The sequence below is a fragment of the Manis javanica genome, chromosome 2 (genome assembly GCF_040802235.1).
Source record: "Manis javanica isolate MJ-LG chromosome 2, MJ_LKY, whole genome shotgun sequence".
Lineage (NCBI taxonomy): Eukaryota > Metazoa > Chordata > Mammalia > Pholidota > Manidae > Manis > Manis javanica.
The window spans coordinates 46697085-46769173 of NC_133157.1; the positions used below are offsets into that span (position 1 = coordinate 46697085).

The window sequence follows — 72089 nt, forward strand, 5'->3', positions numbered from 1 at the left end:
TACCAACTTCTAGCTATAAGACAAGTAAGTACTGCTGATGTTATGTACATGATGACTATAGTTAACAATGCTGCATTTGAAATATGATAAGAGCATATCCTAAAAGTTCTTATCACAAGGAAATTTTTTTTCTGTATATGAGGTGATGTTAACTAAACTTATTGTGATTAATTTGCAATCTATACATATACCATGTGATTATGTGTACATCTTGATGTTGTATGTCAATTATCTCTCAATAAAACAGGAAAAAAAACGAATGATGTTCAGGCAAAAGATATCTTGGGAGAACAGATAGGCTGCCATCATATATTAGAATCGTGTTGTATAGAAGAGGTTAGATGGCTCCCTAGTTTTTCCAGACCACCAGAGAAGAAGTGAGTCAAAGTTACAAAGATTAACTTCACTTCAAAACTTAAAAAAAAGAGATTTTCTAAGAACTCCCTCTATCCACCAGTGGAATGGATTATGTTGGGAGGAGCAATCAACAAGCTCCAGAGGCTGCAAGATACACAGACAGAGAAAGCAGGACCAGTACAGAAATGTGTACACAATTTCAAGATAGCCGTGAACTTCAGATTAAGATGCTCCACACTGATGACTTCTAAAAAAGAAAGAAAAAGAAAACTGAGGTGGAGCCATGCAATGTTTTAATAAGCCCTCTAGGTGATACTGATGCATATGTCATAAACAGCAATAGAGAAAACAGTTTGCAGGAGGTGATGGGAGAGGATGTCCTTGGAAGTTCTCTGCTGATGCTTCAATTTTGTCAGTGAAGATGGAACCATTGTCACCTGCTGAAAGTGAAGATGGAAGAGGAGTTGCAGAGCTGGTGGGTTTTTACATAGGGAAGATACCAGATTTTCATTTACCCAAGTTATTTGTTGAACTTGTGCTAAGTACAAGGAGCAGAAGATCCCATACTGGTGAGTGGAAAACACATGATTCCTGCTTTTACGAAGGCTTATGGAGTAACAAGGGAGAGGTAAGTCCGTGACCAAATGGCAGCCCTTTAGATACTTGACATTCTCACTCAAGGTCTCCTCCTGTATGGGTAGACATACTCAATTTCCTTAACCATTACTTAGGTGAACACGGTCTTCCCAGTCCTTGCACTCTTCCATTGCTGCTTTTTAGATGGTCGGTGTTCCCCTGAAAAAGTGTTCCTAGAACTGGATACACCACCCAGACATGACCTAACAATTCAATGTCAAGTTAAGAAAGAGATTATTATATCTCACTTTACATGAACTACTACAAAGTCAGGTCTCCTCTAGTCTCCACCCTTAAAATGTATAAGTTAAGAGTAGATGCTTATGTTAACAAGTTCAAACAGTATAAAAGGGTATGAAGTAAAAAGGGTATGAAAAAAAAAAAAAATCTCTTCCTACCTTACAGGTTATCACTAAGTTTCTTACCAGAAACTTTCTATGAAATATGAACCTAAGGCATAAACACACCCACACAAACCACTTTACATTTTTCTGGTTTCCACTTTTTATCACAAGTATCATTCCATACTGGTGGATAAAGATACGCATTATGTGAATTCATGCACCTCATTTAGACATCCCCAAACCACTGAGAATTTCAGCCATTCCTAAGCTTTTGCCTATTATAAACATTTCCAGGATGCACCAAGGCTAATCTGCAAAATGTTCTCAGGTCTCAAATAAGACCCTGCTATTCCAGCCTTCTCTAGTCTTTTTTGGTTAACGCTCTGCATATGACTATTCTGGTTGTCTCGTCTACAAAATCATGAAAAACAATGCGTAACAAAAATAAGCAGCTCATGATGCTAGTAAGGATTTCTGAGTAGATGTAAATGCAGTAATCAGTAACTCAGCCCTCTCCCAAGGGGCGGTCACTAAACTAGAACTTTTCCATTATTCCCATAAACCAGTGAGGAAATTCTGAAACGCTCAAAACTGACTATGGTGTTCACTTACTATTTAGCTTAAAAATACTTAAGTATAGTAGACATGAGAGCCTTTTAGGAATAAATTGTCAGCAGAGCACTCAAGAATAAGGTATGAGAATTATATTGTCATTGTATAAGGAATGAATGATGGGTAACAAAGAATACAGGAGTATAGTCCATTTTTGAAGTCTGAAAGTGAGGTTGCTAGGAAAAGCTGGTGGAATAGGAAAAATACCTCAACAAGTTGGGGAGAACTGTATTTTCTGAAGGCAGCAAGAATGCCCATGATTTGCCTTGACATCCTCAGACATCTACACAGAATGAATCAAAGCAAGGTGTAGTATGTAGCACAGGGTGATGTAAACAATCATGGATTTAGATCTGTTAGGTCCTCTGTGGATCTCCAATGTGCAACCGGAGTTGAAACTATTGCATCAGAGAATCTAAGAGGCACAATGACATGTAACCAAAACAGCTTAATATTAATGCTGCAAGGTAACTGGTTTACCTTACTGTTTAAAATTAGCTTAATCTCTGAGACACAAACATAGTAACTTTACAGTTTCTTTAGACAAGATACATCACTAAAGGACCCAGTGATAGACCACTGTGAAAACATAGTAATTCTGAAAAAGATCTGATAGAAAACAAAACATTCCTATAAAATGAATAACAGAGTATGAAGCTTCCATTTTCTTTATTAAAACACAAAAATCACCAACTCATGTAAAATAACTCAACTCATATGAAAGGTGTAGAAATAAAGTATTAATTTAAAAAATATCTGAGACTATGTGTGTATATATTCTCAATAATTTGATTATCTCAGTATTAAACACCTAGCTTTCTTAAGTTGTTGCAAACCCAAGTATCATTCTGACTGTACAGTCGTTAATGATCCTCATGAAACAGAACTTTTTGATTCATTAGATTCATTACTAGAAATAGTGTGTTTTCAAGAACTGGATTAAGTCCTTTAATAATTTTTAAAACAGCCTGTTGATATGCATTGTAGAAAAATGTGAAGATACAGAGAAACAAAGAAAATTAAAAGTATCCAGATTCCCCCCAATACAACAAAAGAATATTTATCTTTCTAGTCTTTTCACATACATGTAGATTTTTAAAGCAAAATTATTGTAAAATGCTTATATATCTTTTTTCATTTATTATAGAGCAACCATTTCTTAAGGACATTAAAAATTATGTGAAAACATGATCCTTAGTTGGTTGCCTTGCAATCTAATTAGAGCTAAACCATAATTTACCTCCAATTGTTGGACACTCAGATTGTTCTGAATATATGCTACTTTAACACTGTATTATACATCCTTCTTTATGCATACTCTTTTTTCTCTGACAATGTTTTAAAGATAAATTCCTAGGAGCAGAACTGGCACAAAGGGTGTTTAGTATGTTTAAGCCTTTGATACATTTTACCAAACTGCCCTTCAAAATGATTGTACCAATTTAGTCACACCAATAGTCTAAGAGTCCATTTCTTCTTCATATTCTTTGGCAACACAGGAAACTGGATGGCACCTTTTATTGTTACAAATTTAATGGGTGAAGGGTAGATGGTGTCTTATCTTTTTTATAAAGTTTGAGAATTTTTCTACATGTTACTGGTCATTTGCTTTCCTTCTGTTTTGAAGCAGACCATGTCGTTTAAAAGGCATCTCTGTTTTATGCAATGTCTTGTCTTACCATGTTCTTCCACAGGGGGCAAGGGCATGAAAGCTCCATGTCTTTTCCATGTTTTTGCAAGCTATAGGAATTCCCAAAATGACTGAAATCAGAATGTCTTTTCTTCTATTTTAATGTCTTGGTAATAAAACAGAAAACTGGGCCATATTCTGAAAGGAAGAAAACAGGCAGAAATTACAATTAACCAAGAACTTACTGCGGGTGGGGGTTTTCATGCTTGTGTGAGCACAATAATCACCTAGCATGCTTGTTAAGAATACAGTATATATTAGAGGTAGCGTGCATTTTATAGAATGAGAACCCATGGCATATACACTTTTTAATAAACTCTATAGAAAATTCTCATGTTCACCCAGTTCACCCAGACATGTTCATCCCTGTGACCACTAACCAGAAGTGGGACTTCCAGGGTAGCTCCTAACTCTTAGTTTCCCTGCCTCCTTTCCTGTAAGGTGAGGTTCAGAATGCTTATCTCAGAGGATTGTTCTGATTCTCATGTATCTCATTCTACTAAGACACATTTCACTCACCAACCCCCAGCCTGCATTACTGTTTATGCAACCTCCATCATTCACCTTACCCCACTGAAAAAGATCACTGAACTTTCTGATACGTTAGTACTGCCAAACAGAAGAGCATCTTCATCACACCAACTCCTGTGTTTGTAAGCCACACCATAACATAGAGGAGGCACGCACTAAGTGTTTCTGAAATGAATTAGTCAATGATACACACATTTCAGTGCTCAGAGGACTGCAAATACTATCCCAGAAAAAGGGATTATTAGCAGTGTTCCTTCATGCTTTAGGCAGCAGGCCACAAGCCTCAGTTTCGTCTGGAGCAGCAATTCTGCATTTCCTCTCTTTAGGTCATATACTTTGAGAATCTGATTAAAGTTACACATTTCAATCCTGTTTTAAAATGCACACATAGACACACACAATCTTACACATACTTTTCAAAGCTTCACAGGGGAAAAATTTATACCATCCAACCATTTTACTTAAAAATTAAGCTGAAATAATGTTATTGCTTGAAAAATTATCTTCAAAGTTCAAGAGATTGTGATTAAAATGGGGTCATTTGGAAAACCTACAAGAAAAAAACCACCCCATCACATCTTGCAGGTAACATTGACCTCAGCAACAGCAAATTCTGAGTCATATTTCCCACAAATCAACAGAGTGCCCGTTTAGACAAAGCTGAAGTCCTGCTGCATTACACGCAGCTGATGTGACCGTTGCTAGATTAAACTGTCACTCCCCAATTCTTGGAATCTATTTTGTTTCCCTTTTATTCATAATTAAAAGGGTTGCCTATATTTCAATTATAATGAAACATTTCACGGGGGAAATGGGCTGTCACTTACTCATTAAAGAAAATTTATCTCCTAGGTACACGGGTTGAAATCAACAGATGTTTCCGGCTCCTTAGGGACCTAAAGTCTAGCAGGCAGACTGTTACAAACTCCAGTATTCCTGACTTGGCCCGTCCTAAAGGCTGACTGACACCTCAGTACAGCATGTACCAGAGGCGGCTTGGACTGGCTTGCACAACCCGACTGTGTATCACTCCCTGGGTTACCAGTGACTTCTTGTTGGCAACTTGAAATCGGCTGTGCTGAAGCACTAATACCATGTAAATTGGCAAACACTATAAATCAAGGTTCCTCCATGCTCAGCGGCTGACCATCCTTCACTACCCTATGGTGTCCTCATCAAAAATCTGGCTCTAATTCCAGGGCTCCCTTGTGGTAGTTCATGTAGGGAGGGCTTTTATCAACTTTCCTTCCCTCCTTTCTTGTTACATTGAAGTTGATACACAACATTACATTGGTTTCAAGTACACAACACAGCGGTTCAACAGTTGCCCACATTTATTAAATCCTTACCCCCACTAGTGAAGTTACTGTCAGCATAGTTACAGAACCGCTGGCCATGTTCTCCATGCTGCACTTCCATCCCTGTGACCAACTTATATTGACTGAGATTTCTGTGCTCCTTTATTGCCTTCCCCAGCCCCCCACCAGGCCCCACCATCACCCCAGTCCCTCCTCTGTCTGTGAGCCTAGTGCCGCTTAGCTCATTTTGTTTTGTTTTTAGGTTTCACAAGTAAGTGAAATCATATGGTATTTGTCTTTCTCCTCCCGACTTCTTTCACTTAGCTTAATATCCTCTAGGTCCATCCATGTTGTCACAAATGGCAGGATTCCTTTCTTTTTTATGGCTTAATTCAATTTCTCATAATCCTCTCTCAATTACTTGTCCCAAGACCCACTAGTATAGGTGTGTTCTAGGAGGCCTTAGGGTGTGCTGGCTACTCTCTCTGGATACTAGGTGAATGTAGTATCTGATCGATTTGAGGCAACTCCTTATCCAATGTAGCTAATCAAGAATCAAAATGTCCAAGTAAAAATCATGCATCTCTGAGCTTAGCAGTCAGTTTAAATTATATTCTGGGAATTAATACTAGAGTCTAAAAGTTACCAATTTGCAACCCATTCCATGTTTATCATTAATTACCCTCAGTTTGATATAATATTAACCATAAAGAGCCATTTCCTGGCCCCATTTTAACATTGCTTTGTCAGCAAGGTAAGCCATGTGCGCAAACAAAATCTATCTTCTGCAGTAAGATTTAGGGCTATACTTCAAAGCAGGGCAGTGTCAAGAAACTAGCATACTAGATAATAAAATTCTCCTCACCTCTACTTCCAATGGTTGGAATGACTACTCGATTTCATAAATGGTTAATATGATAGCAAATGGCATGAAAACTGGTAGAAAACATCTAGGCTAGTGGAGGGGTGAAAGGCAAAGAAGAGGAGGCAGCAGCTAAGGGCCTTTGGAAGTATCTCCCTGCAGATGGCTGAGGATACTTACCTTCAGGCTGTGGAGGGTTTCTGACCATTCCATGGACCCTATCTGAGGTATGGTAGTGAGGAGTAAACTTTTGGCTTTATTGGCATTTTCTTTCAGGGTCTTTAAGACCCGGTCCACGGAAACCTAGAGAAGCAACAGCACAGGATGTTAGCAGCAATTTAAAATTCCACTGCTTTTGTAGATGCTTTCCTAAGTCTCTACCTGATCTGTGAAGTGAGTTGCCTTAAATCCCCTGAGGGAAAGCTGCACCTTTATCAAGATGGTTGTGGTTCCAGGCAGAAGTCCTAGAGAAACCCAATGACATCTCTGAAAAGCACCACTGGTTTTCAAAATAGTGCCTGAGAAACTACTATCTCAGATGTACAATGTATTAGGTCTAGAAGGATGCGGCTCTTCTCCCCATGTCCATAGTAGAATGGAGTCTAGTTGTAAAACTGTAGCTATACCCAATAACTAATCGGAACATAAGTATATTTCTCTTTAGAGAAGTCTTCCAGCTAATAAATAGGATGGAATCCAAGTATCACCATTTTTACAGCTCCTAATGAGTTAATGGATGGGCTGCTAACATCACATAACAAAGAAGCCTAAACCAAATAATCCACTTTAATAAACTTCCTGATGAGAATACAAGGCACTACTCATGACATCTGAATCTGACCAAATATCTAGATCCAGCTGCCAATTTACAGAAAATACAGAGGACAGAGAAATCTGTTAAAATACCCTAGGGAGATAATTCTAGTAATCCCAGACTATGGGAAACTCTATAGGAAAAATGACCTGGTTTCTTTCTAGAACACTTGGAAGAAAAAAAAATCATTTATGATATTTGAGATAACTAGAACTTTGCTTAATATATTAAGGAATTACTTTTGGAATGTGATAATGATAATGTGGTTATATGTCTCCTGATATGTTCATGGATAAAACTATGAATCCAAGTACAGATTTAATATGATTGGCTATATAAGTTGATATATTTATGGTTAAAGCTGAATGTTGGATTCATCGAAGCTCATACTATTATCTACTTTTGCATATTACTGAAATTGTTTCACAAACAAGTTGAAAAAAGTTGTGAATGTAAAACAGATGGTCAGAGGTAGAGTACTTGTCATGCTTCACTATTAAGAAGGAAACCAAGATTTAGGGACACAATTACATCTTTTTTTCTTTTTCCTGGAGTATAAAGTTCAGGCTCCTCCCACAAATATCAAGATGTGCTTAGAAAAAAATGACAAGCACCAGGGCAGAGGGAGGTCCCATTACTGTGGGGGCACAGAGCAGCTACTGGCTGGTGCCTGCCAGACACAGGCACAGGCATGGTTTCAGAGAATCTCTGAATGCAGGGTCCTGAAGCATATAAGAGATTTACCTTAAATTTACAAGTATACCTGGGAGATATCTGGTTGCAGACCACTTCAATAAAGTGAGTATCACAATAAAGTGAGTCAAATGAATTCTTTGGCTGCCTGGTACATACAAAAGTTACGTTTCCACTATACTGTAGTCTATTAACTGTGTAATAGCATTATGTCTAAAAAAGCAATGTACACACCTTAATTAAAAAATACTTCATTGCTAAGAAATGCTAATCATCATCCAAGCTTTCAGATAATCATCATCTTTTTGCTGGTGGAGGGCCCTGCCTCCATGTTGATGGCCGCTGACTGATCCAGGTGGTGGTTACTGAAGGGTGGGGAGGCTGTCTCAATTGCTTTTAAGAAAGCAATGAAGTTAGCCACACTGACTCGAGTCTTCCTTTCACGAATGATTTCTTTGTAGCAAGCAAAGCTGTTTTGATAGCTTCTTATGCACAGAACTTCTGCCAAAACTGGAGTCAATCATCTTACACCCTGCTGCTGCTTTATCAACTAGGTTTGCATAATTTCTAAATCCTTTTGTTGCCATTTCAACAACCGTCACGGCACCTTCACCAGGAGTAATTTCATCCCAAGAAACTACTTTCTTTGCTCACCCATAAGAAGTAACTCCTCATCTGTTAAAAATTTTATCTTGATATTAAATTTACAAGCAATTCAGTTACATCTTCAGGCTTCACTTCTGGTTTCTCTTGTCACGTCCACCACATCAGCAGTTACTTCATCCACTCAAGTCATGAACCCCTCAAAGTCACCCATGAGGTTTGAATCAGCTTCTTCCTAACTCCTGTTCATGATGATATGCTGACCTCTGCCATGAACCACAAATATTCTTAATGGCATTTAGAATGGTAACTCCTTTCCAGAGGTTTTCAATTGACTTTGCTCAGATCTATCAGAGGAATCACTGTATGGCAGCAATAACCATATGAAAAGCATTTTTTAAATGGTAAGACTTAAAAGTTGAAACTGTGCCTTTATATATTGCAGAATAGATACTGTGTTAGTAGGCATGAAAACAAACATTAACCTCATTGAGCAACTCTGTTAGAGCCCTTGGGTAACCAGGTATATTGCCAATGATCAGTAATATTTTGAAAGCATACTTTTTTTCTGAGCAGAAGGACTCAACAGTGGGCTTAAAATATTTGTTGAGCTATGTTATAAACAGATGTGCTGTCATCCAGGCTTTGCTGTCCCACTTATAGAGCACAGGCAGAGTAGATTTTGCATAATTATAATTCTTAAGGATCCTAAGATTTTTGTAATGGTAAATGAACACTTGCTTTAACTTAAAGTCACCAGCTATAATAGCCCCTAACAAAGAGCATCAGTATACCCTTTGATGCCTTGAAGCCAGACACTTAATTCTCTTCTCTAGCTAGAAAGCCCTAGATTACATCTTCTTCCAATAGAAGGCTCTTTTTGTCTTCATTGAAAAATCTGTTTACTGTAGCCACCTTCACTAATCAGCCTAGCTGGTCTTCTGATAATTTCCTGTAGCTTCTACATCAGCACTTGCCGCTTCACCTTGTATTATGTTATGGCAACAGCTTCTGTCCTTAAGCCTCATGAACCAGCCTCTGCTAGCTTCAAACTTTTCTTTTGCAGCTTCTTTACTTCTCTCAGACTTCACAGAATTGAAGAGTGGTAGGGCCTTGCTCTGGATTAGGCTCTGGCCTAAGGGAATGTTGTGGCTGGTTAGACCACTAAAGCTTTTTCCCTATCTCTATTTAGGCTTTTTTGTTTTCTTATCATTTACACTGGAATAGCACCTTTAATTTCCTTAAGAACTTTTCCTTTGCCTTCACAATGTAGCTAACCATTTCGTGCAAGATGCCTAGCTTTCCATAGGCCTTCCTCACTAAGCTTCTAACTTTTGATTTCAAGTGACAGATGTGTGACTCCTCCTGTCACTTGAACACTTAGGAGGCCATGCGGAATGCTTACCAGGCCTACCTGCAACATCATTGTGTGTTAGGGAATAGGGAGGCCTGAGAGGGAAAGAGACGGAGAGTGAACAGCTGGTTGGTGGAACAGTCAGAACACACACATTTATCCATGAAGTTTACTGTTTTGTATGGGTGTGGTTTGTGATGCCCCAGAACAATTATAACAGTAACACCACTCATCACAGATCACTGTTAACAAATACAGTAATAAGGAGGAAGTTGGAAATACTGGAAGAATTACCAAAATGTGACACAAAAATACAAAGTGAACAAATGCTGTTGGAAAAATGGCACTGACAAATTTCAGTTTGTAAAAAACATAGTATGTGTGGAGTGCAATAAGGCAAAGTGCACTAAAACAAGGTGTGCTTCTCCTCTTTCCCTTACACTCTTCCTGGGAATCATATTTCTATACAGACTCTCACCTTTATTTTCTCTACTTTGTTCCTGCTGTCGAGCTTCACCCAAAATGCCCTTCCTACTGACCACCTCACAGTAAACTCTAAACCTCTGTGCAACATCCAGCTCAAACCTCAAGTTTTCTTCTCAAACTTTGTGGCCGCACCCCCAACTCCATCGTAACTACCATCTGCTGACCAGCCTCTTAGGAGCCAACACTGTATTAGTTGCTTCACATATATAATGTGGCTTAATTCACCCAGTAATCCTGCAAGGTCAGATCTGTAACTGAGCAACCCCCCATCCTGCACCCCTGGATCCATCCTACGGGAGAAGAAACAGGTTAAATAACTTGCCCAGTGTTGTAAGTAGAGGGAACAAGAGGAATCTGAAAGTGAATTTAGGCAATTCTAAAATGTTCCTGGCATGCCAGGCTGCACATCTGGTTTACAGCACAAAGACACACGTGGCTGGATGAGATGATGCCATCCTTGCTATGCTTTCCCTGTGGCATTGAATATCACTTCCTTCATGCCTTTCCACTTACACAGAGCTGTTTCCCTGCCGTTAACTGAAGTAATTCCGACTGACTGCTTTCCAAACCTCATGTAGCCTCCTAAAGGAAAGCACCCTTTGCTCTGCAGAAGAGAGACCAATGTTCCTGGACTGAGCAGAAAGCCACAGGCAGGTAGTCTTCTGCTCTCCAAGAGGGGCAGAGGCTGGAGTCTCCAATTATCTGGAAACAGCTGAACGCCATGAGGCCTAAGCTGCTCCTCAGGTGACCTAAGCTGCCAAGTCAGAGCTGATGCTGTGTCAGGATTTGCAACCACTTAGAAAGAGCAGCCTAGTAGTTTGCAACAGTTTACTACATAGAGCCAGGAATAAGGCATCTACACAAAACAAAGAACCTGTGTTCATCTATGACCCAAACTCCACATACGTGGATGGACAGACAGCAAGAATATCCTGTTCTCCAGGAAGCTGGATGGTGGAATAAGCAGCTCTGGGATCGTGCAAAGGGTCCCCTGGAGAAGATGTCACCTCCCCTAAACATACTCCAAACAGCCACCCCTGTACTTCTTCCTTGCTTCAAAATTCCTTGACTGTAGTTTTGTCCCTTTCTCTATTTAAAATGAGATAAACAACAAGATAAATGTTGGTTTCTTCAAGTAAAATGCAATGAGTGAAAAGAGAGGGCAGAGAATATTAAGAGATTTGAGAGACCTATTGTTGCTATGCAATGTGTGGATTATGAGGGACACTGATTTGAAGAGTTAAAAATTATGAGACAAGAAGGAAAATGTGCACAGTCTAGATATTTGATTGTATTAAAGAATGAATATTGATATATTTTTTGGTACAATATTACGGTTGTTTTCTATAATTATTATTATTGTTATTTTAAAAGAAGGCTTTTGGAAGAATATTTACTTAAAAATAAGGAAGACAGGGGAGAGAGAAATGGGCAGGTGTATATATATGGCACAGGATTGGCCATGGCTGATAATTGTGGAAAACTGGTGGTGGGTAACTGAGGGTTTATTATACTAGATTCTCTACTCTTGCAGATATTCAAAGGTTTTCCACAATGAAAACTGTTCCAGAAGCCTGACCTCAGTGGTCCAGTTTCCTCAAATACCGGCTGGACCCTGCTGGCATCCTGAATAAAACCACTATTGGCACCCCCATCAAATCCTCACATGGCCTACAGAGCCTGCATCCCTTTCTCTCCCTTCTCTCCCCCACTCCAGCATGCCTGCCTTTCCCATCACATGCATACCAGGCAGGCTTCACAGACTGAATATTTGGTAAGTCAATTGGACACATACCCTCGTATCTTGTATAGTATTTCTTTATAAGCCTGAGCTTTCTCGCACTGGTTTCTGACCTTTACCCCATCCTTCCCCAAAACCAGAATGCTGGCTCCTTACAAATCTGTCTGCTTGCTATGGTGTTCCTATACCAAGCACAGTATCCAGTCATGGCAGATTAAGCAGACAGGTATGAACCAGGAAGAGGTAAGCATTGGTAGATTTTTCCCTTTGAAAACAAGCAATAAACAGTAGCACAGTCTAAGCAGATTATACACAAAGGATACCTTTATCCTTAAAATTAAGGCCCAAGTCTCAGTATGACTCCCAACACACCTACATGCCTACAGTGTACTGTTCACACTGATCCTTGGTCAAAGGTGTCTTTTTCTTCCTTATTTAGATATTTGTTCTTATCTCCCAGTGGAAACCACAGAAAATATTTGGTAAAACCTGATGACAATGCTGACTTTACAACCTGGTAGAAAGCCACTTTCTAGAACTAATGCAAAAGAAACAATGAGTTAAGACCCTCTCTTAATGGCTCTCCTGGCAACCAGAAACCCAGGCCGTTCAGGAGAGAATTCCACCTACTGCTTCCTCATGCTCCTTCCAGCAATCATAATCTGTTGCCATGGCGATACTCCCATAGCAAATTCCAGCCTCCTTAGCAAGAACCACCTCTGGAACTGTGGTCATGTTGATAACATCCGCCCCCCAGGTGCGGAACATTAAGCTTTCTGCCCGGGAGCTAAAACGAGGTCCCTCGATTGTCAGCATTGTCCCTTTTGAGTGGCATCGGAGTCCTAGCTTCTTAGCAGTCTCTATGAGGACCTAGAAAAGAAAGAACCACAAATTCAAAACATACAAACATAAGTACAGCTTAATATTTTATTTTTCCCCTGGTGTTTAACAGGTTAACCACGTAAAGATTTTTACTTTGTTTATAAACGCCTTACTTGCAGGCCCTCAGAGAACCTGGGAGACCACAGAAGGGGGTTTCCTAGTCCCACCCCCTCAGACCCTTGCTCATACAGCTCACAGCTACAAGAGCAAGCAGTGAACTTTTCCATAGACCAGGTATTTGTTTACATGTTTCAATCTCATTTACTTCTTAACAGCTTTAAGAGACTAAGCTTGGTTGTGCATATGGATTTGATTCTGAGCTCTTAACGTCCAAGGCCAAGCTAAAGTGCTACTCCTTATTCACATCTCCTCAAAGAGAGGTGCCCACAGCTGTGGCCAGGCTCCTGAGCCATTCATTTTCACTGCACTTTTATACAAATCCTGAAGGCTTTTATAAAAGCTTTTTTTGGTTAGAAAGTGATTTCTTCATAATTTCTGCCTGTTGGCTCTTCAAGGACTTAGGACAAAAGGAGAATGGGACTCCTTTTTTTTCTGTTCAGGAATGAACTCCTGTGGCATCCCTTCAGTGGCAAGGCCACACACGGGTTTTAGAAACGTTATTTAAAAGTCTGATCACCTTTTCCAGTGTCTAAGTAATAATGCACATCTGATATTGAGGTTATTAATTTCATTTTTTTCTTAGTCTGTACTTCAACATACTTTTTTGATTAAAAATATTTTGTCTTTTAAACTTAGCTGTTAACCTACTTAAGCACTGCTAACAATTCACTTAACCTGTGTATATCTTAGTCTTCTCATCTGTAAAATGGGACTAAATACATGTAACTCAGAGATATTGTGAAGAATAAATGAGCTAAGGAATATACAGCACAGAATCGTGTCGGGCACATTGTAAACACGACAGAAATGCCAAACTGGCCTTCTAATGGTTACTAACACTGGCAGCTTGTACACGTTTGTCAGAACATTGGCAAAGGTTCCTGTGATACTAAGTGAGATGGAGTGACTCAAAGTCAACAGAAGGCTTCAATCCAGGCCAAAATCTTATTTGCACACGTCTGAACTACAATAGCAAATTAATCTATTTCCTTAAAAATAACTAATATTATGTTATGGCAACAGGAGAAAGAATTTGAATAAGAGCCTCGTCAACTCTAAGTTCAGAACAATGACAAGTCACAGACAGTGAATAGTTGATGCTATATCATGTTTGTTTATCCTATATATGCTGAAAATAAGATTACATTTAATTAAAACTCTCCCTAATGAGTAGAGTTCATAAATCCAAGAACTTAAATCACTTCTTCCTCCCCTGCACCCTACCCTTTAATTTTTTTTCAAAATTAAGATACGACCAGCACAGTTCTACTTTGATTTTATGTCAGAATCCTGAATAACTGAGATGCACGTCTCAGCCAAACTTCAGAGTTCTTCAGGGGAGGTGCGAAAGCAGCTCACAATGACCACGCACCACTGACCTACAGCATGTCACCCTGGGAGGTCGGCGCCATGATGGTGAGAAGGAGGTGGAGAGTTACGGACATGGACCACTCAGTGACAGACCCTGGGACTTCATCTGCCACCTGAACCAGCACTTTGTACCCCCACAAGAACAGACAATGTCATCGTAAGATAACAGAAATACAAACCACAGGTTGGGAGACCTCTGGGTCTGAGGCTAAGATGCTCTCATTTCATTACTCATTGACCTGAATAATGAAAATGGAGCTCCTGAGTCTACCATCATCCTCACAAACATCTTAACAATGTCAGGTCACCAGGCTAAACATATTCGAACACTTTCAAAGAGTTTGTTTCAGACTGCCTTCAAAAATGACTGGAAGGGATACTATTTTTGGAGCAGAAGTGACATGGTACAAAAGGATGCTGTTCTGCAACAAGCCATTTCTCCCACCCATGTCCAGAAACCCAGTTCACCTCACACAGGAAACCACTGTTCAAGTGTTCTGGTCAACTTTCCAGAAATAATCTATTAGTGTGTAAATATTTTCATACTTACCTTTTTATATATATACATATTTTAACACAACTGGCAGGACATATAAAACTGCTGTGCACCTTGCTTCCCACTTGACAATTCATCTAGACAATTCTTCCTCACCAGTTCATGAAAGATCATGTGAATGTTGAAAGTTATATGATGATTATAAAGGGTAGCACCATTTATTTTTTACATTTCTGGAGAGTATTCAAAAATCTCTTTAAGAATATATAAGAATAAAGTAATATTTTGAAGGCTTATTGTTCCCAGTTTCTAAAACTGCCTTCCCAGCAGTTTTTTAGTCATTAGGTAGGCTAGACTAGTAATAGCTGAATTAATTTGGTCTCATGGGAGGCCAAATTGTATTACTGGAAACTATCACCCAGCCACCACATTTACATGTGCTGCATCAATCATTAGCACACCCCCTTCCAAGCTCTACTTCTAGTAAATCTTCTGTGCACTTTCTCTCCCTAGTCTTGTTTCTTCCCAAGCTGTCCCCATTTTGAAGTAGACAAGAATTTCATACACATGTAATTTTCCCTGGAGAGCAAATCTATTATGTGGACAGACCCATGTTTCAGAGGTAAAGCTTGCAGCCTCCTGATATATTCTGTTGTTAACTACCCAGAAACATATACATTTAAATCCATAAATGCCAACTTAACCTTTTTTTTTTAAAAAAAAGTAAAAAATGTACTTTCGCAGAAGTCAAAGAGAATCAACACACAATGGTGGATTTAAAATGACTTCCCCCATTCCCTGGCTTTGGATTCCAGATTTATGTTTGAGACCAGAGTAAGGTTGTGTCCTTGCTGTTAATAAGGAAACTAGTTTTATATCATTATGCAGGGCTGAACATAAAAGCTAGAACAGATCTTCTACTTTCCATAGGCAAATATCACAATCTGAATGACTAATAATGCTTAGGTATTTATATTCTCTCAGTTAATTTATAAGTAGATTTTACCAGGCAGTTTGCCTCTGACAATACTTCTGATCTGCTGAGTTGCACTTGACTTTTGATCCCAGATAAGAAGAAAAGTACGTATGTGGACCAAGTGATATACTTTGGAATTGTGGGAGCCATGTTTATTCTCCAAAAGCTATAGCTACAGTTCCTCACCTAATGATCACTGGCCTCTGCAGGACTGCCCCTTTAGTTCTATGAATTTACTATAATCCTGGAGAGGAGACTGGATAGCAATGGCCAAAAGCAACGGCCATCAGCTCAAGAGCAAATGGTGCCCTTCCAACAATGCACAGATTATCACTAATTTCATTCACAAAAGCAGCAGTTACCAGTCACTGGAAAATTCATGACTGATAAGTACTGTTCAAAGCACTTTATAAGGAATAACTTTTATCCCTCACAAGTCCTGGGGGAATGATATGTGTTATCATTAGCTTCAGTTACGAATGAGTCAACTGAAGCCCAGGTATTAAGTAACTTGTCCACAACACACAACTATTAAGCTGTAGAGCAGAGTTTAAAATGCCATCCTATACTGAATTATTTAAAAGGTATTCAGTATCCTGACAACAAAACTTATTAAAAAAAAAAAGTAGGTAGGTTGCAACTTTGAGTGATTCAGCTTACAAATGATTAAGAGTAGTGGAGGCATTATGAGCAAAGGGAATGACTCTTCATAAAGCCCTGCATAAGAAGCAAACTTGCGAGGGCAAGAGGGGCCATGTGCTTAGCCAATTAATCTAACTCCAGGTGCCACCCCAAGCCCTTATGACTCACTCTGGGAACCCTTGCACAAGACTACGCACCTCTCTCGTTTTGGGGCAGAATGGTTCAGCCATGGGAATATGGCACACTCCTCTGGCACAGGAATGACTTCCATCATAGAAGGTCTGAGGCCTTACGGTGGTCCTACAAAATAAGGGGGAAAGGGTTTTTGTTTTTAAAGCCATCTCTCCATCCTCTAGGGAACTGGTGAGTCACCTCTATCTAGGGCAGCATTTTGTTCCAACACTTCAGAATCAATAGCTCAGGATATGCTGAATGCAGCTTTTAGAAAAGCAACTTCAGGATGATATTCAGCTTTTCTGGCTCTGGGCTAGTGGCAACATGCTTTCCCAAGGGGAACTAAAGTGTCTGTGGTCTGGAGACTATGGCAGGATAACCACACTGGACTGTGGGTACAACTCAACCGTGGGCTCAGGAGGCCAGGTACAACACTTAAGAAATCAATAGGCAAGTTTTTAATTATCATAGATGGAAAAGATCACATAGTGAACCCTGTATATAGTCACCTATATTTCCAATATTTTGCCAAACTTGCTTCATCTGTTAGCTTCCCATGGTTGCAAATCCCAAATATTGTCATTTCACCCCTACTTTAGATGGACCAAATATGTGGATTATTTTCTACAGCAATGTCCTTATTGCACTTGATAAAAAATTACATTAATTCCTCATTATCACCTAATACACAGACCATATACAAATCTCTCTGATGTACTCAAAACTGTCCTTTTCTAAAAACAGATGCTTTGTTAGTTTCAGGTTCCAAGCAAGGACCTAACCCTTGCATTTGACTGGACAGTCTCTAAATTGAGAGAAATTCTTGCTCTCTCTCCCAAGCTTATTTTGTCATGCCTTTGACCACTTGGAGAAAGCAGCCATTTGTCCTGCTCCACATTTGGGAACCTCTTTGCTGCCTCGTTAGCTTCTTCCTCTACCCACTGTAATTAGTTCTAAAGTCTCTTAGTCAACTCTTTGTTAAAACATTTTTGAATCGACAAGAGAGAGGCTAAAAGTAACCCAGTGCCGTGTCACCCAGCAATTTCTCACTGGAAAATTTTCAGAATAAAGCACTTTCTATGTCCATTATATTGTTCTAAGATTCAACTCATGAGTAATACAGGAAAGAGAGTCGTCATCTTTCCTACAGAGCAGAGAGCAGGGAAGGGATAGGGCAAGGGGAAACCAGCAAGGGAAGGTAGATCACTTAATGTCTCCTTCCAGGGGTGGGAGGGTAGGGATATACTAGGTAAATATACTGGGTCAGTTTACACAGCTGGCATATCTACCTACCAAAACTAACCTGTTTCGTCTACTCCATCACATACCAAACAGTGACACCAGCTGACACCAGAGCCACCCTGCTCAGAGATGAGGTCTGTGCTCTGGAGGAATGACAACCCGTTCATGCTTCTCCCAAACCCATGTCCTGTGTGTCTTAGGAGAAAGGCCAAGTTAACCCCACCGCCATTCTGGATGGAGTTGAAGAGCAGGTCAAATGACTGTTTCAGTCTGTATAAATAGTCAAGTGACTGTCCCAGAGGTTTTCTCTATTTTGTAAAACTAACCAATAAAATGCTGCCATGTATTCCAGCTCTGGCTTGGTTTCAGCCTTCAGTGAGTCACCTATTCAAAACATCCTCGTTTATTATAATAGTGGGTAAGGATGAAAACAGTGCCACAAAACCTTCTGTAGCTACATCCTAAATGACCTCCACGCAGTAACACCCCCATCTTGTCCATCCCTGCCCTCTCTCGTCTCCTTCCACCCCATCACTGCCTAATCACTCCTTTTTGTTCTGAACTTTAACCTGAAGACATACATGTATTAGTTATGGTTTATGTTATGGTGCATACATGTGACACTGACTATAGTTTTAATTCCTTCTTTCAGATGAAACATTTAAAAATTTTTCTCTTTAAACAAAGCTCCTTAACTACTAGCTATATGGCTTATGGCAAATTACCGTGTTTTTTTGATTCTCCATTTTCCAATCTTAAAATGCAGTGTTCACCCAACCATCTATAAAGGTGTTACGAGGATTAAGCCAACCGAGATGTCCAGAAATTCCACAGCAGCTCAGAAGGGAAGTCTGGGCTAGAAACAGAACTCGGAGCCTGCCCAGGGAGAAGCTCTGGCTGAGGAAGCTATGAAGCTCTCACTCCAAACACCCAGCCTGGTAGGGACATGTGAAAGGTGCAGCCTCAAGAAAGAAACAAGGACTTTAATACTAGTATTTCTAATGGCTTCAGGTCTATTCTGTCACGATTCTGGAAAGTAAGGTGCAGGTGAGAAACACCCCTTCACACAGCCTGCCCACCTATTTGTGCTGTCCTGCACGACTAACCTACAGGTCGACACATTCAACCAAATGTTTAATGATCTAAACTTACATCACTATAAACAGTATAAAATGAGGAGGTATGCTTAATGCTGAATGAACTCAGATGAAGAGCAATGGGGTTTACAATCACAAGGGAGGTAAGCAAAGCACACCACCCAAGGGAAATTCTAGAATGAAAAAGTGTGTCATTTTAAGAGCTCCTTCCTCCCTCTAAGGGTTTGTATCAGAGAAGTGAGAGCTTGTACAACTCAGCTTGAAACCAGGAATAAACCTGACAGCCTCACCCCACAGAGCACAGACCATCACCCAACTGAGCCTGTACTGACAGGGGCCCTTCCTGTGTGTTCCCAATTTCTAGCCACAATAGCTCGTCTATAACCTCCACCTCCATGCTGAGTTTTCTCAGTGATATGGAGAAAATAAAGGAAATGTAAGTTGTGTGCCTGGTTGTGAATCTTGGTATTGAATTTTTGTATGATCTTAAGCAAATAACTTAATGCCCCTGAGTTCTTTCTTCATAATGCAAGCAATTAGCAATATCCACACCTACACCTTAGTTTCAATATGAAAACAGGGCCAAGAAAACCTCCAGCAGCTACATCCCAAAGACTGATACAAAATCTCCATTTTGCATGTCTACTATGTGAGTTTGGGGATAAACAGTAATTGTTGCAAAGCCCTACTAACTACTATTGCCTTGAGGATCACTGAAGTGATAGACCCAGCACAGGGCATGCAGTATTCACTCACATCCATTAGGGACAGACACAGGTACAGGAGAAGCAAGCATATGAAGTAGGTCAATGGAAGAACCTGCAGACGGTTTCCTGAGGGAAGAGGGTAGGTCTGCAATAAGCCCAGGAGAGCACCTTTTCCTGGTAAAGGGAGCCCTGAAAGCTTCCTTCCATCAAGAGATAGAACTGAAACCTGTTCCTGGGGCATAGGATAAAATTCACCTCAGATCATGTCAGACTGGTCAGACCTGCCAGGAAGCTGTGTTCCAGCTTGTGGCTGAAAGGAATAGAAGGATCACGCACCTCCCGGAAGTAACCTACACCCAGGACAAGAGGGTTCGGAGTGGTGGCTATGTCCTGTTGAGTTGTAAAAGTGGCATGTGGTGGCAGACAGAATAAAGCCTGCCCCAAGATATCTATGTTCTAATACTTGAACCTGTGAGTTAACATACATGATGAAGGGGAACTAACTGATCAGCTGGCCTTAAAATAGCAAGATCATCCTGGACTAAGCAGGTAGGTCTGGTATCATCAAGGAGTCCTTACAGGCAGAAGGAAGAGGCAGAAGAGTCCATGACAGAGCAATAAGAGGCAAGAAGACTCCACCCACCACTGTTGGCTATGGAGCTGGAAGGGCTCTGTGCCAAGGAGTGTGGGCTGGCAAAGGTCAAGGAAAGGAGTCTCCCCTGAGCCTCAGAAAGGAGTGCGGCTCTGCTGACACCTTGATTTTAGCCCATGAGACCATGCTGAACTCATAACCTACAGAAGTATACAATCTCTTCGAGTTGTCTGAGCTACTGTGTTTGTAATAATTTGTTACAGCAGCACCAGGGCACTCACACACACGCTTATGTGGTTTAAGGTACGGCTAAGCAGTTCTGGTTTCTGAAGTCATAAAGAATGGGTGCTGAAGGTCTATCCCCAACTGTTGGTTCAATCAGCAACTCCTCCCAGCTAGGCAGGAGGACTGCTAATTCCACCTCCCCATTAGCTTGGCAGACCCCCTGGAAACCTGGTGTGAGGACTGCCTGACCTAGCTGGCTTCAACTGCTCACTCACTAGTTATGTGTCCATGGGGAAGTCCCTCTGATTTGTCTGTACCTCCATTTTTATCAGTTTTCTCATATTGAAAATGGAGAAAATGGAGAATAGTATACTACCCTTCCATGGTTGATGGGAAGACTGAGAACACACAGAGCAAGTGCTCAGTACTAGTAATGACCACTTACTGAAAATCTGTTTCAGAACTTTTCACCTTCCAATCTCAGAGTAGGACACATAAATGGGCCTCAAGTGATGGGGACCCAAAAAACTGCTTGAGGTCATCAAACGTGATATGTGCCAAGAAAAGTCAGTGAACAAATAAAACACTGCCGATAGAAGAGTGAAGGAAATAAAATTAGATTGTGTGCTGGCAAGAGCAATAAGTTCAAGACAGCCAAGGAGAGAACCCAGCACCTTTCAGACACAGAGCGGGAGAATCCCAGAGAAAGACTGACGGGTAGGTTGTTTCTGGATCAAGACTCTTGAACTGGCTCAGAAACAGCCATTTGTTAATATGTCTCCTTTGAGAAAATGCTGAGTTCCAACAGTTGAAGGAAAACAACTATTTGTCTCTTAGCAGAAGCAAACATTAACTCCCAGGAGGTTTCAGAGCACAGCATATGTCCACAACACGACTCAGCATGCAGGAACATGAGTCAATTAATTCACTGGTAAAGCACGGCCAACGGCTACTCATAAGGAGCATGGTTTGGGGGAACTGATTGTACCTGTATCACTTAAAAGACAGTTTCCTTCTTTCTTTCAACAATGTGCATGGACAGAGACAATTTGGTTTCTAAGAAACAAAAAATCCTCCCAACTCCACTTTTCATTAAAGGCTGAGCTCCAAGGGAAAGTGGAGCTGCTCTAAGAAGCAAGCTACCTTGACACCCAGGAGTTCTGTTGGCCATTTTATCCAACTGGTAGGTTCATACAGATACAAAGATAAGAGGGTACGGCACACAAATGTTACATGAGCTATAGTTTATACAAGCAGGAAACTGAAAACAACCAAATTTTCCACTTAGTAGGCTGCTTAAAAAAATCAAATACCTAACAATGAAACAGCATTTAGCTGTCAGGAAAAATGCTGTGGGTGTCTGACTACAGGTACGGAAAAAGTCACGGGAAAGGATTAAAAGGGAAGATGGTAAGTTGTAAACTGGTATAGAATAAAATGACAAATTTTTCTTTTTTCTAGAATTCCTATACAGTCATACTCACACAGTTTTCCTTTGTGTTAAAAAAATTTATTAATGGCCACAGTATGGACTATTTCACCATGTGCTTGATATATCTTGGAGCCTGTTCTATGTCAGCAAATACAAATCTACTCGATTTGTTTTGTGTGCTGCATAGAAGGCCCGGACCAGTAGATTTAGCCATTATACAATGAATGGGTAATTAAAAATGTTACACCAGTACCTCTGCATGGGCTCCCTTGTGCATGTTTCTCCAAAAAAAACAAAACAAGAAAAGGAACTGTTTGCACCATGGCCACATACAATCTCAAGTTTAATAGATCAATCTTACCAAACTGCCTTTCAAATGGCTGTAGCAAGGTATGTTCAGAGCACTGGGAGGATCTTAAATGATATTGGTCCCCTCACCAGAAATGTATCAAAGAGTTTTGCTTTTTATCACATACCCTCAAATGCTATTTACATTTCATTACAAACATGTTTTACTCTTTAAACTCTTTAAAACACAGATATGCATGTTGGATAGCACTTGAAGGTTTAGCACACATTAGAATACCAAAGAAAAACACTGTGAGGCCAAGTCATCAGTTAGTTAGATCGAAAGGATATTTATGCCCTAGGCAGTCTGTAAAGTTTCAATATTAGTAGGATCGAGAATGAGTCTTCTGAACACATTTCTAGATGTCAGTATGTGTGGGGGTGTGCACACACACACAGTTCATGGACAGTGCCATCGTGAGCAAGCATGTTAGTGAAGAATCAACTCCTAGAGGATCCAAGACATTAAGTCAGGCACAAAGAGTTCTCATCCAGAGGAGGAAGGTGGGGGCACTTAGTTAGGTAAAGAAGAGACAGTTTAAGTACAGTGGGGAAAAACAGAGGAAATTTTGACATGAACAGCAATACATTAAGAAGTGAAATTAGTCTGTTTTATTAACCAGAAGGAATTGAAAGGTTATGAATTTGGACCAACATCATTAAGATCCTCCCAGTGCTCTGATCTAAGGGATGCCCCTAACTGCTTATAGTGTCACAGCAAAGGAGAAAAACCAACTGATGTTTACAGCCCACCAAGACAACTCTCTTCAACGAACAGGTCACATAGCTTTCCCTTATCTTCTATTTCTCCTGAGTCCTGCTAAGCAGAGCACTCAGAGCAGAAGTACAAGAACAAAAACCCCAGCTCTAACACAGGTGCTAAGTAACAAACTCTCTGGACCTGTTTTCCCCTCTATAAAAGGGGATAGTAAGTTATGTGTGGGATGCCTCCTAGTGTTGCAGTGACTAGCAACACCAGGAACACAGTATGGCCCGTGGAAGTATTACCAGTGTTACTGCTCAGCAGCTTTGCTTTCACCAGCCAGTATCACAGACACTGCTCCAAGCCGACACATACAGTATTTACAGCTTCATGACATTCCACAAGATGGCTGTTCAACCACTGCCTTAGGCTGCTCGCTCAGGAACCATACGCACACATCCTGGTACAAGTGTCTAGAGTGTTCGATGCTTTTATTCTTAGGACTGTAAACTGCAAAAGGGGAAGGCTCGTCGGAAAGGCATGTGTATTTTAAAATTTAATGATGAGTCAGGGTGCCATTTTAAATGGGTTCTAAACATCTCCAACAGCAACAGGTATGTAAATGCTAATTATACAGAGCCTAAGAGCATCTGACACCTGGGAACAGCTTAATATGAATTTTGCTTCAGAATTACCCAGAAATTACAACTTTGTGTTCAGAAGACCAGATGTGACCACAAATAATAAACATTAATATTTCACTGAGAAGATGAGCAGGGATAAGTACAAAAGCAATGCAAGAAACCACCACCAAGGTGACAAGATATTTTAAATACATGTCAAAGATCATCAGCATTAATGAGAAGAGGAACCAGGAAAAAATTACATCAAATTGTAAGAGCTGAGGTCTTCTACATGAAGAGATTAGGACATCCCTCCTTCCTGGACCGTGCCATGGATTTAAAAGTCTGGTATGAGCTGGTTCTAACCACTGCTCAGTCACAGCCCCGAGGACCAGATGCTGGGGCTGGCCCTCCCTGAGGGTAGAGGGATGCTTGGTTTCCAAAACTTCTGACTGTATCTTTGTTCCCACTGTATTTTCAGGGAGTGGTATAGAAAGTGGCTTTACGGGGCGTCAAGCTGGAGAGAAGGAATGTTAAGAACAGACCCTGATGAGAGCAGAGGGGAGAGGAAAGGGAGGATCCAAGGCATGCATAGGCATAACTTGGAGAGAGACTGGAGTTAAGGGTGTCAGATCCCAGCAATGATCACCAGGTAGACGGCAGTGCCACGGCATTACTAACTCAGCGACTTACCAAGCACAGGAGGAGGAGCTGGGAGACTGGAGTGGGTAGCTGACCAAAAGACAACCAACAGACAATCCTGAATTACCAACTATGAGGCGCCTCTGGGACTTTGTCGTATATCTACAAAGTGTGGATCTCAAAGAGGAGGGCAGGACTGGAACTGCACGTGAGATGTAGTTGAGGTCATAGGCTCAAATCCAAACCCCACAGATCCCACTTACTACTAGCAAATGACCAATACTTCTGAGCTTCAGTTTCCTCAACGATAACCTGAGGAAACCTCAGGTTTTATAATCCTCGCCCTCGGTAAATAGGATTGACTGTGGCACTTAGCAAAAACGCAAACATTGGGAGCTTATCAGCATTTTTATTAACCAGCTATAAGGTGAGGCGGTAATAACAGAACTAGGTTGCAGAGCAGAACACAAGAATTAACCCCCTCCAGGGAGCAGCTGCCCCCACTTCCAGGACAGCTGTAGGAGGAAGATGACAGAGTAGGACAGGAATCCAAGTAGGTGGTGAAAGGGAGGGTGAAGGAAGATGGCAAGTTCACGCCTAACAGCTTCTGTTTTTTTGTAAAGACGTAACATTCTCGATTAAGAGAGGAGTTGAGCAGGCAGCTGAGAGAAGAGCAAGGGTTTAAAATAGCTGCTGGCGGGGATGGAAGAGCCAATAGGCAAAGGCTTCCCGTCTAATTCTTCACCATAAACCTCCCTGTCCATGAAGATGATGATGTAACTGACATCGGCGCACACCTCAACCTCAGGGCCAGTCCTTTTCCGGGGTGAGAAAGAACTTTACAGCATGACATTGCTGGGGAAGCCCAAGGCAGGGCTGTTTCTCTGGGAGGGGGAAAAAACTGACATAATCCCTCACCACTGTGTTTAGCACGGGACTTTCCTGATGAGTAAGCAAGCAGGCAGCACCGGCCAGAGGCACCCGAACCCTCCCACTTCTAGCAAGAAAATACTTCTCTCAAGAGGGAGGACTTCAGAACTCCTAGGAATCCAACCCACACCCACATTTAGCAGAGGGACCTAAGGGACAAACGAATTTGAGGACAGAGACAGGAAACGATTTTGGATGTCCTCACTTCCAAGCTGGCTTTCTCCCACTGCATTCTTCAAGCAGAACCCCTCCCTGGGCCTCAGGCACAACAGGCCAACATATAAACAGTGCTTTGCAGAAAACACTTGGCTCTAAGAACTACATCCTCTTTTTTTTTAATCTTAATTTTTTGGTTGTATTTTTCTCGCTGTATAAAACAGTCCTTATCGTGAAAAACATTCTTGATAAAGGCCATTAGGCCAGTGTTTAAAAGAATCTCATCTTCCTTCTTACTGTATCTTTTTGCTAGTCTTACCTTCAGATTTCTGTTGGTGACAGAAGTGACTTAAGAACTCCTAGTCTGCATCTTATTTTAAACCTGATATAATGGGGGCATCTTGCCAAACAGTTTACAGATCTGGCTATTCCTTTTAATACATACATAATAAAATGTGGTGAACTGAATTCCTTTCAACGATAATAACCAGGATCGATGGTGATGAGAAAGGTCATGTGTGGAATTCCTGGCCCATGTGCACCCTGCATGGCATGAACTGTCATGAGTCTGGAGTGTAAGAGAGGCCACATACTCAGTCCTCCCACACAGACAAAAGAATCTGTAGAAGTATCTAATGAATGAGTTTGACAATGGAGCATGTAACAGGAAAACAGGAAGAGACAACAAAATGCCTCAAATGCCTCACGTGTTGAAAAAAGCTAGAGTAACAGTCCTGCCCTGCTCTAATGGCAAAATACTTATTAGAAAAATCACTTCTACACTCCACTTTCTAACAGTCCTGCCCTGCTCTAATGGCAAAATACTTATTAGAAAAATCACTTCTACACTCCACTTTCTAATACATCATTAAATCCAGGATTTAAAAGAGGGGTGGTCAAGGGATGTAAGGGATGGTCAGGCCTTCCAGCTACCAGGCTGAAAAGCAGAAACAAAACAAAAGCCAAGCAAATGCACAGCTGCACTTCTAAGTCTCGTCTCAGAATTTGGTTAGGTTTACATGGGGGCCCTCACCATGCCACAAGCAAGGAGGTGTGTCCTCAGAGCCCTTCGTAAAAACAAGTTACCCTTGGGAGGGGAGGTAACAGAACCAGCCAGTAAGAAAGGGGACCAGTGGCTCTTCCCACTGCACCCTGCACAGTGGCAAATAAATAGGACAGAACCAGGTGTGAAACCCAAGAGAGAAACAACCCACAAAGGCTTACTAGGAACCCAAGGAGCTGAGCTTTCAGAGACTGTCTCTGTTTCACGTGGCAAAGCCAGATTCTGGGGAGGGGAATCAACTTTGCTTCCCTCGTGAGGTCTCTGTTCTCCCCGCTCAGTCCTGCTTTGGTCCCCGCAGGTAACAGCAGGAGAGCCAGGTGGACCCAGCACTGCAAGGGTTTGTGCCATGCAAGAACCTCCAAATTATGAATCTTACAGCATCTTCCTTAGGAGATCCTTTTAAAGTATAAATAGCTTCACAACTTTTTCTTGTAACAGATGAAAGGTCAGACAAAGTCTTTCCCCAGTTCAAACGGACTGTTGAATGACTGTCAAGAGTGGAGTGAGTCCCATTCTTAACCATGTTTATCCTCAATTGCCTAAGGATTTGTGGTTCGGACACCAGGGACCTCCACAAAGTCAGAAGAAGTGGATTATCATACCCAATATGGCGAGACATATAGGCACTGAGGAAGCTTACTGTGCCCAAGCCCTCACTGGTTCTCGCTATGAATCCCTAGTTTTCCCTTTGGGTTTGTGAAGAACATCGTGTGGGGCCCAGGGCAAGGGAAGAAACCTGTCACTGCATAGTAAGAATGGGAAAATGACAACAACATATTCTTTTGGTATTTAGATTTTAGATCAAGATCCATTTTACTTTCCATGACTGCCCTATTGCAAATGAAAATTATTTTCACTTTAGATATTAACTAAGGCATTCCCTTGCATGTCTAAAACCAGACTTAAGGACTGACTGCACATACCTAAAAATACTCAGAGCCACTCCCTTCCAGCCTGTCTGTTGTCCTCCTTTCTCCAGGACAGTCCTGCCCAGGATTCCCCTTTTCTCACGACCAGGTTTTCAACTTTTCATACGCTGGAACAACGTAGCACAAGAGAAATAAATGTCTTTCAGAAGAGAATGACCTTATTTTCTTAGAGGAGCTCTAATTTATCAGACTCCTTCAAGGGTATTTCATTTTTAGAACAGGAATCTAATGTTTTTATAAACAACCATAAAAATCAAGGCCACCTGTCACTCTTAAATCTTAATGACTTCTAAAGTATGCATGGCATGGCTGATAGGCTGGGTTGGTGTTTTGTTTTCTCCCCCCCATGCAACACCCTTTATTTAGTTCTGCCACCTATTTTATAAGAATAATCTATTAATTCCACTCTAATTCTTTCTTTCACAAATCCACAGTAGGGAGATTCCAGCCTTCGAAGAACACTTTTGGACAAGGGTATTTTTTTCTAAAATAGTATGTTGGCAAAGTTATGGAAATAGGCAAATGTGTGTGTACAAATGAATGACACCTTGAGAATTCATGGGTCTTGCAGGCAAAGGAGCTGAGGTGATGGTGGAGTTCAAGCCTTGCTTTTGAAGAATGGACCAAGAGCCACATAGGTAAACTGACTTGCCTAAGGTCAGAGAGAGCCCAGATGAATTTCCCCACCCGGCGCTCCTGCCCTCGCGGTGAGAATCCACCAGGGGCTCTGCAGAATGTCGCTATATTCCATCAGACATGCCAAGGAACATCAGACACTGTGGGAACATCAGCCTTTCAGCAGCGCAGCCTCCAGCTGACCATCCCAGGCCTACTGGAGGTATCAGGTGCCCGCCTCAACACACAAAGATTTACCCTGTTAAAAATCTGCTCTCAGCAACACAAGTTGGCTTTTACTCGTAAGTCAGTAAGTTCTGATTCTTCTCTTCTGAGACATTCAAACATACTCACAGTGAATTATGTACATGCCCAAGCCTGGTCAGCTGGAAACCACATGGCGCAACCAGTGGCTCAACTTTGGAAGACGCTGTCCAACAGCAATGGAACACGAGCCACATATGTCATTTTAAACTTTCTAGCAGCCACATTAGTAAAGTAAAGAGAAAAAGGAAAAACTGGCTTTGATATCTTTTTTTTTCTTTTGGTATCATTAATATATAATCACATGAGCAACAATGTGGTTACTAGATTCCCCCCATTATCAAGTCCCCACCACATACCCCATTACAGTCACTGTCCATCAGCATAGTAAGATGCTATAGAATCACTACCTGTCTTCTCTGTGCTATAGTGCCTTCCTGTGCACCCCCCTATATTATGTGTGCTAATCATAATGCTCCTTTTCCCCCTTCTCCCTCTCTTCCCACCCATCCTCCCCAGTCCCTTTCTCTTTGGTAACTGTTAGTTACCATTCTTGGGTTCTGTGAGTCTGCTGCTGTTTTGTTCCTTCAGTTTTTTTTCTTTGTTCTTATACTCCACAGATGAGTGAAATCATTTGACACTTGTCTTTCTCCACCTGGCTTATTTCACTGAGCATAATACCCTCTAGCTCCACCCATGTTGTTGCAAACGGTAGGATTTGTTTTCTTCTTATGGCTGAATAATATTCCATTGTGTATATGTACCACCTCTTCTTCATCCATTCATCTACTGATAGACACTTAGGTTGCTTCCATTTCTTGGCTATTGTAAATAGTGCTGCGATAAACATAGGGGTGCGTATGTCTTTTTCAAACTGGGCTGCTGCATTCTTAGGGTAAATTCCTAGGAGTGGAATTCCTGGGTCAAATGGTATTTCTATTTTGAGTTTTTTGAGGAACCTCCATACTGCTTTCCACAATGGTTGAACTAATTTACATTCCCACGAGCAGTGTAGGAGGGTTCCCCTTTCTCCACGTCCTCACCAACATTTGTTGTTGTCTGTCTTCTGGATGGTGGCCATCCTAACTGGTGTGAGGTGATATCTCATTGTGGTGTTAATTTGCATTTCTCTGATGATTAGCAATGTGGAGCATCTTTTCATGTGCCTGTTGGCCATCTGAATTTCTTCTTTGGAGAAATGTCTGTTCCACTCCTCTGCCCATTTTTTAATTGGCTTATTTGCTTTTTGTTTGTTGAGGTGCGTGAACTCTTTGTATATTTTGGATGTCAACCCCTTATTGGATATGTCATTTATGAATATATTTTCCCATACTGTAGGATGCCTTTTTATTCTACTGATGGTGTCCTCTGCTCTACAGAAGCTTTTTAGTTTGGTGTAGTCCCACTTGTTCATTTTTGCTTTTGTTTCCCTTGCCTGTGGAGATATGTTCATGAAGAAATTGTCCATGTTTATATTCAAGATAGTTTTGCCTATGTTTTCTTCTAAGAGTTTTATGGTTTCATGACTTACATTCAGGTCTTTGATCCATTTTGAGTTTACTTTTGTGTATGGAGTTAGACAGTAATCCAGTTTCATTCTCTTACATGTAACTGTCCAGTTTTGCCAACACCAGCTGTTGAAGAGGCTGTCATTTCCCCATTGTATATCCATGACTCCTTTATCATATATTGACTATATATGCTTGAGTTAATATCTGGACTCTATTCTGTTCCACTGGTCTATGGCTCTGTTCTTGTGCCAGTACCCAATTATCTTGATTACTGTGGCTTTGTAGTAGAGCTTGAAGTTGGGAAGTGAGATCCCCCCTGCTTTATTCTTCCTTCTCAGGTTTGCTTTGGCTATTCCGGGTCTTTTGTGGTTCCAATATGAATTTGCTCCAGTTCACTGAAGAATGCTGTTGGTACTTTGATAGAGATTGCATTGAATCTGTAGATTGCTTTAGGCAAGATAGCCATTTTGACTATATTAATTCTTTCTACCCAAGAACATGAGATGAATTTCCATTTGTTAGTGTCCTCTTTAATTTCTCTTAAGAGTGTCTTGTAGTTTTCAGAGTATAGGTTTTTCATCCTTGGTTAGGTTTATTCCTAGGTATTTTATTCTTTTTGATGCAATTGTGAATGGAATTGTTTCCCTTATTTCTCTTTTTGCTAATTCATTGTTAGTGTATAGGAAAGCTACAGATTTCTGTGTATTAATTTTGTATCCTGCAACTTTGTTGAATTCATTATTCAATGATATTGGTTCTAGTAGTTTTGGAGTGGATTCTTTAGGGTTTTTTATGTATAATATCATGTCATCTGCAAACAGTGACAGTTTGAACTTCTTTCTTACCTATCTGGGTGCCTTTTATTTCTTTGCATTGTCTGATTGCCGTGGCTAAGATCTCCAGTACTAAGTTGAATAAAAGTGCAGAGAGTAGGCATCCTTGTCTTGTTCTCGACCTAAGAGGAAAAGCTTTCAGCTTCTCACTGTAAGTATGACGTTGGCTGTGGGTTTGTCATATATGGCCTTATTATGCTGAGGTACTTGCCCTCTATACCCATTTTGTTGAGAGTTTTATCATGAATGGATGCTTTCGTATCTTACCTAACCTAATGTATCCAACATATTATCGTTGTAATACGTCATCAACATCCAATGTGAGATTTCATTCTAAATATTCCTGTAGGAATCCTCTTTTAACAGAGCTTTTCCTGTCTTGTAACCAAGTAATGTTAACTATGGACCCCTCCAGCCAATAAGGGCACCTGTGTATTGGGCAGGTAACATACACTAGATCCCATAAAAGGGCCTTGCCTGAGACTGAAATCCCAAGGTAAAACTAAGAAGCAGGTTGTCTACATGGCACATAAAAGAAAAGTCACCAGAAGATATTCAGATAACGCAGCTAAGAAGTGCCGAGTAGACTGGAATCAGATATGGAACCTGTCCACTTTCTATTCTCTATCTTTCTGCCTCAACTGCTTCCTTGAAAGAACTAGTATGTGAAACACCTTCATTTACTACATGTGAAAAAATGATCTGGGAAACACAACAGTGCAGTTATATCATTTAAGTGATACATGAAAGCCAGGCTTACTATCTGAATTAGACTTTTCTTCTAATATTATCTATCATACTTTATAATCTGGATCATTCTGAATATGCAGTTCTGTACTCTGCTCTATTAAACAACCCTAGTAAGTCGTTAACTCAAAACACATTCTGATGGCCACAGAGATTCTGACGAAGAATTCCAGCCCCCCTCTCCTTTTGAATGATCATGTTCATTCAATCATTCAAAAAATACTGACTGACCAGCCACAGGCCAGGCAATGCTGTGGTTGTTAGGCATAAAGAAGCAAATAGGACAGGTAGTTTTGCCCTCACATGGCTTTTATTCTCATGGGAGAGATGGGTAATAAATATATAATGTCAGGTGTGAAAACTGATAGGAAAAATGACAGGTGAAGGGCAAGTGATGTTTTTAGTCTACTTCCATTTTCTATTAGCTTGAAGCACATGAAATTGCTGATAGTCAACAATTTCTGACCTACAGAATAGTCAGTTTTACACAGTTCAGCCTCATAGCTTCAGTCCAGGAAACAACCAAGAAAGGTTCTGAAGGACTCTAAATCATAACAAACCCCTGAAAGGCAGAGGCTGCACAGAACCGGGTTGAATAAACCTTCCTCCCTTAGCAAAAGAGGTGGGAGAGGCGTGTGGTCTAGTAAACTCAGAGACAGCAGATGGGACAAGCAGGGTGTACTGAGTAGACGGTCTGGGTGACTTCAGCAGGAGCCACCAAAGGTTCACACTCTGTGGTACATCTCCCCACCACCCTGACTCAAGGCTCAGAAGGCAGTCACCTGTCTATACAGAGCACCCTGGAAGTGGCTACTTCCATCAGGAATTTGGGCAGGGGGTGGAATCTCTCAGAGATCATCTACTTTCCCCTGTGATTTCTTCAACTACTTCTGAATGCAGAAAAAGCCCAGGATCTTGGCAGTCTACTACTATTGACTTTTTCAAAATTTTTATATATTACTTATGTGCGATTAGAAACAAAAAAACCCCTTGCTCCTGAACCAATTGCTCCATTTTAACATCATGAAAAGAAAACTGGACATTACATGCCTCTCAATATGGTGTAGAAAGAAAGAAAGATCAAGAATTTGGACCTGGTTCTGAACAGGCCTCCAGGAGTAACCACTGGTTTACAGAAAACACAAGGGACAGGGGAAGACACTAAGTGACACTTAGGGATGAAGTCATAAAACCAGAATGTACAGACACTACAGGACAAAAAGGAAAAGGAAACATGGAGGTGGACAGAGGCATTATTAAGCTCATGTGTGTAATGAGAAGACTAACTCAGGACCCTTACCTGAACCATCAAACTGTAAAAAACAGTTTGAGACAATAACGAAAAGGAGGCACTGCCTCGATTACCAAATACTAAGGAAATATTAAGTAATTTGTTTTTTACAGAGTCCTTGTTTTTTAAAGACACACACTGTAGTGAACTGACACATGCAGAAGCTGGGAATTAGTAACTGAGAGTTCACGATTCTTCTTCGTCAAAATATGTATATGCTTGAACCTCCCACAATAAAAAGCTTAAAGCAATTCCATGGGCCTGCCCTCCTGTCCTCCCCAGGTCCCCACACACTGTCCACTGGAGCTGGGAATATTATAAGAGCTTAACATGTTTTCAGCTCTGCTTACCTGTCAATGAACTGATCGATAATGACGATATCACCTGGCTGAATCTCCTCCCTCAAGGAGCCGCAAGCTGTGGTCACTATGACATGGGTACAGCCTTCCTCCTTCAGGGCCCAGATGTTCGCCTGGTAGTTGACTTTCGAAGGCATGATGGTGTGCTGTCTTCCATGCCTATGGGCAGGACAGCCAATACAGCAGGTGAGTGAGCAGGGCATTTCAACACTGTTTGAAGAGAAAACTAGCTCACAGCCATTCCCTCCTGCTGTTTCGTCACAGCCCTTCTCCTGGCAGAGTAAAAATGGGCTGAGGCCAGGCACGTACTAGCTTACTGAGGACCCCTCGCCTGGTCAAGTGCAGACCAGCTTTATGTTCTATGTATTTATTTTCCTATCAAGTGTAGGTAACAGCTTACTTAGAACTCATTCTCCAGGAAGACTATGTCTATCCTGTAGACAGGGTGTCTACCAACACCCCAGAATCTGGTTTCACATGAGCCACAACACAGAAAACAAGAGGTGCCTGTGAAGAAATACATGAATTAGAAACCCAAGTTTCTAGTTGAATCTCTCCATTCCTTTCTGTCTGATCACCCAATAAGTTAAGAACACTTTTAAAATACTAGTTTCTAGTTTTTTAGAACGTCAGCAGGTTTCATCTAAGAACTAGTCACCTCATACATGACCACTGCTACGGGCTAAATTGTGTCCATGGAAATCATTATGTTGAAGTATTAGCCTCAAGAAAACAACAGAATGTGAATGTATTTGGAGAGTGTTTAATGAGGTTATTAAGTTAAAGTGAGGCCCCCAGGTGGGCTCCCATCCAGGGTGAATGGTTTCCTTACAAGAAGAGAAATCCAGACACAGACACACACAGAAGAACATGGGGTGGCTCAGGGAGATGGCCACACAGGCAGAGAGACGGGCCTGGAAAAGGTCCTTCCCGTCTTCAGGAGGAACCAATCCTGCTAACACGTTAACCTTGGACTCCTGGCCTTCAGAACAGTGAGGAAACAAATTTGTTTCCCCCCAGGGTGTGCTCCTTTGTTAAGATAGCTCCAGCACAAATACACCACCACTGATTTCCTACCACACATCAAATAGCATCCAAACACCTCACCATGGTCCTCAGGTCGTTGGGTACCAGGCTAGGAATGTACCCCTTCCCATCCCAACCAAGCATCTCCAGCCTTCTTGCTGCTCCCCAATGCTCATTCCTGCTCAGGCCCCTGACCCTCTTTAGGTCTCAGCTCCAGTGTCACCTCCTCAGAGAAGTGCTTTCCATGACCAATGCATCGAAGTCACATTACTATCCCCTGGCTTTTTTTCTTCTAACATCTACCAGCAACTCAAACTAATTACGTCCTTTTCAGTGTCCATCTTTTCCACTAGAATCAGCCCTGAGAGGGGGAGGCCCTTGTCTGTCTCCCTTAATGGTACCTAGAACAGGATCTGCAGTTCAATTTGAGCAGTTCCATGTGAGCAGTTCAATTTGAACAGAAATGTGTGCTTGGTTACAATTCTTTGAGCATCTTAAACATGCATACACACACACCCCTCACCTGAAGGCCAATAAAGGGAACTCAATTTCTAAAATTATTTTTAAAAATTCACACATTACGTGGTATTCCTTTAAGGAGTATTTCATAGTTAAAATGATTCTGGGCTGCTTGAAAAACTACAAATACCACACATACTGTTTCACCACAGAAAGGCAAAGTGTCAGGAGGGCAGTGTCCCTACCATGTGATAATGCAGTTAATGGGCTTTTAAGGACATAACTGAACACGTAAAAATCTTAATTTGTACAATGATTAAGTATGGGCTTTACAGTAAAACTTCCTGGGTTCAAATCCTAGTCCTACTGCTAATTAGCTGTGTGACCTCGCCAAAGTCACTCTGTTCTCTCATCCCATTTTTTCCCATCTGTAAAATGCATAATAGAAATACCTGCATCACAGGGTTGTTATTAAGTATCCTTTGTATCATCCCATAGTTATATTTTAAAAGAAACTTTCATGTCTATTTTCATCACCAAGAGAATTTTAAGAACATCAAAATAATGTGTACAAAATTTCAGACATGCATGGCATAGCAGCTTTTACTCTTGAGTTCACAGACAACCTCTGAGATGGAGGGCCATGGACGCCCCAAGAGTATATGCTTTTTTCTAAGGCTGGTCTCCCAAACTCTGTTAAGATTTTCAGGAGAAATTAAAAAATCAAACGTAGTTAAGAACCACTGCATTAGAGGGTCAAACAGCTCACAGGCCAACACATTTCAGTTTAGTTAGTAGAAATTTAAAACCCTCACCATGGGGCCACACCACCAACTGATTTCTTTTAATCAGTTTTCTTTTAATAAAGCCTGGAAAAATTAAGCAATTCTCCAGCAATGACCATAGGCCAACCAAGAAGGTGGCCTGAAATTGACTCCATGTGACCACTTAAAATGAAATTTTAATTTTACTGCATTCAGCAAAGCCACTTGTTTAAAAAATGCAGTGTGGCACCCCCGCCCCCAACCAGGGCAGCCACGTTTCCATGCAGTGTGTAATTCCCTTCTCTTCCACTCTGGACCTGAGACTTGGGTCCAATCAAGAGGATACAGCAAAGGTGCTGGGAGTCCCGCCCATGACTGGCTCTGCCTGCTGGCCCGGAGGCAGCAATCTGCCATCATGTGGCCTGCCCAAGGAGAGGCCCCCAGGGGCAGGGAATGTGGAAGGCCTTCAAGGAGCTGAAGGCCTCACTCCTCCTATGGTAAGGAGTATTTTGGTAAATCCTATGTATTTTGCTAACAATCATGTGAGCCTGAACAAGGGCCTGGTGTAACAGATGAGAACAGGCCCTTGAGTATACTGACCCTAAACAGAAAACCTATCTAAGCTGTGCCCACTTCTGACACTCAGAAACTGTGGGATAATGTGTGCTGATTTAAGCTTCTATATTTGTAGTAATTTATTATGCAGCAATAGAACACTAATAAATGGAGTTTTACTAATCTCTGACTGTGTGATAAAATGATTTGTCCCCTCTAAAATATGAAACAGCACTAGCCTTGTCAAGGAAACTGTGAACACCACAGGGAAGCCACTTCAGGGACCTGAAACCAACTCCCTGCAAACCTACAACTATTACTACAAAAGGCATCTTTTTTTTCCCCCCTAATGACTTTTTATTGTTTCATACATAAAATGAACAAAGATTATCAGATATCTCAGGAAAGGCTGCAACAGCAAAGAATGAAACAAAATAGGAAAAAGAAAAAACAACCTAAAAGTCCAAAAAAGGAAGAGAGTTAAGTAGATGTGGTACATCTATATACATCTTTTGCAGTCATTTTGTTTTTTAAGCATTATGTAATATATTTTTTATTAAGATATCATTGATATACAATCTTACAAAGGTTTCACATGAGCAACAGTGTGGTTACAACATTCATCCACATTATCAAGACCCCCCCCACACACACACCCCATTGCAGTCACTGTCCATCAGCATAGTAAGATGCTATAGAGTCACTACTTGTCTTCTCTGTGCTATACTGCCTTTGCCGTAACCCCCCCTACATTATGTGTGCTAATCATAAGTCCCCTGAATTCCTTTATCCCTCCCTCCCCACCCACCCTCTCCAACCCCTTCCCTTTGGTAACCACTAGTCCCTTCTTGGAGTATGAGTTTGCAGCTGTTTTGTTCCTTCAGTTTTGCTTTGTTGTTACACTCCACAAATGAGGGAAATCATTTGGTATCTGTCTCTCCACCTGGCTTATTCCACTGAGCGTAATACCCTCTAGGTCCATCCACGTTGTTGCAAATGGCAGGATTTATTTTCTTTTTATGGCTGAATGATATTCCATAGTGTATATGTACCACATCTTCTTTATCCATTCATCTACTGATGGACACTTAGGTTGCTTTCATTTCTTGGCTACTGTAAATAGTGCTGTAATAAGCATAGGGATGCATATGTCTTTTTCAAACTGGGCTGCTGCATTCTTAGGGTAAATTCCTAGGAGTGGAATTCCTGGGTCAAATGGTATTTCTATTTTGAGTTTTTTGAGGAACCTCCATACTTCTTTCCACAATGGTTGAACCAATTTGCATTCCCACTAGCAGCATCGGAGGGCTCCCCTTTCTCCGCATCCTCACCAGCATTTGTTGTTTCTTGTCTTTTGGATGTTGGCCATCCTAACTGGTGTAAGGTTATATCTCATTGTAGTTTTTATTTGCATTTCCCTGATAATTAGAGATTTGGAGAGCTTTTCATATACCTGTTGGCCATCTGAATTTCTTCTTACAAAAGGGATCTTAAATGAAGCAGTTTATCTTACTAGAAAAAGGAAAAAAACCTGAACAGAAGAAAACATTTTCTCTCGCAACTAAGAACTAAAGCCAGAGCTTCAATTTTAAGTAAACTCATCACTCATCCATTGGATTATTTTAACCAGTTTCCCAGCCAAAGAGGATAGGGGATGAAATCTTTGATATCCAAAGTCAATATGATTTACCCCAAAAATATAGGTGGTAAAGAAAGGTGACTAATATGCTCTGGCTCCACCAAGACATAAAAACTAAAACCTACATCATTACTCTTTCTGTAATTTTATTTAAATTCTCCTTTAGCAGTAACATTCAAAAAGCTTAAAATACCTTACCTTGCAAGGAGGACACAATCGACATTCTTTATCTTCCCCAAAATTAAGGCATCAGATGGCTGAACACAATGAAAAATTGTTGTAACTCAGTGATTTGAAAACACATACACATAAATGATTAAAAAGCTGCCATTTCAACTTTTCAACCACAACAGGATTCATGGAAACTTGGGAGTTTGAAGGTATAGAGTCTAGATTTGATTAATCAACTTAATCATTCAATAAACATATACTGAGCCCTGCTTAACTGTAGAGATTCACAGCACTTGGAAGGTTGGCCTCGGGACATGGGAAGGTACCGTTTAGTAAGATCTATGTGCAGCGAGGACCCTAGGGGACTCTGCTCTCTGCCTGGTCAGATACAGCCGTGTCAAGGGCATCTGGCAGGCTCAAGGCGAGTGAGGGCAAAACACAGGAAGGAGGCCACTGTTACAGAACATACGAACTCAGCATGAGAACTGTTTGTTGGTTAGCCAGGGCTGAGACGCCCATGGGTACTGGAGGGAAAGGTCCTAAGAACCAAGGGCACCAAGAAAATGTGAGGTTAACAAGCAGGCCAAGCTGAAAGTGGTTCTTGGAGGACAAGATCCAAGGGCTTGGCTGAAGAGGGGGGGGTCTGACTGGGACTGCCAGATGCGGGATCTTCACCAGAGGGCCAGAGGAAGGGCGACGTTTGGGAGGAGCACTATAGAATTAAGAGAAGGTGGACACCCTCACCCTACCTGGACGGCACAGGAGCTGGGGAAATAAACAGCCCGCTTTTAATAGAAAAGGAGTGTTTTATTTCCATTCAGTTATGTAATCATATTCTGCATCCTCAAGAAATCCCCCTCTGGGCCAGTGCTTAATAAGAAAAGGTCACTTTGTAATGATATTTCCTCCTGTCCGTCATCAGTCTATCTCCTAAATAAGTGTGGCAAAATCTATCAGCCCCAAATGAGAAGCTGATCTGAATACACAGATCTGAAGAGTATAACCTCTCTCTGAGATGAGTGTCTGGCTTATAGGGATGCAAATCAGGAAGTTATTTATGCATCTTCAAGAGGCATGTTTTCAACCCAGTAAGTCTAAGGCATCCTTAAGGACGCTGCTCAGCTGGTAGAACCCAGTAATAGGACTACTAGCCCTCAGCCCGAGGCAGACAATCCGGGCTGCCAAGACAAACACTATATATACGTGTGTGTGTATGTGTGTGTGTGTGTGTGTGTGTATATATATATATTTGAACATGAAAGCCAAGCCAGCAAGGAGAAAGTAAAAAGCTAGTCTGTCTCCCCTAAGTAGATATGAACCTTGCCAAATGGAGTATCCACATATTTTTCAGTTCTTCCTTCTAAGATTTCTGGGTCATCCAGGCCTGTTCCACCGATTATTCCAATCTAAGGGAGACAACAGAGAGATACCATATGTGATCATTTTTAATAAGAAACAAATCACTATTGGAAGTAAATTCACTTCTTCATACTCAAATGCTCCTCTCCATTCCTGCTAATTTAACACCTGGCTATTTTTAAAAATCTGAACATTACTGAAAAACAATTATTCATTCAACAAACATTTGAAGGACTTCTATATTCCAGAAATAAGCAAAGTATGGTCACGTTTTGGACTATATCACATTTATTGCTATCTGAGTAACAAATCAGTACAGAAAAATACTTTGGCTTAGGTTAGAAAACCATACCTAAAAATAGGCCTTTCTCCACTAAACGGACTATAGAATAAAAATGTCCAGAAGATTGCTGGAGTAGAAAATATTCAGTACACCCATTTGATAATGATTTCTTCCCATTATTCTACTTGATAAAGAAACATGCAATTTTCTTTACTAAGCCACTAAAATCAGATCTCTAAGGGATCATAGATTAAGGAGTATAGCATGAAAAGTTAGTTTCATGTCTAATTATGAAATCACACTGTCCTTCGTGTGTATATATATATATATATATATATATATATATATATATGTGAATATAAGTAAGTGATTCAAAGATAGCTCAAAATTCTTAAAGTTGTTATATTGCATTTTTCAGAGATTAATTTTAAACAGTTCTTGTTTTCAGGGATTAAAGAATTAAATCAGAATTAAAGACACCTGCCACTGCCCTTAGAGTTAATATAATTTGACGACTAAGAAACAAAAACAAGAACACTTACAAAAATAACTAAAATGAAATAAACTGTTAACTAAAAGTTCAATAACTGAAATAATCAGGAAAGTTTCCTTGAGCTAACACTTCCTGAAGAAGAAATAGTATTTAAATTGCCAGCAATAGGCTACAGAAATGACAGTTCACTTACAAACCCAATGGAAAGTGACTGAGCAATTTTTTTCCCAATAAAAAGCTTTATAGCTAATGTCACCTGAGTAAAATTTCTACTAAATGGAAGAAAATAGCTCCATGAGAAAAAATTCCAGATTTGAGAATTAACTGAACATCTGAATAAAACAATTTCCAGGTCAGGTTACACAAGTTGATTTATATTAGTATGTAGTGAAATGGCTACCTCTCTGGCCCTCACTTTCCTGAGAAAAAAAAAATCAACAAACAAGAAAATAAGGGCAAGTTAGTGAGATTTTATTGAACTGTCAGTTACATGATTTTGAAATTGTCCCCAGAACTTCCTTAAGAGGCTAAACTAGTTTGTGAAGCTGGCGCCACCTTGCGGTACACTGTTAAGAACCACAGCAGGTTGCATATTCTAGGCCAACCCCACATTTCTCTCAGTTGTTACAACATAACATCATAGGGAAAGACTAACATTACTGTTTCCAAATCCACAGAAATGTTCACTTAAGTCAGTACATTTAAATCATATCAATTCAATAGGAATTTCTTTTTTAAAAAAAATCAGTTTTATGCAATCCTAATTCTTCCTCTACCTGGCTTCTCCGTCTTACCCTTCTTTTCACGTGCCTCTGAAGCACCACGGATCATAGGAAGGGGTGCTTAATAAACTGTTCAGCCCATGTTATCACCTCAGACCACAGAACTGAATTTCTGACTCTGAAATAATTCTCAGCTTACTCTCTGGGGATTCTGCTACTCACAGAAACTTCTGCTTTTTTTCTCTTTTTTGAAAATTTACCACCATTTTGACTTGGCTGTTTCCGATGTTCCCTGGACCATGGCATCTCACATTCTGGATTCACCACTGGACTTTCAGATTTGTATATACAAAACAAACCTAACTTTGTTTTGAACCCACCCCCTCACACTTTAGACAAGCTAGTTCAGCACCACAGCAGTGGTTAAGAAATGTGAACTAGGGGTCCTGCTAAATTCAGTGCCCTTGAGCCTAACTTCTGCAGCCCCAAGTTTCAGTCCACAGCACCCTGGAGCATGATGACTGCATTAGGCAGCTGGCAACTCAGCTCTCAGCAAGAACCATGCAGTGCTGGGCATGTAAGCAGGAGTTGCAGCTGCCTGTGCAAGAAAGGCCAGGAGGGGGTCTCTAGACTTTATCTGCAAAATTATCTGCAGGCAAGCAAGTCCAGTTACCCAACTGGCTCTGATTGTTTATGGAAAAGCACATCTTGCAAGGGATATGGGACAAGTGTAAAAACTGAGTACACCAGGGAATTAATTGGACGCCTACACAATTTTCCAGAGGGAAGCCTGCTGTGCCAAAAATGTGGCAATGCTGCCACCTGCTGGCTCCATGGCAATGTGCAACAAGGATGAAACCAAGGACAGATGGCCTAATCCTGTCCTCACCCTCCAGCCTCTAAATTCAAGTTAACTCAGTACCTACCTTGGTAATAAAGTAACTGAGCTCTGGCATGTCACCAGCACTGTGCTAAGTGCTTCAGCAGCTTCACCTCTCCTGAGCTTCACAGCCACCCAATTAGATAGGCCCTATGGTATTATACCCATTTTACAAAAGAGAAATGTAAACTTAAGAAACTTCTTCAATAACGCTCAGAGAAGCCAAGTTCTGGGCCAAGGCTGTTGTTACAGAGAACGCACAGAAACAATGACTGGATGTGTAAGTGAACACCGTGGAGGGGGAGGGGGTCTCGCCATCAGTGACCTCATCCACACTCAGGAAGCAGTGACACAGGACCTTTCCAGACCTCCTGGGTCAGAACCATGATCCCTCAGTCCAGGCAATCCTAGACTGCTTAGAAAACGTTTTCAAGGACTGGGATCGAAGTTCTGGGCCAATCAATACTGCCCAGCCAGGACTTCTTCATTACACAAGATAAAAGTTCTGAAACAGGGACCCCCTGGTCAATGAAGATCATTGCCAAACTTTTGCAGCTAGTGGTTCTTCCCACACTTGTCACTGACAGAACACCAAGTCAATCTCCTAAAAGAAGAGAGGATTTGACTTCCTCTCTGAGACTGTGAAAGCATTTTATGTAAATGCTGGCTTACCTGGCCAGCAGGTACCTCCAGTCATGCTGCAAGGGCTCATATTAACCCCACCCTGTGTCTACTTCCTTGTACCGGACCCATGAGACTCCACATACTTTATGAACCAGTTACCATCACTTTGACGCCTAAGCATGTTACCTCAAGGAACCCAGCACTCCATTATGGCATCCTCAACACACCATAGCCCCAAGTAGTAGAGAAAAGCTCATGCCGGGTGCACAGGCTGCCTCTGAGCACATCAAGCTCCTGAGGAGGCAAGAGAGCCAGACCTCAAGCCGGCCACAATCCCTGATCTAAGCATGTCTGTCCTTCAGCTCTGGATGCCCATGGCAAGTTTGGTAAGTGCAGCAGACAAGAACTGTCTTTTACTGAGTTGACCTGGCCTTGAGGCCTCCCAGGGCCTTGTGAAGTCCTGGAAGCCCAGCTGTCTGGGGAGAGTGGCCAAATGCTTCAGCCCTGGAGGCCTACTTAAAACTTGCAACATGGAAATGATCCGAGGCTCCCTCCCCAACAAGACATCCGTCTTGTATGGGATGGTCACAGACTGAACTGTTTTCCCCTAGAACTGTATGTTTAAGTCTTAACCCCCAATACTTCAGAATGTGACTATTATTGGAAATAGGGTCTTTGAAAAGGTAATGAAGGTCAAGTGCGGTCATGGGGAGGGCCCTGATCCAATAAGGTCAGTGTCCTTACATGCAGAGATATGGGCACAGACATGCCAAGAGGGAAGACCACACAGACACTGGAGGCAGGTATCTACCAGCCAAGAAGAAAGGCCTCAAAAGAACCATCCCTGTTGATACCCTGATCTTGGACTTTCAGCCTCCAGAACTAGGAGGAAATAAATGCTGTATTTTGGCTAGAGATAACCTGAGGGCCCAGAACACTCATGATTTTTATTTAATCATTTTCACCTTTCAAAGATATTATTCTAGGGTTAGAGACATCCTCTTAAAAATATAGCTCACCTCCTGAAATGGCCCATTATTTTCTGAGGGGGATTTTCCTCAATACTTCTTATAACCCGTAGAGCTCTCCTTCGCTTGTGGAATACTAGCAGGATTCGTTCCTGGCTCTTCCTGGGTCAGCAGCTGGATACTAGATTCCCCTGGGGAACTTTGAACACCAAAGCCCAGGTGCCAAACTCCAGAGATTCTGATTAGTTGGGCAAGACAGAGTTTGTGCTCTTAAGGCTCCTGAGGTGGTTCTAATGTGCAGTCAGAACTGAGCACACCCACTCAAGGGCCTACCCCATAAATTTCTAAAATCTGGGCTGGCTGAGTGTCACAGATTGAATAGTGGCCCCTGAGAGAGATCTTGTATGTGTCCTAATTCCCAGAAGCTGCAAATGTTACCTCATGTGATTAAATTATGGATCTTGTCATTGGGGTTTTATCCTGGATTATGTGGTTGGGCCCTAAATGTTATCACAAGGTTATATGACTGTCGACTGAAGGATGTGATGATCAAGGCAGAGGGAGAAAAGGCAATGTGACACAGGGTCATGAGCCAAGGAATACTGGTGACCTCTAGAAGCTAGAAAAGGCAGGGAAAAAAGAAAAAATAAGGGTGGGTTCTGAGAAAGTGCACTTCTAACAAATTACCAGCTGGGTGTAGAAGTATCACACACACACTGAGAACCACTGCTTTGATGCTTCTGTGGCACAGACTACCATGATTATAATCACGGTTAAGAGTTTGGGTTCACCGTACACACAAGTTTAAACCACCTGTTTCCTTATCTGTTCCCATAAGGCTAAGATTTTCCCTTAATCTGTAGAATTATGAGAATCAAATGAAATAATGCATTAATGTTTGTCACTGTTTGTCTATTCTTCCACCTCCAGCAAAGAGAAAATCAAAATAAACTTCATCCAAACCACAACAAAAAGCCCCTATCTCCTTGCTTTTCTCTGCTGGTCAGGACACACATAGCTGCTCCTACATGTCCCCAACCAGGCAGTCTCAAATCTCAGGGGTTTAGCCCTGGGTTCCTCAGTCAGTGTGAACCGGCTTTCCTGGGCATGTCTGAAAACCCACGGGGACACTTCTGGTTGCCACAACGACGGGGGAGCACGACTGGCATTTGTGGGGAGAGCCAGGGATGCACTGTGCATCCTGCAGCACTCAGGGCAGCCCTACAAGAGGAGAAACGTCCTGCCCAAAATGCCACTGTGCCCCTAGGCAGACAATGATGCCTCTCTAGTCATCTGGTTTCCAGCTGGGGACTGTGAGTTGTTGCCAAGTTTCTGAGGGTCACTCATGGACTTTCAGTCTGAAGCCCTTTGCTGGTCACACTCAGGCAGTCAAGAGGAGAATTTTTAAGGCCTATTCTTCACAGTCCAGACTCCACGACTTGCCTGTTCGCCTTAATACCTGCCACCCACCTATGACGGGACCATATTTCCTCCTTGTCACAGTAACCATGATTAACAAGAATTCTTTCTTTTCAATCCCCCAGAGCAGAAGCCAGGCGGGTGCCTTGGGGGAGCCACACAGCCCACTGAAGGAGCCCTCCAGAATGCCTTGTCTGGATGCCAAAGGCCTGTTAGCCCTCTGTGTGGTCAGGCACACCAACAGCACACGCATGGCTGACGCTGGAAGATAAAGAGTCCCTGAGGTCCTCTCAGACGATGGCTGTTATATTAATAACCACGGGAGAGCATCCAGTGAGCACAGAGGGACCTCTGCTTTATGCACACACTACCCGCTCTGTTTTTCTTAAGGTGCATGATTTCTTTACTCACACAATAAAATAGCAGAGAGCACATGTGAGATGTCAGAAATGCCTCACAACATCTAGTTGGTGAAATGCCAGGCTCTATGCCCAACTGTAATTCTGGACAACTTTAGTCGACCTATCTAGGCCTCAACTTCATGTCTACAAAAAGGGGTTTGTGTGACTATATGGTCTTCAAGAATGTTCCACCTCTACACTCTATGCTCTGGGGAGAGGATATGGTTTTTATCAGCCTGTTTTGCTCTGGACACTAGTGCCTACTGTTTTCTGTATAGGATGCTGTCTCAGACGTCTGGGGGACTTGGCATTGGCATCACAGGTTCACAATAGCAAAGTTGTTCTTTCTGACCTCAGACAGAAATCAGCAGGCAGGCCTAGCACTATTTGTACTTCTTAATTTTACATTCAGCAGCTCACCAAAACCAAAAATATGCCTCATTCGGTATTTACATCAGGACTTTAATCAGAGCCCATTCTGCACTTCAGGGCACTGCAGTGATTTCTGCAGGAGATCTGTGTGGCAGGGAGAATGACAAGACAGATTAAATATCATCCTCTTTTTCATGATCGGTTTAAATGTATTCCTGTAAGGGAAAGGTGAGAGTTTCCTGCTTGCCCACTGATACCTATCACAGTAATTGTTGGAGAAAAGATACACAAAATTAATCGCAGCTCCTGTACTTAAAAGCACTGCTATTTAACACATTCCGACCATGTGCTAGAACAGTCGATTCCAAATGTCCCAGTAAACCCTGCAGTAAAATCCCCACTTTATAGCGGGGCACAAGGAACTCGCTTTGCACATGAGTTTCATAAAAACCTTTCTGCCTCATTCTCCATGACTGATACGGGAGAAGCATTCTACAAATGTTTGAATTCAAGATCTTCAAAATGGCAAAAGGAGTTTCATACCTACGCGTGAATGCAACCTTCCCCACTACCCTGTCACTGTGTTTCATTAAGATACAAGGGCCTAATTAATCACTCTGGCCGATCACACACTGACCACATCGCCTTCTCCGTGGAGAAGTGAACAAACACAAAGCAGGGAATCAAGAGACCCTTGGTCAAGGCGGTGGACGTTCTTATCCTTACCGGCCAACAATCTCTTTAGTTAAAAAAGGTAACTTAGTTCTTGGCCAATCACAAACAGCCCAAAAGAGATCTTAAATTTAATAATCAATTTTTCCATAAGCCCTGTAATTCTACACTCTCTCTCCAGAGACACCACCCCGAGAAGAACGTAAAAGTCCCAAGGGAAGCTCGCTGCACCCCTCGGAATTCGTGTCCCCTGGCCAAAGCTCCCACCGCACAAGAAGTCCTTGTGCCGACCTCTGAGGTCCGAGGTCCCACGGAAACTAACCTCTAACTTTCAAGGATGCAAGCAAAGCAGTTTAAAGCCAGAGACTTGCAAACAGGAAGCGGTCCTGTACTCCACACAGTGTGATAAAGAGAGAGAGAAAAAAAGTCTCAGAATCCCCAAGCATTGCACTGCATGGGAAACTTCAGGACAATAAGCCCTACGTTGGAAGAAAAAAAAAAAAGCCGGAAGCTTGCAAAGGAACAAACCCTCAGTTCTCCCACGTTGGCCGCGGGCACGGAGCGGAAGTGTTAGTCTCAGGGATGGTCTCGCCGCATGTGGGCACCCCCGCACCACGCCCGCCCGTTAGCCCCAGCCGGACGCATCTCCCCGGGAAGGAGTGGTTCTTGGGAGGTGTCGGGGGCGAGTGCAGCTGAGACCAAAGGTTTGGGGGCGGGGTTTGCAAGTGTTCCCTCTGCTCCCCCCTTCCCCGTCTCGGGGCAAACTGGCCCCGGGGGCCGTGTCCCCAGACCCTGCCCGCCGCGGCGGGGGTGCACAGGCAGGCCCAGAGACCATGTCCCCGGGCGGGGGCCAGAGAGCATGGGGCAGGGCAAACAGCTAGCCTCACCTTCACTGCCGTGGGGGCGGCACCTGTGGCCATAATGCTCGAGAGAGGCGCGGCGGCGTCGCCAGGCGCGCGGAGCGGGGCAGATTCGGGCGCGGGGCGCGGAGCTCCAGACCGAGCAGGGCGGAGGCCCGGGGGCGACTCTAGCCCCACCTCTTCCTCCCCGGGGCAGCTGGATTGGCTGCTTGCGGGAGCGCGCCCCGCAACGCCCCTCCTCAGCTCCAGTTTCCCGCGTCCCGCCCCTTCTGCAGACCTTTCCGGTCCTCCGTGGTTGGCTCTTTTCCAATCCCCAGTTATAACTAACGGTTCACGGTAATGATTACAATGGGGACTGTTTACTGAGCGTGTATTGTTCCAGGCTCTGTGCTTTGCCCTTTAATCAGCTCCGTTAACTTTCACAGGAACCTCACAAGGAAAAGCTGCACACCCATCTCCGCCCTGTGTCAGCGGCGCCCTCGGCCTCCGCGGTGAAATCAGGCCCGGCTGCTTTCCTGCAGTTCTCGCGGGAGGGACGCCCGTCCAGAGCCGGGAACCGGCCGTGGGCCGAGATTCCCTCCCGCGCCCAGCGCGGGCGGGCACCGTTTGCCCTTCCTGTCTCCCGCGACCCCACCCGGAGAGTGCCCCTTTCCCTTATTCCCTGGCGGACGAAGCAGGGAGGGGATTGACCCAAGACTCAGGAATGGCAAAAAGGAAATAAACAGTAAAGAGCTACCACGTAACTTCTCTGATTGACAAAGTGTGGTTTACTCCTCTCCAATTTGAGGGGAGGCTTTTAAAGGTGGTGAGACACTGCCTAACTCCCAGCCTGGCCAGACACAGCCAGGATCATCTTTAACCCCTCCCACCCCAGGCAACGTCCAATACACCTAATTGCAGAATCCAGCATCCTGTTTTAGTTATTGAGCACAGACTGGTCACTCCCCGACCCCAACACAACACGGAACGGCCAGCCCTCTGCAGGGATAACCCCTTACTCTCTAAATCCTCATCCCTTCCCTACTGGGATAATCCAATTTAATTTCCCCTCAGTGGATTAAGCTCTCCGAAACAAAATGCTGGGTGGCAGCAATGTTCTGAGATACAGAAATGCTGCAAATTACTCTGGGGGTGGGAGGCTGACTGTGGAATAATACACTTTCCTCTGACAGCAGCAAAACACTTCAACAAGACACAAATATAATTTCATTCAAAATATCACTGTCAGGGTGCTGCCCATATAATCTGTTCACTTAAGCACTCTCACTCCTTATTGTTTTGCTCTAGGTCTAAATTTCCTTATAATGTAAAGTTTTCTTCTGTCCTTTTAATTTGTAAAAACATCTATTTTAAGTTATAAAATTAAGTGGCAAAAGAATAAAAGTAGAAGATTGGGGTTGGGGTGCTCTTTGGAAATGTCAGGGGTCTGGGAGGCCTCCACGTAATTTTCCAGGCGCCTGCCTGCTGATTGCTCTATTGGGGAGCAGGAAATTGCCTACTCAGAGAGGGACCATTGCAGGGACACAGAGATTCTGGGTTTTATGGCCACTTTATAATTACATGATCTGGACCAACTTAATGTGGTTTGATGGGACCAGTGAGTCCAGTTTCTACTCGACACTGACCCTCTGCCAAAAGTTAGACGCTGTAAACCAGTTAGATCCAGTAAGCATTAGAAGACTCCTTCTGACCGAAAAGGAGTTGCAAGGTTGGAAGGGGCTAACCTGGACTCCTAAACTTTTCTACTGGGTTCAAGCATTTGCTCTTGAACATACAGTAGGGAGTTATGTGAGTTGCTTTAGCCATAACAACTTGACCCCTCCAACATGTCTAGTTGAGGAGGCATTACCAACCAGCTTGCATCTATTTTGTAGTATTCATGCAGCCCTGACATGTCATTGTCTTCTCGAAGGAAAGAATTCATCAAGAGACAGACTTCTCACATTTATATAACTAGAGCCACTGGGGTTCAATCCTAAATCTATCTTAACTGCAAAGCCTGAACTCTTAATTACCACATTATTCTTCCCACCATGTACTGGACCTTAAACTAACTGCTGAAGAGAAAAAGATGCATGACCTATATATTATTAGCCCTTAAGGAACTCCTAGTCTAGTGAGAGGAGTCAGAAAGAGAAGTCAGATACATAACTGTGGTAAGGGTGAAGTTAGAGACTGCCACTCAGTACTGGGAAAGCACAGAGCAGGGGGCACACTTCCTGGTCTTAGAAAGTGATATCTGAGCTGTCTTAAGGTATGAGCCAAGAAATTAGGGAGGTGAGGGGTATGTGTGTGTGTGTGTGTGTGTGTGTGTGTGAGGATGGCAGGGAAGGAACTGAAGTAGCTAGGGAGAAATTTAACCACCATGTGGTCCATCAAGGTTAGAAATAAAAATGATTGAATACATTTGACTGTTAGGAAGTTGTTTGTGACCTTTACCCTTAGCATGAACAAAAATTTATGGTCTAAGAGCCAAAAAAAAAAAAAACATGAAGGAAATGACAAAGCCAATAAAATGATATTAAAATGACTTCAGAGTTGTGGCAGGTCAGAAATATTAAAAGGAATCCATGATTGTGGTGGTAGAGAATTTGGTCTACCCAAATTAGGCAATAAAAGGGAATAAGAAAGAATTAAATAAGAACTTTGGACATATAAATTACAAAATCACATTAAGAATATAAATTTGAGGTCCCTGGTTGCTGCAGCAATTATAAAAAGACCTTGCAGGTCCATGCTCCTACAGATACAGGAAGCAGGTAACTCTCAGGTTCAATGACTTATTCTGCAGTCTCTGACCTATATAACCATATGTGGTCATGAACACTTGGCCCACCAAGTCCTGCTCACCCAAACTGTAAAATACTCCCTGTACTTGGTTAAGTATGGGGTGACCTGGTTGGCCTGGGGGTAATCCTGATTTATCCCTAATATAAATCAATTAACACGTTTTAAATATTTTTGATGTTTCCACATTACCTCTCAAAAGTGTCCCAGTTTAAAAAATGCATTTTATGGTAATCCTAGGTAAATGTCTTGCAATCGTGGGAAAGTTTGAATTAAATATAGAAATAAAGTAAAACAAACATAGCATTAGTATCTTTGTGTTAAGTTTAGGGTAAAGCTCTATATTTCTTATTTAAATTTTATAAAGTATATAAAATATATAAATGTCAACAAAACTCCAGACGGGGTGGGGTGCGGAAATTTCTCCCAGCTAGGGGAAAATTATCTTTGAAGCTGAACTCAAAGGGAGAAATAAAGTGAAAGAAATCCATTTATTGCTGACAAGCAGTCGTCCACTTCTGCTCCCCTGTGTCTCTTGTGACCCAGCTGCAAAAAGCGGCCCCACCCAACCTCTCTGGTCCAGATGTGCCCTTGCTTCCCCTGTAATCACATATTGACATGGAGATGGACAACTTCTCTCTACCCCTTGGAAACACCCATTGACATGGAGATGCACTAAGGCCAGAAGAGAGATTTTGGAAATATTACAATTTTACCCATAGCCCACCTCTCCAGAAATCTTGCCTCACAATCTACTTACTCCCCATCTTCCAAAATGGCCCTTGTGTGAGAAAACTGGAGCCCCGTAACCAGATTAATAACATATAATAGGAGATTGGATTAAAGATGGCAGCATGAGAGGTGAGATAGAGGCTTCCTCCTAAAACCACATACAATATGAAAATATAATTAATACAACTAATCCTGAAAGAGCAACAGGAAAGAGGACTGTGCCACACTGCATACACCTGGAGAAAAGAGCAGACCTCATGGAACAGGGTAACATACCAAAGCTGTGGCACAGTGGGATCCAAGCCCTTCCCCCACCCCAGCTCACCAGTGGGAGGAAGAGAAATGGAGCAGGGAGGGAGTGGAAGCTTGGGACTGCTGAATACCTAACTCTGGAGATCTGCTCTGGGAGCACAAACCTACATTTCATGGTGCTTGCATGATACTCTCGTGATTAGGGGGGTTGGAAAGCTAAGACAGGCAGAATTCCTGGACAGACTGAGATTCTGGCCACTTGTGGAAAGCAGGGATCTATATCCGGCTGCTCTGGGACAGTGGAGGCAGCCTTGGCAGCCAGGAAGCAGAAAACAGCTCTTTCCTCCCTCAGGCACCAATACTGCTCCCCTGTAACCTCTGACATTGCTAAAGGGACTGAGCAGCTCCAGAGAGTAGAGCTTCTGGACACTAGAGGGCGCCACATACAAATATGAAATGCCAAAGGAATCTTGTTCAGAGTAAAATTGTTATTACAACTTCTGAGAAAGATTTAAATGACATCGATCTCATGAATCTTCCTGAAAGAGAGTTCAAAATAAAAATCATTAACATGCTCATGGAGGTAAACAAAGATATTCAAGGACTCAGGAATGGATTCCGGTTGGAGAGCCAATCATTTAAGAGCACAATAGAGAGTATTTTTCTTATTTAAATTTTGTAGAGTATATAAAATATATGGGGAGGAGACAATAAATGAAATATAAACTAGAGAAGAGGAATATAAAGAAGCTGAGGCACAGAGAGAAAAAAGGATCTCTAAGAATGAAAGACTATTGAGAGAACTGTGTGACCAATCCAAACAGAACAATATTCACATTATAGGGGTACCAGAAGAAGAAGAGAGAGAAAAAGGGATAGAAAGTGTCTTTAGGAAGTAATTGCTGAAAACTTCCCCAGTCTAGGGAAGGAGATAGTCTCTCAGGCCATGGAGATGCACAGATCTCCCAACACCAGGGACCCAAGGAAGACAAAACCAAGACATATAGTAATTAAAATGGCAAAGATCAAGGATAAGGACAGACTATTAAAAGCAGCCAGAGAGAGAAATAAGATCACATACAAAGGAAAGCCCATCAGGCTAACATCAGACTTCTCAACAGTAACCTTACAGGCCAGAAAAGAGTGGCATGATGTATTTAATGTAATGAAGTAGAAGGGCCTTGAACCAAGATCACTTTACCTGGAAAGATTATCATTTAAATTTGAACGAGGGATTAAAACATTTCCAGATAAGCAAAAGCTGAGAGAATTTACCTCCCACAAACCATCTCTACAGTGTATTTTGGAGGAACCCCTAGCCAGACTTACCAAGAAAAAAAAGAGAGTCTACACACATAAACAGAATCATAAATGAGAAAGGAAATATCACTATGGGCACCACAGAAATACAAAGAATTATTAGAGAATATAATGAAAAAATACCTTAATAAAAACAAACAAATAAATCAATAATAACATACAATCACAGCAGCAATAAAATAATGATAATCCTCAAGCCAGAGGATTCGGCTAGGTTCAAGGTCCTACACAAAGTAAGTCCATAGCTCACCCATTCCACAGGGTAGGGAATTCAGAGCAATCATCACATGGCAGCTGTAGCCATGTGGAGGGTCCAGGCCACAAGAACTGTAGAAGAAAATAACCTTAAGGGCAATAAAATACATGTTTTAATGACACCAGCATAGGCAAATTTTGTCCATCAGGTAGGATACATGCAAGAGAGTGGTCCTGCGAAAGGACAGTGGCAGGAATGGGATCTTGTCCTGGTCTAGTATACCAGACTTTCACCCCCCTCCCTGTGAGAGTCACAGATGGTTCAATATATAGGGCTACAGGAGGTACACACACTGGCCATAAAGATAAAACAAAACTTCCCTATAAGATACTCTTACCTCCTGGACGTTTTGGGTACACTACCATGACCTTTGGGGGCCACTCTGCTGTTACTCCAGGAACACACAGGAAGCCAGCTTTCAGGCCTTTTTCCTAAGGTGCTAGAAGGGCCAGCCATCGCTGGTCCATGTGTCAAAATGTCCAGGGCCATGTCCACTCAACAGAGTCTGCAGGGTTTAATGCAGCTGGGGCTAGCAGCAGGATGTTGCTCTGCTGGTCATATCCTGGCCAGTGGCAGTAACTGTCTTAGTCTGAACAGACTCCCATAGGTCTTGCCACAACTCTTACCCCCAAAGAGGCCAGTGACCAACCATTCAGTTGACATGGTACCATGTCAGTAGCCACAGGGGCAATGCTCAATAGACAGCCCAGCTGTCCATGCAGACAATTATAGGGGAGGGCTCCTAGGTGATCACAAGCCATACTGCCTGCAACTCAGCCTATTGGCTGCTCTTCCCCTCTCCATCCTACATCCATATTGTCTCAGTCTTAGGATGGAAAACCACATCCCTCCACTTTGGGGGCTACTGATGACTGGAGCCATCTGTATGCCAAGCATCTTCAGGAATAGGGGCTTTCCCCTCCTGAGAAGGACTCTTGGCTACCAAAGGCTCAAAAGCAAGTTCTTCCTGTTTTCCACTGGTATGCGTCACTGACCCCAATAAGCATTGGAGTTCTCTACTTAAGGGGCTGGTAGTCAGGGCGTTATGCTGCTATAAATATGTGCCCCATTTGGCCAGTATAGGTATCTATGCCATGCCACTCCATGGCCTTTGGGTCCAGTCTCACACCCACACCTCAATGGGATAGGTGATTATTACCTTGGTCGGAGTTGTTCCAGTGATGGGCTCCATAATCAGCATGGCATGATACACAGCAGCCAGTTGCTTCTTTATCAAGGTGTACCAGACTTCTGCTCCTTTTTGTAGTTGTGACCAGAATCCAGTAGATTGGCATGTCCATTCAAGTTGCTGCCAAAGGCCCCATACATAACCATCTTCCCTTACATGAACATCTAGCTCATAGGGACTTGATGAGTCCATTACATTCAAGGCCTGTACAGCCTTCATTGATTGCTTAGCACCAGTAAAAGCAGCTGCACATGTTTTCATCCCAGTCCTACCTGATGCCCTTTCATACCAACTGGTATAAGGGCTTCAGAATTTGTGCCAAGTGTGGGATAAACACACTCCAGTACCTCCAAAAGACCCAAAAACTCTTGTAAACTGCCACGGTGGTGGGGGTAGGGAAACCTTGGGCCTTGTCTATGACTGCTTCAGAAATAACTTTAGTTTTACCTGATCAGACAACCCCCAAGAACTTTACTGACAAATTAGGTCCCTGAACCTTGGTGCTGTTCACAGCCCATCCTCTTTCCTGTAGATGTTGCTTCAGTCTAAGAATTGCTCTTTCTAAATCCGCAAGAGAATCAGATGTGAACATAATATCATCAACGTAATGATACAGTCTCACTGTTTGTGGTTTCTCCCATGTGGCCAAGTCCTGGGCTACAAGTCCATGACAAATGGTGGTACTGTGTATGTATCCCTGTGGAAGGACAGTGAATGACCATTGCCAGCCTTCCCACATGAAGGTAAACTGTTCCTGACTTTCCTGTGCTATGTCAATAGAGAAGAAGGCATTAGCAACCTTCACAACATAATGATACATCCGTAGTCCGTGACTGAGGGTGTCCATTAGGGTTGCTATAGAGGGAAGAGCAGCATGCAAGGAGGGTGTGACTATTCAATTCTCTGTAATCCAAGGCCATACACCAGGAGTCATCCAGCTTTTTCACTGGCCATACCAGGGTATCAAAGGGACTATGAGTGGGCTTTATGATGCCCACCTTCTCCAACTCCTATAGAGTTTCTCCAATTTCTTTGTGTCCCCCAGGCAATTTATACTGCTTAGTATTTGTCACCTGCCAAAGTACAGGCAGAGCTACAGGTGGGTGCTTAGCGTGTTCCCTCAGAGCTGCCTTTACCACACATACCCTCACTCTGAACTCACCTGCAGTGGTCTGTAACCACAGGCCCTGCAGGATATCTGCCCCAAAAATATATTCAGGGATTGGAGAAATGTACACAGTATAGTCCTATGGGGGTAAATGCCCTATCCCCAGTGGGATTTGGGCTTTCTTCACTCTAATTGCCTTACCCCCATAGCCATTTATAACAGCAGGGGTCCCAGGAGAATGCTCAGGGTTGAACATCTAGTTCCTGGATTCATTGCTAATAAATTGCTAATTCTACACGTGGCCCATAGTACCCAACATGTCCCCCAAGGTGGGGTCCTTTGTCCTCTGCTCAGTCAAACCATGATGCCAAATCATCCTCCTGTGGGGGTAAGGGCCCAGGTGGAGCCTGAGTACTTTCCCCAAGGAAGTCTTGCAGGGACACCATCCGGACATGACGCTTTGTCTCTGGTTTCCATGTCCTGGATCTCAGTGGCTTGAACTGCTGCTCTGGCTTTAATTAGTGCCATAGTTCTAATAAGATCCTATTGGATTGCCCATCAACTTTTTCTTTCACTACCACTGTCTTTATCAAATCAACCCACATCTGGGCCCTCGAGACCTTTCCAGGGCCCTTTGCACCTCTCCTTTCTGCCCATACTTCCTTCCATGGTCTTATTGTTTCAACCTCCACCAGATCTGCTAAAGTACGGGTAGCCTCACTTATGGGTTGCCCTATGTGAGGGGCAAGGGTAGTCACCAGGGACCCAAAGATAGACGGGGGAGCTGTACGGAGCACCAGATTTCTCATTCCTATGGTGAACAACTCCTCATTGCGGCACTGGGGATCCATATTATAGGTGATATTTATCATGCCCAGCTCCTGTAACACCTGCTGGAGCTCTGCATATGTTTTCTAGCTAGTGGGTAAGTATGGTAAATCACCCTGATTAAGGCAAACTGCTCTGGTGACTGCTGTCAGCCAATCCAGAAGTGTTTGATTCCCTGAGGTATGATGGGCACTTTGCAACCACTGCCAGAGGGAAGGGTGAGTCATCAGGGAAGCCAGTCTACCCATTTCAGAACCCGACATAGTGATGTCTTCCACCCCCATATCCCAAAGACTCAAAAGCCATATGTAGGCAGAGGTTCTGACAGCTTCTGCCAAAACCAGGTGTTCATGTCCATCAGCTCATGCTGAGTATAGAGGAGGTGCATGGAGTGCTCCACAACCTGGGAAGGGGCAATTCCTCCCTCTGAGGAGCCTGCAGTTGTTGCATTTATATTTTCTTAATTACAACTGAGTGGGCCTTTAATACAGGAGAAGCTGGTCCTTGGGCAGTGGCCTCAGCAAAAGTTCGGCCCTCAGGTCCACCCTCTCATCTTCCCCTGACTTCAGCTCTACCATCTCTGGAGCTGAAGGCATTGCTCTTTCCTCCCCCTGCCCACAGCCTCCTGCAACGCAGCTTCTCTTGCTGCCTCTTCTCTAGCTGCTAACGTATCTTCCAGGAGCATGACCTATCTTCTCAGCAACTGTTTCTCTTTCTTAAGGGCATCCCATAGGTCATCACCCAGCTCCTCCAAGCAATGCTGAAGTGTGTCTCTCTCCTGCCAAAGTATCTCTTTCAATCCTTAGTAACCCTTTCCACTATTTAGAGAAACAGACATCTGACAATCCCAGCTCCTACATGACCTCTCTGAGCCTCTAAGCAGTCTTCTTTCTCATGGAGGGTTAACTACATAACTTCCAGGGCCTCCACCATTCCCCAATTCTGGGAAGGGCCCAACCATCTAAGAGGTGCTTTGCCCTAGACCAATTCCCTACTGGGGGCTCCCCAGTTGGAAATCCCATGGATAGGGGCCTCCCAGGAGAAGTTGCACCCTCCAGTGCTGCAGTCACTGGGGCCTCCCCACCATTCACAGGGAGGCTTCCAAGTATCTTCCCACATCCCTAGGGGCAGCCTGCCCAAGCATCGCACCCATGAAGACAGATTTCAGGTTCAGAGGTCCTGCCTACTACACCAGGTGTGACTCTGGGAGGAAAACTTTCTCCCAGCCCAGGGCAAATTACCTTTGAACCTGAAATCAGTCAAAGGGAGAAATAAAGTGGTAGAAACCCGTTTATTTCTTACAAGCAGTAGTCCACTTCTGTTTGCCCATGTCTCTTGCTGCAAAAAGGGTCCCCACCCAACCTCTCTGGTCCAGATATGCCCTTTCTCCCCTTTGTAATCACTTATTGATGTGGAGATGGACTACTTCACTCCACCCTTTGTAAACACTTATTGATATGGAAATGCACTCAGGCCAGCTGAGAGATTCTGGAAATATTGCAATCTTACCCACAGTCAGATTATCTTTGTAATTCTAATTTAATGTGCAATTGATTTTTAGCTAAAAGGCAAAGATAATTTGACCATAAGTTTTCAACAATATTAGATTGTATAAGATTTATTGTACAGCAATTTAATCAATTAATACTCCTTTTCATTGGATATTCATGTCATTATTAATTGTTTTATATAAATATTTGTTTAAATATAATTTTTCCTTAGAAATTCCTAAATTTCTAGAAGTGGAAATGGAGAATCAAAAGAAATGGCATTTTGCAAGCACTCAACAGAGTCAAATTATCTTATAAGAAGCTACTACCACCTTGAACTGCCTGGGAAGAAAATAAAATTGTCAATTTCCCACACACTCACCAATAGTGTTATATTTATAAATACAAAAATCCATTTTGTAGTTAATTTTCATTTATTGGTGAAGGGCCCCCACCAGTAAGATGGCAAACTTCCGGCTTCTCTTCCGGGTCCTCGGTTCCCGCTGGCGCCACCTGAAGCCCAATCACCTCTCACTCCCCTCCCAATCCCAGCACCTAGCCAACAGCCACCAGCCCCATAGAAGTGACACCTCAATCAATTCATGCCCCTTCCTATATAACCCAGCACCTTTCCCTAATAAAGCGGAACTCTCCGGTGAATTGCTGCTATGTGTCGCTCCTTTCCTTTCATTGGTGCCAAAACCTGGGAGACAGGACACCCCAACTGGGCCCCATCTTCCCCCCGACACCAGCAGCAGCTTGCCCTCATCCTCTTTTTCCGGCACTGGCTCATCACACTCACCACTCCTCTCTGGCCTTTAGGTAAGTTTTCCCCCTAGAGTGAGCCACTCTTCCCCGAGCTATCACAGTGCCATTGACCGTGATCGTCCGGCAAGGCCCTGATGCTCGGGGATGAGGAGGGAACTCTCCCCGCCTCAGGCCTTCACGGCTGTGGTGGACCCTCAGGCCCCTCCTCCAACAGCCATAAATCCCCGCCTCAAGCCTTCACGGCTGCGGCAGACCCTCAGGCCCTCCCCTCCAACAGCCATAAATGAGGTGACTCCTTTGCGGATGAGAACGCTCCCTTTCCCCGCCCCCTCCTCCTTCTGTTCCGCCCGCCGAAATCTGTTCTGTTTGCCGAAAACGCCTAGCGCTAGGTACCTCGTGACTCCGGCACTCTGCCTTCTTAGGGAAGTCTGGGTGACGACCCACACTTCCTAGGAAATTCCAACTCGTATACGAGTTTCCGCAGACCACCAAGGATCATCGGGGACGCCCTTTGTCTCCTTACGGTCTGCCTCCAGTCCGAGGATCTCCGTTCGTCTTCCCCTGTTTGTCTCCTTCACTGTCCTTTAGCCATGGGAGCCTCCTCATCACTCCCTGAAACTTCACCTCTTGAATGCCTGCTTAAGCATCTGGCTACCCTCTCCCTGATGCCTGATATAAAACCAAAACTTCTCCGTAAATATTGCTCCCAAGATTGGCCGACATACCCCCTAGACAATAACAACCAATGACCTGCAGGGAGAACTCTTGATCCTAACACTCGCAATCTCTTTAACTACTGCCAGTGCCTGAAAAAATGGAAGGAGATTCCCTATATCGAAGCTTTCCTCCTCCTCCTCCCCCCCGCCCCCTCCCAAGTTCTCCTAGCCTGCAAGCCGCTGCCCCCGCAGAAGCCTCCCGTTCACTCCCTTCCCCTTCTTCTCCTACAACAGCCCTTCTCCCTTCCTCCCCCCCATCTACTCCCCCATCTCACCTCCTCCGCCTTCGTCCCCCGCAGATTAAGCCTGAGCTTTTCAGCCTGCCCCTTTAACTAGGTCCCAGGGGCCTCCTCCATCTTTGCCCTCATCACCTATTTCTCCCCTGTTAGGGACTGCCTTTGTCTTCTCACATGTTTGTAGGGAGAATGGGAAAGCACCTGCCCCCATGTCTGAACGCAGCATGGGAAAGCACAAGCTAGAGAACAACCGGTGCAGTCCTTGGAAGTTATCTGTCCACAAAAACATATCTTGTCCTCGAAGATGAGCCAAGACTCTTCACTTTGAAAATAGAGAGACCTTGAAGATGCATAGAAACACCACCCCTGCTTCTAGCTATGCCCTTCCCCCACTTGCCGATGTAGCAGGAATGGAGAACAAAGAACATTCTGTTTACGCATTCCATAAGCAATTAACTAGAGCCCTGCTGTAGCTCAGTTAGTAGAGCATGGGACTCTTAACCTCATGAGTCATGAGTTCAAGCCCAACTAAAGCAGCAGAGGCAAACAGCAGAGGCAAGCAGCTGTGCTGCAGGCTGGCAACACGTGGGTCTGATTCTATCTTTCTTTATTTTCTTTGCCCCCCTTCCGCACTTCAGGACCTGCTTGAATAGGCACAGCTAGACCACGTCACTCCCCCACAGACTGAGCCAGAACCCTTCAGTCCCCCTCAGTCTTGGTCCCAAGAGCCTCCCAAAATTATTGCCCCCCTCCTGGAAGTAGCAGGATCCAAAGGCATTTAGGAGATTTAGCCCAACTAGAGAAATGCCTAAATTCCTTTTCCACTGATCCCACGACATACATCAGGGAGTTTCAATGGACCCTCCAGTCTTACAGCCTCACGCATCATGACATTTTCATGCTCCTGGCCAATACTCTCCTCCCTGAAGAGCATAGACGAGTTTGGGACTTTGCCCAAACGCACGCTACCGAAACCCACAGGATTGACCCCACCTATCCCCCTAGCCCCACTGCTGTCCCCGAACAAGACCCACACTGGAATTATAACACCGCCGTAGGTCTCCGCTCTGGAGATATTTTGCAGGTCTGAAAAAGGCAGCTCGTAAAGTAGTCAATTTTCAAAAGCTCCAAGACATAATTTAAAAGAGAGATGAAACACCCTCCGAGGTCTTAGACAGACTCACTCAAGCCCTATTACAGTATACCAGCCTAGACCCAGAAACACCTGAAAGAAAACATGTCCTTATGACATACTTCCTAGCTCAAAGCTACCCCGACATTAAAGCTAAACTCAAAAAGTTAGAACAGGGCCCCGCTACCCCACAGACAGATCCTAACAGTGGCCTTTAAAGTCTTCCATAAGCGGGAGGAGAAGAAAGAACGCTGTAAACAAAAGGCTGATCAGGCCAATTTCCAAATGTTGGCTCAGCTGATAAAACCACAACCTGGGCGCCCCTCTACAAACAAGCCCCCTCCCCAGGAGCTTGTTTCAAGTGCGGAAAAGAGGGACATTGGTCAAGGGCATGCCCCTCCCCCAGATCTCCTACCACCCCATGCCCCAGATGCCACAAAAAGGGCCACTGGGGGTCTGATTGCCCAACCACCCAAAGGGGAGGCTGGACGAGCAACCCCCATCCTAAGCCCGCCGTAGTGGGGCTGGCAGAAGAAGATTGACGGGGCCTGGGGGCTTCTCGCCCGACCATTTCCATCACCAAACAGGAGCCCAGGGTTACTTTAACAGTAGACGGTCGCCCCATCTCCTTCCTCCTAGATACAGGAGCCACCTTCTCAGTCTTGCAAGAATACTGGAGCCCTACCACGCCAGCCATTACTCCTAGAGTCGGGGTAGGAAGTAAACAGATTTTCCCATTAAACCCCCCCCTTTTATGCACAATCCAAGACAATCCCATACCTTTCTCCCACTCCTTCCTAGTTATGCCCCAGTGTCCCATCCCTTTACTAGGACGGGACATCCTTTCTCTCCTCCACGTTTCCATAACTATATCCACTCCCACAGCCCCCAGTACTCCCTTTCTGATGGCCCTTATAGCCGACAAACCCCCTCTACCCAATGAAAGCTCTGGTTCAGCCCTCATACACCCTGTAAATCCCAAAGTTTGGAAAATTACAAGCCCCTCCGTAGCCCTATGTCCCCCTTCCTCTCTCAAATTACGTGATCCCTCTCAGTATATCTGTCAGGCCCAAAACCCCCTAACCACTTCAGCCCTCATAGGCTTCCAACCCATCATTCAAGATCTCTTAAACAAAAATTACCTCAGACCCACTCACTCCCCATTTAATACCCCCATATTAGCTGTTAAAAAAACCAACAGATCTTTCCACCTTGTCCAAGACCTTCACCTCATCAACATAGCCGTTGTCCCTATCCATCCCTTAGTTCCAAATCCATACAGCCTTTTATCGCAGATCCCTGCCTCAGCATCCCACTTCTCAGTCCTAGATCTCAAGGACCCATTTTTCCATCCCTCTAGACCCCTGCACCTGGACGGACCCATACACAAGACATTCTGAACAACTCACTTGGACAGTTTTGCCACAAAGCTTCTGAGATAGTCCCCATATTTTTAGACAGGTCCTAGCTAAGGACCTCAAACAGTTTCATCATGATCACTCCAAGTCCACCTTATTACAATACATGGATGATCTTCTATTCTGCAGTCCCTCGTGAGAACAGTCTCAACTTGACACTGCCTCCCTACTTAACCTTCTAGCGTCCAGAAGTTACCGAGTATCCCCCGTCAAAGCTCAAATCTCTTCCCCTCCTGTCACTTACCTCAGATTCCTTCTATCTCAACAAAGAAAGTCCATTACCTTAGACAGAAAATGGCTCCTCTCTGACCTGCCCGTTCCCAAAACCAAGACAGAAATCCTTTCCTTTCTAGGCCTGGCTAGATATTTTAGAGCGTAAATCCCTAACTTCTCCCCGTTGGCAAGACCCCTATATGACCTCAGCAAGAGCCCCCCCCAAAAAAACCATTATCCTCCTCACCCCGACACTCCATCATTAAGCTCCGTCAAGCCCTTGTGGAAGCCCCAGCTCTCCATCTTCCTGATTTGTCGAAGCCCTTCTCATTATACATTCATGAGAGGTCCAGTCAAGCTCTAAGAGTCCTAAGCCAATATTATGGCCCATCCTTTGCCCCAGTAGCTTATCTCTCCAAGCAATTAGACCCCACAGTTCGGAGATGGGCCCCCTGCCTACGAGCATTAGCTGCTAGACAGCTCTTGCAGAAGGCAGCTCATAAACTGACATTCAGGGCGCCCCTTACCATTGTCCCCACATCACCTAAAAGATCTCAACCTACAAAAGTTTATAGACTCTCCCTCCCTCCAGACTCCTGACCTTACTGTCCTCTTTCCTCCAAAATCCCGTTCACCCCCTTTGCCATCCATACTCAAATCATGACTTTTTCCTCCTTTACTGCTCTCTTGCTTTTTTCCTCATTCTTATTGTCTTCCCCGCCACCCCAGCCTCCTTTGTATGGCGATTCAAAGTCAGACAGACTTACACACAGCATCAAACAAAAGTTACTGCCCTCATTGCCACACCAGACTGCCCTCTGAAAAGCTGCTCTGAGCCTTTATACCTCCACTTTCCTCCCTCCACTGAAGTGTTCACTAGCAGCTACCCTTATTCTCCCTACCTCTGCTTCCTCTATGACCAAAAACAAGCCTATTGCAGGTGATAGCCAGACACCTACAGGAGATGTCCCTACTGGTCTTGCGCCATTCACTACATGAGTAACTTCCAGTACCCACAGTATTACTCCTCCAACCATTTCATGAAATATCCCAACGGCTCATTCTCCTTATTAATCCCAGATCCCTGAGACTCTCGATGGGCCACCGGAGTCACAGCCTCAGTTTACTACAGGGGGGTCCTCGACCCCCCCACGGTACCCTTCATATCTCTCAAAAGTATGTTCCCTCTCATTCCCAGATCTCTCAAGTTGCATCAGATAGCAGACATTCCGAAAAAGTCATTATCCAAACTCTTGACGGCGCCTCTTCATCTTCTTATCCCCGCCCCTCTTCCCATTTCTCCTACTCTTCGTTACAGCTCATTCAGGACACCACCATCTTTCTCAACCACACCCTTAACACCGCCAATTGTTTCTTGTGTGCATCACTACAGCGCCCACTGCTGGCCGCCTTGCCCCTTAATATTTCCAACTACTCCTTCCATGCAGAAAGACAATCCCTCTGCCCCCTGGCAGACATACCCCTATGAGAACCAGAATACGCAGATAATCTCACCATCCACCACTGTGTAGGCCCAACTCCACCCCACTCCAGTGCACTTCACTGCCTCTCTATCTACACCCCTACCTCCGGCTCTAAGACTTTTATGCAACTGGGACACTTCTTTTGGTGTAATGGCAGTCTTTTCAACTCACTGCCTCTCAACTCTGATACACCCTGCATTCTCGTCACCCTAATCCCACAGTTAACACTTTACAGCATGGCAGAATTTCTTGAGCTCCAACCTCCCTTGCCCTCGCGCACAAAAAGAGCTGCTTTCCTTCCCATCATGGTCAGTAGCTCTTTGATCACCTCAGCCATTGGGGCAGGGTTTTCGAGAGAAGCCTTGGGTCACTCTCTATAGGCAGTTAGAGATCTCAACGCCAAACTTGAGGGAGCCGTGACATCCACTGCCAACTCCCTAGCCTCTCTCCAAAGACAGGTCACTTCGCTAGCTAAAGTCACCCTTCAAAACCGGCGGGCCCTAGATCTGCTTACAGCCAAGAAGGGCAGCACCTGCGTCTTCCTCCGGGAAGAGTACTGCTATTACATCAACGAATCCGGCATTGTAGAAACTGACATTACCAAACTCACCGACCTTGCCTCCAGTCTCCACTCAGCTTCCAATTTCAACCCATTCTCATCAATACTAACAAACCCCTTCCTCACCTGGCTCTGGCCCATTGCAGGCCCCATAATAATCATTCTTCTCGCCTGTCTCTTCTTACCCTGTATAATAAAGTTCATCAAATGCCAAGTCGGAAAAATCTCTAATCAAGCTTTCAACCAGCTTTTACTCAGGAACTACCAGCTTCTAGCCACAGAAGATCCCTCACCCTCACGTAACTTCCTCGCCACACACTGAGATGGACCCCTCTCTCCACTGGAAACTGTTCCTGGAAACAATGGCTGCAGACGCCTGGCTCCTGACACCCATATCCTCTTGGCACCATTGGAATCAACAGGTCCTCGACTTATGGTTACAGGGAACCTTCATTGATTTCCAAACCTGAAGAAGTCCACATCTACTCATCCTTACTGTGGGGAGTCCTATCAACCCTTTCCTCCCAATTCTCAAGCCCTCACTCCCTTCTCCGCCCCTGTTCAGCAGGAAGCAGCCAGAGAGAAAACAACGTTCACAACCCCATAGAGGAGAAAGGGGGGAATGAAGGGCCCCCACCAGTAAGATGGCAAACTTCCGGCTTCTCTTCGGGGTCCTCGGTTCCCACCGGCGCCACCTGAAGCCCAATCACCTCTCGCCCCCCTCCCAATCCCAGCACCTAGCCAACAGCCACCAGCCCCGTAGAAGTGACACCTCAATCAATTCATGCCCCTTCCTATATAACCCAGCACCTTTCCCTAATAAAACGGAACTCTCCGGTGAATTGCTGCTATGTGTCGCTCCTTTCCTTTCAATTGGACTACTCATGTTTGAATTATTTTTATATGGCATTGTCCATTCATATTTCAGTGCTGTGATTTGATGTTCTGAATTGAAAATAATTAGATACACATGTAAAACTTTTCTTTAAAATAACCAGCTATTCTTTACAACTTGAACTAGAAAGAAAACTCACTATCTGAAAGGACATTTCATTGAAATAATATCTACCTTGTCTTCACATCACATGTCAATTACACTTATTAATTTAATCTCTCTAACAAATCTGTCAGTTAAAAATTATTCCTATTTTATCAAGAAGAAAATTCAGGATTAAGGAATGTTGAGTCACTTTCCACAGGTTAAATGTACTATATAATAGTATATACATATATACGTATATATGTATATACGTATATATGTATAGAGTATATATATAATGGGCTTTTAAACTTTGAATAAATTCCTTAGTGTATCTACCTTAAAATGGTGAAATATGACTTTATACATACTTGAAAAACCTGAATGTTCTCTATGTTTAACTTTTTTTATAAAGTGACAAACTTCAGACTAGTAGATTTACAGGGATGGGAAGTTGAATAAGTAGGGCTTGAGGAGGGGTGTCATGATCAGAGGAAAGGGGACCAAACCTATTTCTGAGTCTGTCTCCAAGGGGAAAACAGTGTTTATAGGTTCAAAATACACCAATCTAAGCATTAATGACTGAACTACTTGATCACTTTATTTTAGATATGGTAATTTACATTTCAAATAGCAAGACTCCACAGTTTCAAAAAATGTTTAAAGAGCAATTTACATAAATATTTGGTTTTCTCTCCTGATAGTTGATTGCCTTTTATGTTGGCATCACCCTGGGGCTGTTGCATTAAGTTGGCTGAGTGTCCTGGCTTTTCAGTGGTGACCACACTATTTTTGACATTTGCTAAATAATCAAATTTCCTAAGAAATAATTTCAAGTAGGATTATCAGTGATCTATATTCTGCTTTGGATAAATTTAAAGGATGCCATACGAGCCTTTGTGATTAGCTGGTTATAAATTAAGAGATAGCTCAGTGGTTCTTGCATCTATTCGTGGTGCAAAAGTAGTAATTTTCCTGATGGGATGTTTTCTGACAGAGTTAGGAAATCCCTGAGTATAAAAGCAGCTGTTATTGAAGAGCCTGCATTCTTTTTCTGGCCTGATAATAGTAAACTGTGAGGAAAAAAAACCTTTTTTATTTGTTATGTTTCTGAGTAATATAGATAGTTCTCTAAGTATATAAATAATTCTGATTCAAAAAATATTTGACTTCTTGGGAGTACTTTGCTTATAGGCGCTGTAAATTTGTCCTGTCCAGAATTTGAAATGCCTAGAACTGAAATAAAATTTATTTTTGAAACATGTTAAGAACATTTAATTGAATGTTAAGTATAAAAGAGGACCAAGAGAAAATATTCCATGTAATATAGAAATGTTAACCATAGTTGAACCAATAATCAATGAAAAAGTGATGATATTTCTTACTGCACCCAGTTTAGAAAAAGTATAAGAAAGTTTGTAAGTTGAACACAAATACTTAAGTAAGACTTATTTTTGATTTTGTGACCTTAATGAATTGATTATTAATTTTAAAACTAAACAGCTTTAAACACTTCTTTAGGCAGAGCTCTCAACTCCATCTGACTCCATCTGAAAGTAAACATAAAATAAAAAAACTCTTATTGATTACTCCTTCAAAAGCAGAAACTGGCCAGATTAAAGAGCATGAGGAGTGGTCTGGATGTGAAGGAAAGAGACAAAGGATACCTCCTTCATGAAGTTTGCATGATAAGAGGATAGGAAGTCAATGTTTTGTTTTTCCCTTTCATTTAATGGTGAGAGAGTTTGAATATATTTGTAAGTAGGGGGGAAGTTCACACAGAAGAAAAGGTGAAGGAAACTAATAGAGAGGGATGACTGATGAGGCAGGATTCCAGAGTATCCCAGAGAGCAGAGGTACTGGCAGGGACCATAGTTCTGAATCAGAGGAGGGAGACATGAATCTGGGAAAAGATATCAAGAATGGGGACTCTAGATAAATTTAAATGTAGCTGTTGTAAACGTCTAGGAGATCACTCCTAATGGCTAATTTTCTCAACAAAGAAAAAGATGGAGTTGCATTCTGGGTTTGAAAATAGATGGCATACTTCTGGCATGGTTGCGGGACCATGTCAGAGTAGGGACCATGAATTTGAAATGGTACCAATCTGCAAAGGTGTATCATTGTTTCTGGTGGGCCCGTTTCTGATTGCATAGGGCCTCAAGGAATAGAGGGTGTTGGGGAGGTGAGTTCATACTATCAACCATGGAGTCCAGGCTTAAAGGGAACAAGGAGGCCAGGAAGGAGCTAGGTGATGGGTGTAAGTGGCAGATCACGATACTGGCAGCCTCAAAAAAAGTCTAAGAGCAGTGATGTCAGCGTGAAGGGATGTGAAAGGAGGGGAGGTCCCCATGTTAGGAATGTTAGGTAGAAAGACAGACATAAGCAGCCTAGAGAGGGGAAGATAAAGCTCAAAGAAGAAGCTGCCTACATAAGGTCAAAGAAAAAGTGGCCCAAACTCTGCCCGGGTCGGGGGTCCCATGTGAGGGCGACAAATGCTTTGCAGGGAGAGAACTTCCTCCCCAGCCAGATCCCAGTGAGGGCACACTTGGATGGAACTAAGAATGGCCCAAATCACACTTCAGCATGGGGAAAGGATGTGCTCGCTGAGAGGGTGGACTACATGGAAATACCTGCAAATCAAATAACTGCACATCAGTCACACAAGTGCCTCCCAGCTAAAACACAATATAAAGCCCTCCTGTCTAAAAATTTGGGGCCTTTGTCTACCTTGACCCTGGCCTGCTCCTTCCCTGGAGTGTATTCAAATAAAACTTCTGCTCTGCTTTTCTACTGTGTCTTTGCCTTTCAATTCTTTGTTGCAGTGGGGACAAGGACTGAGGAGAACAAACTAAACCTGTAACACTTGAAGCTCAAGGTTTTAGAAGAATCATAACTCCAGATCATGGCATGATCCAGGAAGTGAGCAACTGAATGAGATAACCATACAGAATAGAAGGTGTTCTGTGTGTGTTGTCTGAATTCATACCACATCTCCCAGAACCAGGGCTTGGGGTAAGAAGATGATGAGCCAGGATCCAGTTACCGGAGGGGCTGGCCAGTCAAAGCTACAAGGATGGTCACAGATGCCACACTGAGGGCAGAAACCTCACAACAGCATACGTTTTATAGAGCTCATGGAAGCAGACCAATCTGGAACTGGAACTGAGGAACCAGGAGAATGTACCCTCACTGTAGTCCCATGATATATGGGCAAAGGACAAATATCAGCCTCCCCTGAGAGAGCTGTGGAGGAAAATGGTTGACTAGGTCTCAGTAAAGGCAAGGAGGTAGAAAAGGTGATTGGAAGGTGGTTGAGGCTAGAGAGGAGCTTTTTAATAATTAAATAATCATTTCACAGACAGCCGTGGAAAATGTTTTTATAAAGTTCTGAGGGACTGTAGGATAGGGAAGAATCAGGAAAACTCCCAGAGGAGGTGTGGTGGGGATCCTGATGGACAGTTTCTAGTTAGCTAGGTAAGGGGGGTGGTAAGGAAGTTTCCACCAAGGGATAGTATTTTATGGAGACAGGGCACCTCTGTGGTATTGCTGCATGCTCCCAGTGGCCGATTGAAGAGTAGGTGTGTAGTATTAGCAATCGCTGAGGCAGCTTCTGATCAAACTGAAAATATCTCTTGCTGACCGCATGGCGCAGAGGCAGGTGAAAGGAAGCATGCTGGTGCTGAGAGCCTCAGAGGCCTCCCCAGAGATCTTGTACCAGCTGCGAATTTTTATTCTAGACCCTCTGACAAATATTGCTGTAATTGTTAAAATATTAGACACAAATCTTTCTCCAAAGGAACATACTCTTATTACACTCACCTAGCTTTTTATTAAAAAGTCTTATGCTTAACATGGACTCAGAGAGGAAGCAACAAGCTGTCTTGGTGTGGTCACAACTGGACTGCAGTGCATTCACTGTGTGTGCCCGCTCTCTCCTCGCCTGGCCCCCCCTTCCCGCCACTTTCCCCTTCCATTCTCCCTCCCTTTCTTCCTTAGCACACTATTAAGCCCAGTCTTCACAGATTTAGTGCAACTGAACTGATGGACCTGAGGGACACTTTAAAACAGATTTCAAGGTAATTTTGCCTTGAAATTCTTCATTTTTCTTTCCTTGTCACATTGGTCAGGTTCGTGGCCCAGTCATCTTGTGAAGCATGACTCATGGGTGCACAGTATGGCTTATATTAATTCACTGAATGAATAACTAAGTGAACAACTATATAAATGAATGAATGGAAGAACAAACACATTGATTACTGTTTTTAGTTCCAGCAGGAATAAAAGCGCAGAGATGCTGAGGAGCATGAACCGCAGGGGGCAGCAAAACTCAGCTTTTTTTTTAAGCCCTGCAACTCAAAATTGTCTAATGTCTGAGTCATAGTGGCTTCAAACGAGGAGAATGAGAGAGCGAGGGAGATTATAATTTAAAGGTCAACTCTAAAGTGACAAGTGTACTCTACTTCAGTTGTTTCTAGAACAATGCTTGTGGTCTTTTCCTAGTTCTTTCCTTAAGGACCCCAGTGTTCCTATAAAGTTATATACCAATGGTCAGTAGATGGCAGCACTTTTCATGACTAGAGAATACAGAACATTTTGGGAAAAAAATAAAGCATATATAGGACATGAAATCTTTATTTAAGAAATTTGAGAAGTAAAATCAGTGTTAAGCAGAGGATTAAACCTTCTAGGTCTCAGATGCCTTGATGAAAGGAAGGTAGAATTTTAACCATAGGTACATTCTTAATTTGAAGCAAGGAGATAACTAAAATGTTTTAAAATGTCAAGTTTGAGCCTTACAAAAGGTGAGCTGTAATTGATAGCAATTATTTGGATTTTACTGTGTACTTTTAGAATGTCCCTTTATCAGATTTTTCAATGATCAATTCACACGTTAGCCAAGAGAAAGACACTTGCACACAGACACAATGCTTTTCGATTACTGATTAATAACACTAAATGACTTCTTGTGTTGTCCTTGGCTACATTATTTAAGTGCCAACAGAATACTTCAGTCTCTTATGTGTTATCAGGTCTTCACCTTTTCTAAACATTTAACTGTTGTAGTTGGATTTTTATAATCAGATTAAAAATAGGAACAATGTCTGTAGTTACAGTACTTGAACTGCAAGGGAAAATCCAGACCCACTGATACTTAAGAGTGACAGCCTTCAACAAGCCTGTGGTGAGTTGTTCTATCTGGATGAAGGAGCAGATGCCGGTCTAGCACTTCGTTTCTTTTCAGATCTGCCATTCTTTAGCCACACAGATAAATAATCCAACTGCCTGGATGGGAATAAAAAGCATTCCGTTGCATTTCTGCATATAATGAAAAACAAAGTCCTCTTCTCTTTGGCTCTCCGATTTCCCACATGAAGCCCAACTTGGATTTTACTACAATAACAAAAAGCACTAGAAAAAACAGAAGGGCATATTTACTTAAATCGTTATTTGCACCAAGAGAAACTCCCTAATGGGGTTATCACTGGGTCAGGCCGCCCTCTGTTTACACCCAGGCTGTGTCAAGGGCAGATGAATTCAGAAGGCCAGGTGGGTCTAAATTCTTTGAACACCACTATTTTAATAAAGTTTTGCCTTCATGACAAAACAGTCTCTGAACCTTCTATTTGATTAACTGAAAGATACATAATAGAGGGATTAGAAACACTGAAGAATGGTTAACTAGGAAATGATTCTTAGGTTTAAGTTTATTTCCAAAGAACAACACGGCTCTGCATGGGTGGAAATAAGGTCTAGAAGCGTGGTCTCTGACTTTGGACAGTTTGCTGCTGAATCTTGTCCCACTCTGTGCTTCAGTTTTCTCGTCTGTTAAAGGAGGCAGATCATACCACGGTAGTGTGAGTGTTCACGTTAGCACTCGGGAAGTTCCAGTGAGGTAGAAGTACCGTATGTGTTGATGATATACAGGCACTGCATTAGGTGGGGTACAGAGATTGGTAAGATATTGTCCCCGCCTTTGGGGAGCCTAGAATCTCTTAGGGATGGTCAGGTAAAAAAAGAGCAAAATATTACAGGTGTAATAGTGAAATTATATAGGATTCAGTGAGAGGGGTCCAAGGGACAATGTGCTGATATGGCCTGGGTAGGGGTGCAAGATGCCTTGACGAAAGACCCGTGAGGTGAGTAGTGAAATGTGACTGTGCTCACAGCCAAGAAAAGGGGGCAAGAAGGAGCTTGTGAACACATGCCTGAGGGTGGGGCAGGGGAGCTTGTGACTGCAGGCCCTGAAGGGACGGCCAGGGTGGTGGGGCATTTAAAGGGCCACCCTGCCTTCTCAGGTTATGGTCAGGGCATAGGGTATGCATGCATTCAGGGTGCAGAGTGAGAGGTGAAGCCCTACAGGTAGACAGATACCAGAGTCCAGCATTGCAAAGGACTGAATTTGGAAATTTAGATGGGTTTTGTTCAGCTCATTCAGTATTTTTTAATAAAGTCAACGTTTAAGATTAAGGATCTTTTGCATGGAAATATATGGATTTCCCAGCTGCCTAGAAAACTTAGAGAGTCTGGCAACTGTTAATACTTCCAGCACAGGGCTAGTGGATGACATGCACACTGAGCAGTTTGCCCCAGACCACTGGCCTCTGTCATGCACCTTACCTCCTCCGTCAGCCTTTGCATCTGTGATCTTTACATGCTACGGAGTTTTGATTTTATTCCACAGGGCATGCAGAGCCCTGAAATGTTTTACGTAGGGGATTGTACTGGGATCTAATTTGCATTTTTGTGTGGAGGATGGATTGAAGCACATGAGACTAAATTGTTTTCAACAAAAGTTTCACCATAAGAAGTGACTGAACACACACCAAGGCTATTGAACATCATTGGGTTTTACTGTAAATTTTCTTAGAAAACAGAATCCATTTTTTGAAAATTATGACTTTGATCGTTTTGTTGTGGAGAAGTGATCCATCTTCCATTCACCTCTGTGTTACTTGTATTTGTGAAGGTATGCAAAAGGTCTGGGATTTTAAGAGAGAACTCAATCTGGTTTGGTAGCTCCTTTAAGGATCAATAGGTAGTCCCCTTAGAATTGAAAATGAAATAAAATCAGATCTAAACATATTTGGAACAGGGGAAAGGGAATGCATACATTTCAACAGGGGAGGAGGCTGTACAAAACAAGTTACTGAGAGGCAGCAAAGTATTTCTGGCAGAGTAGGTTTTGCTCTTACTAGCAGAAACAACCCTTCATCTTCAGATAATCCACGACTCCTCAGAGAAAAGGCACATGACTTAACATTGGGGTGGTTGATACAAATACACCCAGGGTTTTCCCGGCTTGTGGCTCAGGCCCCTTGAAGGTTAGCAGAGATGGAGCAGAAGCAGATGCTGGGCTCAGAGTGTGGAGTGATGGAAATGCTCTTGAAGCATTTCTTATCTACTTCCCTTTCATCCAGGGAGTGGTGGCAGGGAAGCTAATTGCGAGAGGGGTCAACTCATCTTAGCAGGGGAGCTGTGCCAGCAGGCAGCAGGGCTGGGGACCCCGGGAAGAGCTGATGTTTCAGTCTTGAGTCTGAACGCAGTCTGGAGGCAGAATTTCTTCTTCCTCAGGGGGTGTCAGTTTATTCTCTAAAGGCTTTCAACTGACTGGATGAGGCCCAGCCACACTGTGGAGAGTAATCAGTTTTTTCTAGTCTACTCATTTGAATGTTAATCACCTATAAAAAATACCTTCACCTGAACATCTAGACTGGCATTTGACCAAATAACTGGGCTCCATAGTTTAGTCAAGTTGATACATGAAACTCATTATCACATCAGGGTACAGGCTGGTCTGGGTGTCACAGGCTGGTGAGAGGAAAGAGACTGTGCTCCTGAGCTATGCCCACCTCTGAGAAGCCATATTTCAACTCTGAATTACATCTAATATTCACTGGACAAATATAGAGAACATGTTATGTGCTAAGTTCTTGCCAATTCTGCTCTACTTTGAGGGCGTC

General features: G+C 43.0%; 1 protein-coding gene and 1 long non-coding RNA gene across 5 annotated transcripts; one reads left to right on the plus strand and one right to left on the minus strand.

Annotated features, from left to right (window-relative positions):
• Positions 1 to 634: 634 nt before the first annotated feature.
• MTAP (methylthioadenosine phosphorylase) lies at positions 635 to 46842 on the minus strand. Of its 4 annotated transcripts, XR_012127688.1 has the most exons (9): positions 46686 to 46842; positions 38925 to 39011; positions 37633 to 37691; positions 32983 to 33150; positions 16706 to 16808; positions 12652 to 12891; positions 6511 to 6633; positions 3629 to 3777; positions 635 to 797 (listed from the first exon to the last, which is right to left on the minus strand). XR_012127688.1 is itself a non-coding variant. In XM_073228424.1 (8 exons), the coding sequence occupies exons 1-8, from the start codon at positions 46716 to 46718 to the stop codon at positions 3739 to 3741; spliced, it is 765 nt and encodes a 254-aa protein (XP_073084525.1). In that variant the 5' UTR covers positions 46719 to 46842; the 3' UTR covers positions 2602 to 3738. The 4 variants fall into 4 exon arrangements, 3 of the variants coding, with proteins under 3 accessions (XP_073084525.1, XP_073084523.1, XP_073084526.1); XM_073228424.1 differs by lacking the exon at positions 635 to 797 and having other exon boundaries at positions 2602 to 3777; positions 12739 to 12891; XM_073228422.1 differs by lacking the exon at positions 635 to 797 and having other exon boundaries at positions 2602 to 3777.
• Positions 46843 to 46872: 30 nt separating this feature from the next.
• On the plus strand, positions 46873 to 47401 carry LOC140847677 (uncharacterized). Its single transcript, XR_012127689.1, has 2 exons — positions 46873 to 46994; positions 47084 to 47401. It is a non-coding gene; the product is annotated as an uncharacterized lncRNA (long non-coding RNA).
• The last annotated feature ends 24688 nt before the right edge of the window (positions 47402 to 72089 follow it).

What these genes read in the sequence shown, in the direction of transcription:
- MTAP (XM_073228422.1), bottom strand. Translation starts at nt 46,718, where the DNA reads ATGGCCACAGGTGCCGCCCCCACGGCAGTGAAG. An exon ending in CCGCCCCCACGGCAGTGAAG is followed by an intron (nt 39,012 to 46,685) that starts GTGAGGCTAGCT and finishes TGTCTCCCTTAG; the next exon opens with ATTGGAATAATCGGTGGAAC. An exon ending in GGAAGGAGCATGAGGAAGCA is followed by an intron (nt 6,634 to 12,651) that starts GTAGGTGGAATT and finishes TTGCTTCTCTAG; the next exon opens with GTTTCCGTGGACCGGGTCTT.